We start from the raw sequence: 72089 nt of genomic DNA on the forward strand, positions 1-72089 counted from the left end.
ACGTTTCAGGTTCAAGAGTCTGGGTGTGGTCGGTCAGTACCCGAGGCAGTGTCACAGGAACCGAAAATGCTGCAGGAGAAAGAAGGGCCTATGTCTCAGGACTGAGAGGAGGAGGAACTACAACAATGTCAGCCAGGCAGACCACATAACATATAAGTTCCCTGATTGGGCTTGCTTACCTGGTCCAATCAGGGAGCCCTGTCTGATTGATATAAACAGGAGTGTCAGGGATTCTGTTAACTCTTGGAGCCAGCTCCAGACTAGTTCAGTCAGTGTCATGTACAATGCACGTGCAAATAAAGGGTGACTTGGTAACGGAATGTCAGCCTTCATGGGGTTATTTCACAAAACAATTAAAAATTTCTTCAATACAAATCTCATATTCATGCTTGTCTTACATCCAGTATTTGATGACCAGGTTCAATTAACTTCTGGGGAAATGAAGCTATTTCCTGGAGTCTATGCCACAAACTTCAATACCTAACCATCATCTCTTACCTAACTATTTGCTGAGGTTAAACCAACTGTTCACAACCTTGATATCCTGCTTAACCCCAAGTTTTTGACCCTGTTTCTTCTCCATCAACAAGCCAGGCTATTTCCAACATCTGGATGTTGCTCATCTTCTGACCTCCCTCAATTCATCTGTGGCTGACATCCCCATTCATACTTTAATCATCCTCAGACATTTTCATGTTTTACTGGCTAGCTTCTGTCATTCATTTTCCATAAATTCAGCTCATCCAAATTTTGTCTGTATGATAACTCACACCAATTCCCAATTGCTCATTACTCCCATGTTCACTAACATAGATTGGCTCCTTGGAAACATCTTCCAGTCACAAGTTTGAAATTCCAAAAGTAGGCTGATGATACCTATGCCTGCCTCACCACCAGCTCTCTTGACCTTTCCACAGTCTTCAAATTGACTGGTACTGGATGAGCAGAAAAGACGACTGATTAAACCATTACTATCAAATATTGCGACTTCCACTTCCATAGCATCATCTGAATGCTCTATTCAGCTGGGGTTTTTTCTACTTTGTTCATGGAATGTGAGCACACTGGCTAGGTGAGTGTCTATTGCCCATCCCTAACTGGTAATTCAACGGAGTGGCTTAGCAGGAGCATTTCAGAGGACATTTATGAGGGCACATGATTATGTGCCTGGAGTCACATGGAAGCCAGACCAATTCCACCCATGGTCTCCCTCTACGCTTCTCATTGCCTCAGAAAGGCAGCCAACATCATCAAAGAACCATCCCACCGTGGTTATAATCTCTTCCAACCTCTTCCATCAGGCAGAAGATACAAAAGCTGAAACATGTGTACCAACAGGTTCAAAAACAGCTTCTTTCCCGCTGTTATTAGACATCTAAATGGACCTCTCAAATTTCAAATCTAATGTTGATCTTACTTATTGTGCACCTTCTTTGCAGCCCTAACTGTGTACTCCTATTTCAGTTACCCTATGATCTTTGTATGGTATGACCTATGTGTAAAACAAAACTTTTCACTGTCCCTAGGTACATGTGACAACAATAAATCAAATCAAATAAATGACATTAGTGAATCAGATAGTATTTCACAACAATCAGCAATGGATATATAGCCACCTTTAGACTAGCTTTTAATTCTGGATATTTTTATTCTATTTAAATTTCATCATATCACAAAGCGGGAATCAAACCTTTGTCCCCAGATCATTAGCTTGGGGATATGGATTACTGGTCCAGTGACATTAACACTGCATTAGTACCTCCCCTAATTGCTGCTGGAATCTTTATCCATTCTGTTCTCTCTAGACCTGACTGTTATAATGCATTCTTGGCTGGTGGCCCACATTCAACCCTCCATAGATCATTCAAAACTCCCATTACCTAACAGCTAAAGGAACATTCCAGTAAAACTCCTAGTCAGCAAATCAAGGGGGTTTTTTCCAGTTCATGGCTCCTTCTGTCCCTGCTTCATTTATGCTCAACTTTCACTACAAGACTCACCTATCCTTCCTCTCCCACTAACTCCCAGCCACCCCTGTACAAAGTAAATGAGACACCACAGCCAAGAGCTTAGGGATGATGTCATCATGCATCTTTCTGCCATTTACCTCTTTGATCCTCCTGAAGGACTCTAGGTTATATCATTGTCTTGTTCAAGGAGGTAGAAGAAATATTGGAATACGTTTCCACAAGCATCACTCTTCTGGAAACATGTCAAAGATTTAGATGGAGAGGAATTTGTTAAGTGTGTACAAGAAAATTTTCTGACTCATTATGTGGATGTACCTACTAGGGAAGGTGCAAAACTTGACCTACTGTTGGGAAATAAGGGAGGGCAAATGACTGAAGTGTCAGTGGGGGAGCACATTGGGGCCAGCGACTGATTAGGGATAGTCACCATGGCTTTGTGTATGGGAAATCATGTCTCACAAACTTGATTGAATTTTTTGAAGAAGTAACGAAGAGGACTGATCAGGGCAGAGTGGTGGACGTGATCTATATAGACTTCAATAAGGCGTGCGACAAGGTTCATCATGATAGACTGGTTAGCAAGGTTTGAGCACATGGAATCCAGAAAGAACTAGCCACTTGGACACAGAACTGGTTCGAAGGTAGAAGACAGAGGGTCATGGTGGAGGGTTGCTCTTCAGACTGGAGGCCTGTGACCAGTGGTGTGTCACAAAGATCTGTGCTGGGTCCACTGCTTTTCGTCATTTATATAAATGATTTGGCTGTGGACATAGGGTGTATAGTTAGTAAGTTTGCAGATGTCACCAAAATTGATGGTGCAGTCGTCAGTGAAGAAGGATTCCTCAGAGTATAATAGGATCTTGATCAGATGGGCCAGTGGTCTGAGGAGTGGCAGATGGAATTTAATTTAAATAAATGTGAGGTGCTGCCTTTTGGAAGGGCAAATCAGTGCATGACGTATACACTTAATGGCAATGTCCTGGGAAGTGATGCTGAATGAAGAGACCTTGGAGTGCCAGTTCATAGCTCCTTGAAAGTTGAGTCTCAGGTAGATAGAATAGTGAAGAAGGTGTTTGGTATGCTTTCCTTTATTGGTCAGAGTACTGAGTAAAGGAGCTGGGAGGTCATGTTTTTGCTATACACGACATTGGTTAGGCCACTTTTGGAATACTATGTGGAATTCTGGTCTCCCTCCTATCAGAAGGATGTTGTGAAAAGGTTCAGAAAAGATTTACAAGGATGTTGCCAGGGTTGGAGAGTTTGTGTTATAGGGAGAGGCTGAATAGGCTGGGGTTGTTTTCCCTGGAGTGTCCGAGACTGATAGTTGACTGTATAGAGGTTTACAAAATCATGAGAGGCACGGATAGAGTAAATAGACAAGGCCTTTTCTCTGAGGTTGGGGAGTCCAGAGTTTAGGGTGAGAGGGAAAAGATATAAGAGAGACTTAAGGGGTAACATTTTCATGTAGAGGGTGGTGCACGTATGGAATGAGCTGCCAGAGAAAATGGTGGAGGTTGGTACAATTACAACATTTAAAAGACAACTGGATGTGTATATGAATAGGAAGAGTTTAGGGAGATATGAGCCAAGTGCTGGCAAAAGAGACTAGATTAATGTAGGATATCTGGTTGGCATGGACAAGTTGGACCGATAGGTCTGTTTCCATACTGTATATTTCTATGACTCTATGAGTCTATGTCAAAGAAAGTCAAGAGTGTGCACAGCACCATTAAAAATTCACTAATGGGTAGAAATCATAAATTGGATACTTATAGTTTTCTGTGATGCTTTCTCTGTGCTGCACATGTCCTAACTCGCACAATGTCTCAATCATTCATCACTTTTGTTTTCGATAATGAACATTGACCCCTGATTAAGTAATGCTGGCCTTTTAAGATTCACACCCTTGCTTTACAAATTATTCAATGACCTCAGTCTTCTTTTTATATTTGGAAATGCTATCACAAACGATCCTTTAACTATAAACCACCAGCAGTAAATCATCTATGTAGTCATTGATTCATTGAGATGTACAGCACAGACCCTTTGGTACAATGGTCCGTGCCGACCAGATATCCTAAACTAGTCACATTTGGCCCATATCCCTCTAAACCCTTCTTATACATAGACGCATCAGATGCCTTTTAAATATTACAATTATATCTGCTTCTGCCACCTCCTCTGGAAGCTCGTTTCATACACACACCACCTTCTGCATGAAAATGTTGTTGGTCAGTTCCCGTTTAAATCTTTACAGTCACCTTAAACCCGAATTATAAATTTACACCATTAACGGCAATGTAAACCATCAAAGGCATCATTTATTTTTATTTTTATTTAACCTATTAAGCAATCCTTTCAGAGATACTATCACGTACCTCTGGAGCAGGTAGGACATGAATCTGGGTCTCTTGGTCTATGAGGAGGAACACTAACACTGTGCCACAAAGGGGCCAAAATGCTAGCCTGAGGTTCACAATTACTAGCTGAGGGCCATTATCACCTCCTGCCAGTGTGTCCCTACTGAGAATTTCCAATGGCTGCCCAATTGTCTACAACTTATGCATTCATCTAATTCTGGTCTTTTGAAAAACCCCAATTTTAATTGTGGGGACCCTCAGCTTACTACTGTCCAAGCCCAATAAAATTCCATCCCTAAACCACTCCATTTCCACATTTCCCTCCTCTTTTAAATCATTCCATAAACATGTAATTTTTATCTGAATCGCACCATTCATTCACCAGCTTGCACCATTTGTGACTCCTCAGATACTGAAGCAGTCCATGTTCAAGTGTGACAAGACCTGAGCAATATGCAGGCTTGCGCTGACAAGTGGCAAGTAATATTCACACCACCAAAATGCCATCTACCATAAATGACCATCTCCTACAAGACAGTATTGAACCACTGCATCTTGACATTCAATGGCATTACCATCACTGAATCCCTCACTAGCAATGACCTGGGCAGTTAGCATTGGCCAGAAACTGAACTAAGCTGGCCATATAACTGACCTGTCTTCCACCCACTTCCATCAAGAACAGCTTCTTTCCTGCCATTATCAGACTTTTGAATGGACCTATCAAATGCTAATTCTGATCTCTCTCTCTGCACCTTCTCAGCAGCTTTAATATTGTATTCTGTTCTGCTACCCTTTTGTATGGTACGATCTGCTTGCATAGCACACAAAAAACTTTTCACTTTTTCTCAGTATAAGTGACAATGATCAATCAATATAAATACTATCTCTACAAAAGCAAGTCAGGACTAGGAACACTGTAGTGAGTTAACTCATCTTCTGACTTCCCAAAGCCTATTCACCATCTACAAGACACAAGTCAAGAGTGCGATGAAACACTCCTCACTTGCCCTGATGAATGCACCTCGAACAAGAAGCCTGTTCGAGAAGCTTGACATCATCCAGGACCAAGTATACCATTTGAATGGCAGCACATTTTCAAACATCACCAATGTTCAGTCACAGCATTTTATACCATCTGCAAGATGCACTGCACAAATTCACCAAAGATCCTTAGACAAAATCTTCTAAACACAAAAAAAGACAAGGGTAGCAGATACATGCAAATACCACCTCCTAAAGTTCGCCTCCAAGTCACTAACCATTCTGACTTAGAAATACATCACCATTCCTTCACTGTCACTGGGTCAAATTCCCTCCTAAGGGCAATGTGAGTCTACTTACAGCACATGGACTATAGCAGTTAAAGAAAGCAACTCACCATCACCTTCTCAGACCGAAGGGTCTGTTTCCATGCTGTACATCTCTATTAGGGATGAACATTAAATGCTGGTCTAGCCAGCAATGTCCACAGCTCTTGAATGGATAAAAAACAAATAAAGTCCTCAAAAGTTTAATAAAGTTTCCTATTCATTAATCTATGTTGCTTTATTTTGCATTTTCCCTACTCATGTCCTTAAATTCCTGTTTTACTCCTCCTCCTCCTCCTTTACAAGAAATGGATCACTCTCCAGTCTGCTGGACTCTTCCAGACTGCAGGAAGTTGAAAGTTGATAACCAATGCATCAATGGTTTCCATGGCTGCCACTTTTATTATTCTGGGATGTGGATTAGCCAGCCAAGGGGATTTATCAACTTTCATTCCAATTAATATCTCTAGCATCTTTTTTACGAAAACTAATCTCCCTCAATTCATTCTTCCCAAAACAGCCAACATTTCTGGGAAGTTATTTGTGTCTTTTTTGGTGAAGAAAGAACTAAAGTAATTGTTTAATTGCTCTATTGATTTCTTCTTCCCCATTATCAATTTTCCCATTTCATCCTGTTCTTTTTTTCTATATATCTATTGAAGATCTTAAAGTCCATTTTTATAATCCTTGCAAGTTTACTGTCATACCCTAATTTACCTCTCATAATCAACCTCTTAGTTCTGTTTTGCTAAATTCTGAACTGTTCGTAGCTCCACAAGTTTGTTATGTTTTGAGTACTTTTATCTGACTCCTTGTCGGATCTAATACTATCCTTAAGATTTCTCATTCACCATGGAATTCAAAAGGAATATGAGGAATTGAATATGAAGAACATGAATTGAGCAGGTGTATAAATAGTGAAGGTATTCTTTCAAAAGCAGTAGAAATAATTGCTTGATTTGTCAGATTTTCTTGCTGCTATTCTTACTGTAAATTCTTGTGATAATTTAACCTTATTCTTGATCATTTGAGTGGATTAAGATTCAAAATCCCATTTTCAACCTCTATCAATTCTGTTAATGGTGGGAATAATGCAGTAAATGAACATCATCTTGACACATGATTATATGTTGAGAGAATCAAGCGGGAGAATGAGAGTGAATAGAAGACAGGGCAGAAGCACTTCAGAACGGTAATCAAGGTGGAGTATTAGTAAAATAGAGAGACATGGAAACGTTTTTCTTATAGCAGAGAGATACAGGCAAAATTTTGAGGACAGACTGTTTGCTAATATAAAAGGGAATCCAAAAAAAGACTAAGAAGAAGAGGTGGGTGAATTTGGGATCAAAAACAGAATTTGCAAATGGAGGTAAACAACATGACTGAGATGATAAGTTAATACTTTGCATCATCCTTAACAAAGAAGAATTGTGGGTCACATTTTCTTGCTGAGCTTTTGTTTTTAATGGAGTGTACCTTTCTAAAAATGTTTTGAATTGTTTACTAACTGAATCGCACCATTCATTTACCAGCTTAGCGTTAAGACTATTAATCAAATCAAACTTAGACAGCTATCCCCCCGGTATAGGATTCTTATATGTGATTGGAGTATCTAATTTTCATGAACTATATCATTAACCCTTTGAAGTCAAGTTTATTTAATTCAATACAAAACATATAAATAGGATTACAATTGTTCTACAAGTTTGGGAAACATTAAAAATCATGAAAATATGCATCAGCTTACATCGTTTTTATGTATCATCTGGCATTAGAAAGTAATGAAAAATTCATTTTACAGATAATAAAATGATAGAAAGTATTTCCAAATGTGAGAAGTAATGCCATTTTCAAAGGGATTAAATTGTGTTGGATTAGTAGAATGAGTGGTGAATATACTGATGGTCATTTAAAATAGAAATTCTTTAGAGAATTTTAATCCAGTTGTTTTCAAATCATCAGAGCCTCCTCTTTGGTTTTTTGGTTCATTAACTTTATATTTTGTTCTGCATTGGATGGGCAGCTGGTTCCTGCTTCAGCACGCAATCCAACAATGAACTTGTACAGGAGAACACCAAATATGGCACCAATGATTGGACTGGCAACTGGGATCCAAAACCAATAATTGCCAGCACTGTAAAAAAATAAAGAGACATGGTAACAGGCAATCAAAAATACAAAACGAGGAATCATTAGTAGGAGACTGTAGTATACTTAAAAAAGAATCATTTCAGCCATTATATCCTCCAAACCATTTCTAGTATATCAACAATGTGGCAAAAGAGCAGGCAGAACTCTTTGACAAGTGGCCCATCGGTAGACACCACCATCATTTACAAGGATCAACCTGGGGTAAGATGGTGACCTACCGTCAGTTCTTCATCCTCATGCAACCCCACGTGATAGAAAAATCACACTTTAGAAACAGCGCTTAAAATGTTGCCTTATTGCATTACAACCAACATACATCTTAAAAGTTCACACTGTAGAAACAACATCCCCACATTACACATTACAGTGAATTCGGATTGATTAACACATATTATAACAGAATGACCCTGGTTGTATTATTATTAGACTATCCATCCAGAGAAGTAAGTAATCTTCCAGGGGCTTGGATTCAAATCCCACTGCAGCAGATGTGGAATTTAAATTCATAAAAATCTAGAATTAAATGTCTAGTGACAACTATGAAACCATCTGGTCACTAATTTCCTCTAGGGAAGGAAACTGTCACTCTTACCTGGTCCGGCTGACTTTTGACTCCAGACCCATATGTGTTTGAGTCTCAACTGCCCTCTGGGCATTTACAGATGTGCAACAAAAGCTGACCTAACCAGAGACACCTACAGCCCATGACTTTTAAATGCCATGAATGAAAAAGAATATTTACCTAGATGAGTTCATTCAAATTAAAATTCAAAAAAGCTCAGCATCATTCAAGATAATTATCATTCGATTTGCAACCTTCCACTAGATGTTCGCGTCAGCTCAATGCAGTTTCAGTACAAACTACAAAACACACGGCAACAACTCACCAAGGTAACTTCTCCAGCACCTTCTAACTCTAACTACTAACACTGAGCAAAATCAGTCACTAATGTCTCTGCCATTTAATATGATCATAGCTGATTGAACAATTCAATGTGTTTTATCCAAACTATCCCCATAACACTTTATGGCATTGGAAATCAGAAATGCATCAATCTCTACTTTAAACAAACTGAAAGACTGAGCTTTTATAGCACTGTGGAGTAGAGAATGCCAAAGATTTACAATCCTTGAAGTAACAAAATATTCTCTTCATCCCAGTTTAAATGAGATCTTCCTTACTTTTAAATTGTGCCCCCTCATTCTAGACTCCCTAGTCAGGGAACATCTTATCTTCTTTTACTCTGTCTATCACTTTAAGTGTTTTGCAGGTTTCAATGAGATCGCATCTGATCCTTTGAAACTCAAGATAATTCAGGCCTGATCTGCCCAATCTTCCTTCAGAGGACAATCCCACTATCCTGGGAAAAAAACTGGTGAACTATCATTAAACCCAACCTCCACCCCCGGCACACCCCCCACCAACCCAACCTCCACCCCCGGCACACCCCCCACCAACCCAACCTCCACCCCCGGCACCTTCCCTTGCAACCGCAGGAAATGTAAAACTTGCGCCCACACCTCCACACTCACTTCCCTCCAAGGCCCCAAGGGATCCTTCCATATCCGCCACAAGTTCACCTGTACCTCCACACACATCATCTATTGCATCCGCTGCACCCGATGTGGCCTCCTCTATATTGGTGAAACAGGCCGCTTACTTGCGGAACGCTTCAGAGAACACCTCCGGGCCGCCCGAACCAACCAACCCAATCACCCCGTGGCTCAACACTTTAACTCTCCCTCCCACTCCACCGAGGACATGCAGGTCCTTGGACTCCTCCACCAGCAGAACACAACAACACGACGGCTGGAGGAGGAGCGCCTCATCTTCCGCCTGGGAACCCTCCAACCACAAGGTATGAATTCAGATTTCTCCAGTTTCCTCATTTCCCCTCCCCCCACCTTGTCTCAGTCGGTTCCCTCAACTCAGCACCGCCCTCCTAACCTGCAATCCTCTTCCTGACCTCTCCGCCCCCACCCCACTCCGGCCTATCACCCTCACCTTGACCTCCTTCCACCTATCCCACCTCCATCGCCCCTCCCCCCAGTCCCTCCTCCCTACCCTTTATCTTAGCCTGCTTGGCTCTCTCTCTCTCTAATTCCTGATGAAGGGCTTATGCTCGAAACGTCGAATTCTCTATTCCTGAGATGCTGCCTGGCCTGCTGTGCTTTGACCAGCAACACATTTGCAGCTATCATTATACCCTTCTCTGGCAAAATATCTTTCCTGAGATAAAGACACCTTAGTTCTATAAGGGGGGGTTGGTATAGGACAGAAGTTAGGGGTAGATTCTTTACTCAGCGTGTTGTGAGTTCATGGAATGCCCTGCCAGTATCAGTGGTGGACTCTCCCTCTTTATGGTCATTCAAGCAGGCATTGGATAAGCATATGGAGGCTATTGGGCTAGTGTAGGTTAGGTAGGCTTAGGTCGGCGCAACATCGAGGGCCGAAGGGCCTGTACTGCGCTGTATTTTTCTATGTTCTATGTTCTAAAACTGCACACAGGATGTGAATTAAGGTTGAGCTCCTGGTTTGATTTCAATGGTCGAGTAGGGGGTATGCTGGCCATGAGGTAACAGATTCTGGTTGAATATAATTCTGCTGCTACTGATAGCCTATAGCACTTCATGGATGCACAGTTTTGAGTTGGTAGATCTATTCAAAAACTATCCCAAATATCATGGCAATAATGCCTCACAGCATGATGGAGAGAATCCTTACTTCTGCCTATGATGTCTAAGCATAATTTTTGGTCTTATTGTCTCCCCCAGTACCTACCACAGGCCTAGTGTAACAGCTATGTTCTTTAGAACGTGGCCATATTGGTCAGGAATGTTGCTGCTGAGTCACTGTTGGTGATGGATGTTGAAGCCTCTAATGCAGAATACATTCTGTGTTCTCGCTATCTTCAATGTTTCTTCAGAAGTGGCGTGGAACTTGGAGTATTGATCCATCTGCAAAGAGGGCTGCAGTTGGCAGCAATCAGTAGGAGGTTTCCTGGGCCATTTCCGACTTGATACAAACAGATTTAATTAGTACTTAATCAATGTTGAGGAGTCCCAGGACAACTCCCTCCTGACTGTGTGCCACTGTGCCACCAACACTGGTGGTCCTGTGGTGAAGCTGGGATAGGATAGAACATAGCCAGGGATGACGATGTTGTTGTCGTTATCATGCATGGTACAATTCTGAGTGTACGGTTATTGGATTAGATTAGATTATCTACAGCGTGGAATCAGGTCCTTCGGCCCAACCAGTCCACACTGACCCTCCGGAGAGTAACCCATTTCCCTCTGCCTAATGCACCTAACACTATGTGCAATTTAGCACGGCCAATTCACCTGACCTACTCATCTTTGGACTATGGGAGGAAACCAGAGCACCTGGAGGAAACCCAGTCAGACACAGGGAATGGCAGTCACCCAAGGCTGGAATCGAACCTGGGACCCTGGTGCTGTGAGGCAGCAGTGCTAACCACTGAGCCACCATGCCGCCCACTATGCCAGGTTGTTGTCTGGATTCCTAGACTGATGGTAGAACCCTAAAAGAAGAAAACCTCTGCACTGATTACCAATGTTGACATAAGAGAATTGTTTTATACTGTCAACAGGAAGGAAATCTGTGACTACACAGGGTTGGCAGAAACATTTCTACTGTTTCTACTTCTGTCACTATTGAAGAGAGATCAAATGGCAAAGTCAGCATAGTTCATGAGAAGATGTAAATTATGAGAAAGATAAAGAGCAGCATGACCTTTACAGCCGATCGAGGAATTGTTAACTGAGGCTTTTCTGACACAGCATGGTAAATAAATTATCATGGCACATTCAAACTTGAAGTCAGATGATGGGGCAACATAAGAAGAATATTTCGGTTTGTTCATTTTCAAAAGATGAATTATCAGGGAGGGAGATTGTATTAAGTAAGAAGCAATCCTCAAATAACATGACTGAGCAGATTCAAGACATGGCCAAGAAGAAATTGCCTGGTTCAGAATTCTAGGATATTGTTAAAAAGAAATTTCCTGCCTCAGGATTTCAACAGAACAATTGTCTTCCACAAAGCACATTCATGAAATTAAAGGTCCACCCGATGATATTATGAGAGAACTACCTGTGACAGCAGGAAACAGCTCCTCGGCAAAGGAATTTCAGGAGATTAAGGGTCCTCCAGTTAAGGTTATGGACCAGTTTCTTGGTACAGCAAGAACAACGTACTCAAAAAAGAATATCCAAAAGATATAAAGATGTCCAATGGAGAGAGAGAGAGAGATATCTCGTGGAGTCCCAAACAGATTCAAAGTCAAGAGTCCTCAAGTCAAAGACCTAACAATCTTCCAAGTTCAAAGAGATGCATTCTAGAAGAATAATGAAACTTCTAGACCACCTAAATTGTAAAGTCAGAGATCTAGCATATTACAGGGCAGTGGTAAACATAATTATATACATCAATATATAAATACTAATTCTATGGAAAAAGTCTTGAGGGGAAATGTTATATAAATTTATGATCTGGATTGGTTACTGGTGAAGGCAGCATTCTGTTTCACCCAATGTGTGAAAGGATTTGAGTGGGGAAGGAGACAGACCAATGATCTATGTTTCCTCACAGACTACCAATATCTATCAACCCAATGTAATTTGTACTTTATAGCAATCATGCAATAAGCTACATCCTGCTTAGGATTAAAGCCTTTTATTAGAATATTTAATGGTTTTCTTCTTCCATACTAGAGAAAGCAATTGTTGTAAATTTCAACTTAAAAGGAGGATGGTGATAGAGTCCAGCTAACACATACAGCGTGATACCAGCAGAAGTCATCGAGATGTACATTAGCTACCTTCATTACAATAGTTATAATTCCATTTTCTAAAATAATTCATGTATTGTTTAATAGTTAATATGAATCTAGTTGAAATATAGTCACTCTAATTTAAAAGGAATTAATAAGAAATTACAACAAAACATACGTGAAAGCTTCAGTTCCCCAACCAGCAATTGCAGTAAACAGGCGAGGTCCAATGTCTCTGGCAGGATTTAATGAGTACTGAGAATTGGAACCCATTGACCAGCCAATTAGCAAAACCACAAAGCCAATTGTAAAAGCTTCTAGTCCTGTTGGTATAGCATCGTTCAATGGATCCACAATGATAAGGATACAAAGTATAAGTGCTGCAGTCCCAATTGCCTGTATTTGGAAAAAGAGAAATCAACCAAATTTAAACATCAGAACTTTACTGTAGTTAATTTGCATGTCAAATCTACAGCATATTTCTACTTAAGTTACTACCCTAGAAGATGTCTACATTGTGATTAATTCTGCTGAGTTTCTAAAGCAAATCTGACAAAAACCTGATACCTGCACATTTGTTGTGAGTGATGCATAAATGTGTTCCTCTGAGACAGGCAGGAAGGAGTAAGATAAAGGAACCTCGCATGACGAGAGCAGAGGAGCTTCTCATCAAAAGAAAGAAGGCAGCTTACGTAAGGTGGAGGAAGCAAGGGTCTTGCTCAGCTCTAGAGGATTACAGGCAGGCGAGGGAGGAGCTCAAAAATGGTCTGAGGAGAGCCAGGAGGGGGCACGAAAAGGCTTGGCAGGAAGGATTAGAGAGAATCCAATGGCATTTTACACGTATGTGAGGAATAAGAGAATGATCAAAGAAAGAGTAGGGCCGATCAGGGATAGCATAGGGAACTTGTGTATAGAATCTGAGGAGGTAGGGGAAGCCCTAAATGAGTTTTTTGCTTCTGTCTTTACGAAGAAAAAAGACCTTGCAGTGAATGAAACCATTGAGGAGCAGGTGTGCATGCTGGAATGGATAGAGATTGAGGAAGCTGATATGCTGAAAATTTTGACAAAATTAAGATTGACAAGTCGCTAGGGTCAGATCAGATTTGCCCTTGGCTGCTTTGGGGAGTGAGAAATGTGAATGCTTCTCTGCTTGCGAAGATCTTTGCATCCTCGCTCTCCACTGGCGTCGTACCTGAGGATTGGAGAGAGACAAATGTAATTCCTCTCTTCAAGAAAGGAAATAGCGAAATCCCCAGCAATTACAGACCAGTCAGTCTCACGTCTGTCATCTGCAAGGTGTTAGAAAGGATTCTGAGGGATAGGATTTATGACCATCTGGAAGAGCATGACTTGATTAAATGCAGTCAGCACAGCTTTGTGACGAGCAGGATGTTACTAGACAAGTTGATGAGGGTTGAGCTGTGGATGTGATGTATATGGCCTTCAGCAAGGCATTTGATAAGGTTCCCCATGGTAGGCTCATTCAGAAGGTCAGGAGGAATGGGATACAGGGAAATTTAACTGTCTGGATACAGAATTGGCTGGTTGACAGAAGACAGCGAGTGGTAGTGGAAGGGAAGTATTCTGCCTGGAAATCAGTGGTGAGTGGTGTTCCACAGGGCTCTGTTCTTGGGCCTCTACTCTTTGTAATTTTTATTAATGACTTGAATGAGAAGATTGAATGATGGGTTAGCAAGTTTGCAGACGCCACAAAGGTTGGAGGTGTCGTTGACAGTATAGAGGAATGTTGTAGGCTGCAGCGGGACATTGGCAGGATGCAGAGATGGGCTGAGAGGTGGCAGATGGAGTTCAACCTGGATAAACACGAAGTGATGCATTTTGAAAGGTTGAACTTGAAAGTTGAGTTCAGGATTAAAGATAGGATTCTTGGCAGTGTGGAGGAACAGCGAGATCTTGGTGTGCAGGTACATAGTTCCCTTAAAATTGCCACCCAAGTGGACAGGGTTGTTAAGAAAGTATATGGTGTTTTGGCTTTCATTAACAGGGGGATTGAGTTTAAGAGCCGTGAGATCTTGTTGCAGCTCTATAAAATTTTGGTTAGACCGCACTTGGAATACTGCGTCCAGTTCTGGTCACCCTATTAAGGGAAAGATGTGGATAGTTTGGAGAGGGTTCAGAGGAGGTTTATCAGGATGCTGCCTGGAATGGAGGGCTTATCTTACGAAGAGAGGTTGACTGAGCTCGAACTTTTTCATTGGAAAAAAGAAGGAAGAGAGGGGACCTAATTGACGTGTACAAGATAATGAGAGGCATAGATAGAGTTGATAGTCAGAGACTTTTTCCTAGGGCAAAAATTGTTAACACGAGGAGTCATAATTTTAAACTGTTTGGGGGAAAGTATAGAGGGGATGTCAGAGGCAGGTTCTTTACGCAGAGAGTTGTGATGTTTTGCTCTTAATGACAATAAGCTCCTTGCTGGACATCTCACCTGATTCTCCTGATATTCCTGCCATTGCCCATATTGTTCAAGGGCTGGGAAGATTCTGCCCATTACATTTAATCTCCACATCCACATCATGGATATAAACTTTGAAGAGCCACATGTCCCTGTTTGTGAACATGTAGCTGTGTAGACCAATAATTTGGATTGCAATCTTATGCTAATAGGATATGAACATGAGTCTGAGCTATTTCCAGATCCTGAACCCACTCTGCCAGTCCAGGAACCTGTTTGGGAGATCTCTCTGGCAGCAGCCAATGAAAAGGCTACCTCCATGTCTGGAGTCTGGTTAAAGATGGCGCTGTGTTCCTGAGCAGCAGAAACAATCAGAGGTCAGTAGCCATCGAAGGCCAACAGGCCAACAGAGATGGGCACTGCCACAACAGGATAAGGGCAGCTCTACCATGAAATCTTCTGAAGAGGTGTTTAGATTAGTCCACAGTAATGGATGCTATTAGCTGCTCCAGTCAGAAGCTGAGAGTCAGAGGCCTCATGAACACCTTCAGAGCAGCAGCCAGCAAGAACCCTCCAGGGCAATGTGGCACATCTCTCAATGAGGAATATATCCACCACCCAATGCACACTCAATCAGCCTCCTAATGACACTTCAATCTGCTACTGGACAGGTACCTAACATACGGGAAGATTGCCCACAGGTCAGAGTGCTCGCCACTCGATATGCATATCTCTGACATTCCTCCCAGTGCCACCTGCAAGCCCAGCCCATGGGTTTACTGTCCAGTTAAATCATTTCTGAGGATAGATTCTGCTTCTGGGCCAAAAGATAGTCTGAGCTCCACGCCCTCACAGCTCTGATAGCCACTGACTGAACAATACAGCATTATTTATGGAGTGAAACAGTTCTCTTCCAATCTACAACCAGGGAGACTTGAGTACCAGGACACGAAGAGGCAGGCACAGCATGAAGCATTTTCCACAGAGTCAGGAAATGGGATGCGTAGGAAATCTTGCCTTTTAATTTTACTGATAGCACATGCTGGTGCAATATATCATCACATATTGTAACATTTACTGAAAATGATCATAGAATTATAATGCTGAAAGAAAATCTTGCAGTTTGGATATAATCTTATTTCAGATTAAATCTGATAATTGGAATTTGGCTTCAATTGTTTGATAAAATAATCAAATATAAAGGGCTGGATTTTCAAAGAATTGATCTGATTCTAGCTACGTTTAAAATTGTAGACATGACTGATTGCAATATTTTGTGCAATCGGCAACTTTTCCCAATGATAATGTTATATATAGTGAGCCTATTATCCCAATCAGTCCAAAAATGTGCAGGTTAGGTGAATTGCCCATGCTAAGTTGCCCATAGTGTTAGGTGAAGGGGTAAATGTAGGGGAATGGGCTGCTCTTCAGAGAGTCGGTGTGGACTTATTCGGCCGAAGGGCCTGTTTTCACACTGTAAATAATCTAATTTCCATTGCTGGAGTAAGATCTCAAACCCCTCCTGATCTTTCACAATTTCCATGAACTCAGGTTAGCTTTTCAAGCCCCTCAGAGGAGCAGTGAAACATAGTCTGAATGCAGTAAGCTATTGAAAGATATGTAATGTTTAAAAGGTCTTACCCAGGCAACCTCCATTCTCCCTAAGCCACCTCAATGATCTCTCTCCCAGTATGCTCCACATATAGAGCCAACAGATAAAGAACAGCAATCTCAAGTCGTTAAATGCTCATTAAAAGAATGATTTATTCAGAAATCAACTTTGAACAAAATGCTTTAAAAGTGTCAATCAGATTGAGCCATTTTTCTATCAATAAGAGAAGCTTTACCTTACTGCACACCTCCTCCCTCATCCAAATAAACAAACACAAAGAGAAACTTATAACCTCATAAAGACACTAATCAATTAAAGCAATTATTCCCCTTCCACCTGTCTATGTGATCTAATTGATTAGTGAATCTTAGAACTCAGCCAAACATTCATAATGAGGCTGTCTGGAGAAAGACATGTCTGGCTAGTCTTCTGTTAGTCTCAGGGGAAGGAAAGGCAGGAAGCACATGGAAGAGACATGAAGGTGGTGTGGGGTGTATAGGGGCATATGGATAGTACATGCTGGGGGTGGGGTGGGGGGGCGGTGAGGGGATTAGGAATGTGAGTGGTGAGGGCTAAAGGACTGAATGACCTTCAATAAAACTGGGAGGAAATCCAAGAGAATGGACGCTAGCCTTCTAGCTAGCTTGCATCAAGAATTAATGCTGCTTTAGACCAGCTTCCCGGACCAATGGCTGACTTGATCCTACACCTGTTTCACAGAACTGTGTGTGCGGGGGTGGGGGGGAGTGGGGGAGTGGGAGTGGGGGGTGGGGGATGTCAGGGGATAAATCTGGGGTTTTTTCTAACTCAAACACCCTGCCTTAAGAGCGAAAATCCAGCTTAAGACAAGTTTACAGTCCCTTTTGCATCAAATGTGTGCAATCTATTGACATTCTTCTTACTTACCTGATTAAAAATGCCATTGACTGCGCTCAAATGTTCATGTGGATAAGTTGTAAATATTCCAGCAGTAGAATTTGCTCCAATTACTGTTAGCTGTTTATTGCCATAATGCCACAATGTATCTGCAAATGATATAGTTATGAATATAACTTTAAGATTTATTTTCTTGATTTATAGTCACTTATAGTTTTCTCAAAACAGATATATATTACACTCCTGGGTTGAATTTTACTCATAAACCTGACAAGATAACAAACACTTTACTTTGAAAGTAAATACAGAAAAAGATACCAAAAGTATTGAAGATCCTGAGGGTGAATTTAAATAGATAAAAGATCATTCAGAATAGATTCTTTTGAAGAGGTTGGAAAATTACCCAGGTGTGTCCTGTACACAAAAAGCGGGATAAATCCAACCCAGCCAAATTGGCCCTATCAATCTATTCTTTATTGTCAGTAAAGTGTTGGAAGGTGTCACTAACAGTGCTATTAAGCAGCTGCTGACCAGCAATAACCTGCTCAGTGATGCCCAGTTTGAGTCCCGCCAGAGCCACTCAGCTCCTGATCTCATTACAGCCTTAGTTTAAATATGGACAAAACATGAATTCAAAGAGTTGAGGTGAGAGTTGATGTCAAAGTTGCATTTGACTAAGTGGCATCATCTGAAATGGATAGACCACCTGACATCGACAGAGGTGTCAGAAAAGACAGCAGCAGAAGCAACCCTGTCAATCCTGTAAAATCCTCCCCCACAAATATCTGGGCACTAGTGCAGATACATGGGAGAGCTGAAAATGTGTTGCTGGAAAAGCGCAGCAGGTCAGGCAGCATCCAAGGAACAGGAAATTCGACATTTCAGGCATAAGCCCTTCATCAGGAATCATAAGCCCTTCCTGATGAAGGGCTTATGCCCGAAACGTCGAATTTCCTGTTCCTTGGATGCTGCCTGACCTGCTGCGCTTTTCCAGCAACACATTTTCATCTCTGATCTCCAGCATCTGCAGACCTCACTTTCTCCTCATACTCACAGAGTCATACCTTACAGACAATGTCCAAGACATCAACATCACCATCCCTGGATATGTCCTGTCATTGGCTGGAGAGACACAGCAGCAGTGGCAGCACAGTGGTGTGCATTTGGGACGGAGTTGCTCTAGACTCCAAAAAAATTCTTTTTGTGGAATTCTCTACCACAGAAGGCTGTGGAGGTCAAGTCACTGAATATATCTATATAGATTTCTGGAGGCGAAAGACATCAAGAATATGAGGAGAGCGTCGAAGATAGGTGGTGCCTTGGAGGGTTGACCATTTTGCATTGCAAGTTATGCAAATAAAACAGGTGGTTACAGGCTGGACAAGGGCTCACCCCTTCATATTTGTCTCATCCTTTCTGTCAAGGGTCTTCATAGTTTCCTACAATGGGAGCCAAGCTACATTTCAAAACAATTGGTAAATGTACACAAACATCTTTCCCATTGGGCCAGTTGGGAACAACAGTGCAGTACAACCTTGATCAGCTATTCATATCTGTAATCATTTGTGATATCATATTGTCATGATGACAGATTTGGAAATCACCCATAAAATGATCTAATATACGACAGCTGGAATATTCTAGGATAAGATAGTAGACACAAAAATGTAAGAACACCGTCACAAATATATCACCTCTGCACTACAGAGGCCTCAAATAACTTGCAATAATTTTTGCCGCCATATACCCTCTTGTATATGGCACCCATGTCAATGCTCCAAATGAATACTGAAGGCTGTGGACAACACAACCCATCCAGCCAATGTAATGCCAGGACAGCCCAACTGGACAACAAAAGTCCAAGTAATGAATTTGGACAGGGAGGAGAAAGTGAGGACTGCAGATGCTGGAGATCAGAGTCGAGAGTGTGGTGCTGGAAAAGCACAGCAGGTCAGGCAACATTTGAGGAGCAGGGAAAATTGACAGTTCAAGCATAATCCCTTCATCAGGAATGAATTTGGACATTACTCATTAAATAACAAGTGTTAAATACCATAAAGAACTCAGCCCCTCTTTTTTTTAAAGAGCCTGGCATGTAATTTGCAGAAAATCTAATTTTTAAAAACATTTCTGCCACAAATTGCACATGTGTTATTTTAATTTCATTTTTATGGGATGTGAGTGTTGCTGGCTGGGCCAGCATTTACTGCCCATCCCTAGTTGCCCTTGAGACGGTAGTGAGCCATCTCCTTGAACCATTGCAGTCCACTTGCTGTGGGTTGACCTACAATGCCATTAGAGAGAGAATTTCAGGATTTTAACCCAGTGGCAGTGAAGGAAAGGCAATATATTTCCAAGTGAGGATGGTGAGTGGCTTCGATGAGATATTGAGATATTGAAGGAAAATGGAGCAGAGACTGTAGGGGACGTAACAAAATCTATGAATATCTGCTGCCAAGTTGGAGCTCGACACATTCATGTATCTGCTGCCTTTGTCCTTTGAGGAGTGGTCTTGGGTTTGGAAAGTGCTGAGAATCTTTGGTGAACTTCTGCAGTGCATCTTGTGGATAGTAAACACTGCTGCATCCATGTGAAGGGAGTGGGTGTTTGTGGATGTAGTGCCAATCAAGTGGGCTGCTTGCTCCTGGATAGTGTTAAGCTTCTGGAGTGTTGTTGGGGCTGCAGTCATCCAGGCAAATGGGCAGTATTTCATCACACTCCTGACTTGGTCCTTGTAAATAGTGGACAGGCTTTGGGAAGTCAGGAGGTGAGTTATTTGCTTCTGACCTGCTCTAGGTAGCCACTGTGGTGAATCCAGTTGCGTTTCTGGTCAATGACAATCCCCAGGATGTTGATAATGCAGGATTCAGTGATGGTAACACCATTTAATGTCAACAGGTTAGTGGTTAGATTGTCTTCTATTGGTGATGGTCATAACCTGGCTTTTGTGTGGCACAAATGTACGTGCCATTTGTCAGCCCAAGCTTGGATTAGATTAGATTAGATTACTTACAGTGTGGAAACAGGCCCTTCGGCCCAACAAGTCCACACCGACCCGCCGAAGCGCAACCCACCCAACCCCTACATTTACCCCTTACCTAACACTACGGGCAATTTAGCTTGGCCAATTCACCTGACCCGCACATCTTTGGACTGTGGGAGGAAACCGGAGCACCCGGACGAAACCCACGCAGACACGGGGAGAACGTGCAAACTCCACACAGTCAGTCGCCTGAGTTGGGAATTGAACCCGGGTCTCAGGCGCTGTGAGGCAGCAGTGCTAACCACTGTGCCACCGTGCCGCCCAAGAGATGATTTGTGTTCACGTACATAGATGCCTCAAAGTTGCCACCCAGGTTAATTAGATTATTTATTGTGTAGAAACAGGCCCTTTGGCCCACATGGGCCCATATAGTGTAGAAACAGGCCCTTTGGATATTGTCCAGATTTTTTTGTATTGGAACATGGACTGCTTCAGTATCTGAGGAGTTGGAAATCATCAACGAACATCCGCACTTCTGACCTTATGAAGCAATTGAAGAATCCCACCCTGTGGAACTCCTGCAGAGATGCCCTGGAGCTGAGATATCTGACCTCCAACAACCAGAACAATCTACTTATATGCCAGGTGTGACTCCAACCACCAGAGAGTTTGCCCCTGCTACCCATTGACTCCAGTATTGCTATGGATCCTTGATACCACACTTGATCGAATGTCAAGGGCTGTCCCTCTCACCTCACCTCTGGAATTCAAATGTTTTGTCCATGTTTGAACCAAGGTTGTAATGTGCTCTTGTAAGTGCAACTGTATATATTTAATTTTGGAGCTGTTGTGGTGAGTTTCTGAATTTGCTAGAGTATGTGATTACTGGAAACCACAGGACTACATGACTTGCCCAGAGAAAGCAGTATGACAGGAAAATGGAGTAGAGACTGTAGGGGACGTAACAAAATCTATGAATATCTGCTGCCAAGTTGGAGCTCGACACATTCATGTTGTTTGATAGTGACAAGAAATTGCCTGTCTGGGTGAGAACCCAGCATCTCAGTACGCATATTTATCAACACACTCATTCGTTTAGTCAATTCTCAAAGTTTAAATACATAAATTCAATGTGTGACTCTGTTCATAATTTAGAGATGAATTCCAGAATTAATATTCTCAGATTATAGTAAATGAATGTAAAGGACATCATCAGAGTCAACATTTGTAGCATTCTCTGAGGACATGATAGAAAATTGCTCTGTATCATTACTCACCATAGTACAAACCAAACATTATTCCTGATCCAAGAAAGGCACCTAATGTTTGTGCCAAAAAGAATAAAGGAAATTTTAGCCAAGGTTCACAAGCAAGCAAGCACAAAGCAAAGGTCACTGCAGGATTCAGGTGAGCTCCTGTGCAAAGTATAATACAAACAGTTATAAAGAGTAAATTGCTTATTTTACATACAAATATTTCTTGTTTATTTCTTGATAACTGGAGAAACTGAGTTATAATGATTATGAAAATTTTTGCTTGTTAGATGTGTTGGCACACCTGATTTATCTAATCCATAGCTAAGTGCCAGCTAAAAACTAGTGATAAAACTACCCCAGATGTAACCTGCAAAAGAATTGAATGAAAATAATTTATTTCTCATATGTAGTTTTGGAATGTGTACTAGGAATCAGAAATACAATAAGTGTGAACAACGATATGAAATTTATGTAATTAGTAAATATGACTCTTCTTTACTTGTAAGAAAATAATGCCTTTTGTCTACAGCACTGTGTGGAACACTGTCTCAAGAAGGAATTGTCCCACTTTAAATTTAGGGAACAGTGTCAAGCAAACTTCAACTAACCAACAAATCTGCTGAATATGTTTGGATTTGAACCAAGTACTTTTCACTCAACATTCCATCCTTGGTTACTACATCGGCTTCTAATCCAGTAATACCTCAAACTTCAACACTGATTCCTGTGTCCAGATTCAGCCACGATGTTACACTATTCTGTATCTGTAACCTGTTTCTCTCCAGCCCCTTTCCAAACCTAGTCTCTTTTGCATCTGATTACCTTTGTCCACCACCGACAATCATACACTTTATTGTCAGATCTTAAGCCTTGAAATTCCCTTCCTGAATTTTTCTGCCTCTCTCTACTTTTAGCCTGTTCTTTAAAGACCTACATTTCTGCTCAAACTTTAGCCATTTCTGTAAAATCTCTGTTGAAACCTAGTTAATAAGTAGGAAGAGGGGGAGTGACGACCAGGGGACTGCCGGTAATATATCTGGGCAGTGGCTGAACCCGATACACTACACGTGTTGTGTCTCCCAACCCACCTCCCCTCCTCGAACCAAAAATAGGACTCTGGTTTGTTCAGGTAAGGATTTTCTATTTCTTTATCGGTGAATGGTTAAAAATTTACTTCTCATGGTTTATCTATTAATTGTTTTTTAGAAAAAGACTATAGCAGAGAGGTATCAGAAAGTATTTGAACTCAAACCTATACAAAGAAATAAAGTAACTAACTAAGCAGAGATGGCTGGGCAGGTGATGTGCTGTAGCTGTATGATGTGGGAGCTGGCTGATCCCATTGTGAATGGCAGTGACCACATCTGCAGCAAGTGTTGGTTGCTGGAAGAACTCTGGCTCAGAGTTGATGATCTGGAATCTGAGCTTCAAACACTGCGGCACATCCGGGTGGGGGAGAGTTTCCCGGACGCTTTGTTTCAGGAGGCAGTCACACCTGGGAGGTTAAGTAATTCACATTCAGTTAGTGATCAGGGACATCAGTGAGGCAGGTAGGGGGAACTTGAGTTCAGGAGTGCAGGAGCCTCAGCCCTTGACCTTGTCCAACAGGTATGAGATTCTTGCTCGCTATACAGATGAGGAAAAGGGCTCTGTACAGGATGAGCCAGCTGACCACAGCACCATGGTGCAGAAGGCCATTCAAGAGGGGGGAGCAAAAAGACAAGTAGTTGTTATAGGGGATTCTATAATTAGGGGGACAGATAGTATCCTTTGCAAGCCAGATCGGGAGTCTCGCATGGTGTGTTGCCTGCCCGGTGCCAGGGTGCGGGACATCGCTGACCGGCTTGAAAGGATATTGGAGCGGGAGGGGGAGGATCCAGTTGTTGTGGTCCACATTGGGACTAACAACATAGGCAAAGCTAGGGTGGAGGACCTGGTTGGGGATTATCAAGCACTAGGAAGGAAATTGAAGCACAGGTCCTCAAGGGTCATAATCTCCGGATTACTGCCCGAGCCACGTGCCAATCGGCATAGGGATAAGAAAACTAGGGAAGTAAACACGTGGCTAAGGGATTGGTGTGGGAAAGAGGGATTCCACTTCATGGGGCATTGGCATCAGTTTTGGAACAGGGGGGATCTGTACCGTTGGGAGGGTCTCCACCTGAACCGATCTGGTACCAATGTTCTAGCGAAGAGGATAAATAGGGTGGTCAGTAGGACTTTAGACTTCTGAGTTGGGGGGAAGGGAAAGTGAAAGTGACAGGGAGTATGGAGTTAAATGGAAAGATAAGCAGCAGGATAGCATGTATACAGGTGGATTTAACCTTGAGGCAGATTAGGAATGCAACAAAAAGGAAGGATAACTTAGGACATCTTATGACTTCCAATATCTATAATGATAAGAATGTTAGCATTAAGGCACTTTACCTGAATGCTCGTAGCATTCACAACAAAGTAGATGAACTAATGGAACAGATCATCATGAATGATTACGATTAGATTAGATTACTTACAGTGTGGAAACAGGCCCTTCGGCCCAACAAGCCCACACTGACCCGCCACCCACCCATACCCCTACATTTACCCCTTACCTAACATTACGGGCAATTTAGCATGGCCAATTCACCTGACCCGCACATCTTTGGATTGAGGGAAGAAACTGGAGCACCCGGAGGAAACCCACGCAGACACAGGGAGAACGTGCAAACTCCACACAGTCAATCGCCTGAGGCGGGAATTGAACCCGGGTCTCTGGCGCTGTGAGGCAGCAGTGCTAACCACTGTGCCACTGTGCCACCCACGATGTGGTAGGCATCACAGAGACATGGCTGCAGGGGGTTCAAGACTGGCAGTTAAACATCCAAGAATTTACAACTTATCGAAAAGACAAGGAGGTGGGCAGAGGGGGCGGGGTGGGCTTGTTAGTTAAGAACAAAATTAAATCTATGGCACTGAATGACATAGGATCGGATGATGTGGAGTCTGTGTGGGTGGAATTGAGGAACCACAAAGGCAAAAAAACTATAATGGGAGTTATGTACAGACCTCCTAACAGTGGTCAGGACCAGGGGCGCAACATGTACCGGGAAATAGAGAAGGCATGTCAGAAAGGCAAGGTCACGGTGATCATGGGGGACTTCAATATGCAGGTGGACTGGGTAAATAATGTTGCCAGTGGATCCAAAGAAAGGGAATTCTTGGAACGCTTACAGGATGGCTTTTTGGAACAGCTGGTCATGGAGCCCACAAGGGAGCAGGCTATTTTGGACCTAGTGCTACGTAATGAACCAGACTTTATAAAAGATCTTAAAGTAAGGGAACATTTAGGAAGCAGCAATCATAATATGGTGGAGTTTAGTCTGCAGTTTGAAAGAGAGAAGGCAAAATCAGATGTAATGGTGTTACAGTTAAATAAAGGTAATTACGGGGGCATGAGAGAGGAACTGACGAAAATTCACTGGAAGCAGAGCCTAGCGGGGAAGACAGTAGATCAAAAATGGCAGGAGTTTGTGGGTATAATTGAGGACACTATACAGAGGTTCATCCCCAAGAAAAGAAAGATTATCCGGGGAGGGATTAGACAGCCATGGCTGACAAAAGAAGTCAGGAAATGTATCAAAGAAAAAGAGAGATCCTATAAAGTGGCCAAGAGCACTGGGAAATCAGAAGATTGGGAAGGCTACAAAAACAAACAGAGGATAACAAAGAGAGAAATAAGGAAGGAGAGGATCAAATATGAAGGTAGGCAAGCCAGTAATATTAGAAATGATAGTAAAAGTTTCTTTCAATACATAAGAAACAAACGACAGGCAAAAGTAAACATTGGGCCTCTTCAAACTGATGCTGGAAGGCTAGTGATGGGAGATAAGGAAATAGCTGGAGAACTTAATAAGTACTTTGCATCAGTCTTCACATTGGAAGACATGAGTACTATCCCAACAATTAAAGGGAGTCAGGAAGCTGAGTTGAGTATGGTTGCCATTACAAAAGAGATAGTGCTAGAAAAGCTAAAAGGTCTTAAAATTGACAAATCTCCTGGCCCCGATGGGCTACATCCTAGAGGTCTAAGGGAGGTGGCTGAGGAAATAGCGGAGGCATTGGTTGAAATCTTTCAAAAATCACTGGAGTCAGGGAAAGTCCTGGATGATTGGAAGACCGCTATTGTAACCCCACTGTTCAAGAAAGGATCAAGACAAAAATGGAAAATTCTAGGCCAATTAGCCTAACCTCGATTGTTGGTAAAATTCTAGAATCCATCGATAAGGATGAGGTTTCTAAATTCTTGGAAGAGCAGGGTCGGATTAGAACAAGTCAACATGGATTTAGTAAGGGGAGTCGTGCCTGACAAACCTGTTAGAATTCTTTGAAGAGGTGACAAGTAGGTGCCTCACAGGAGGCTGCTGAGTAAGGTGAGGGCCCATGGTGTTCGAGGTGAGCTACTGGCATTGATTGAGGATTGGCAGTCTGACAGAAGGCAGAAGGTTGGGATAAAAGGTTCTTTTTCGGAATGGCAGCCGGTGACAAGCGGTGTCCCACAGGGTTCAGTGTTGGGGCCGCAGCTGTTCACGTTATATATTAATGATCTGGATGGAGGGACTGGAGGCATTCTAGCGAAGTTTGCCGATGATACGAAGTTAGGTGGACAGGCAGGTAGTACTGAGGAAGTGGGGAGGCTGCAGAAGGATCTAGACAGTTTGGGAGAGTGGTCCAGGAAATGGCTGATGAAGTTCAATGTGAGTAAATGCGAGGTCTTGCACTTTGGAAAAAAGAATACAAGCATGGACTACTTTCTAAATGGTAAGAAAATTCATAAAGCCAAAGTACAAAGGGATCTGGGAGTGCTAGTCGAGGATTCTCCAAAGGTAAACATGCAGGTTGAATCCCTGATTAAGAAAGCGAATGCAATGTTGTCATTTATCTCAAGAGGGTTGGAATATAAAAGCAGTGATATGCTACTGAGACTTTATAAAGCTCTGGTTAGGCCCCATTTGGAGTACTGTGTCCAGATTTGGGCCCCACACCTCAGGAGGGACATACTGGCACTGGAATGTGTCCAGCGGAGATTCACACGGATGATCCCTGGAATGGTAGGTCTAACATACGAGGAACGGCTGAGGATCCTGGGATTGTACTTGTTGGAGTTTAGAAGGTTAAGGGGAGATCTAATAGAAGCTTACAAGATAATACATGGCTTGGAAAGGGTGGACGCTAAGAAATTGTTTCCATTTGATGGGGAGACTAGGACCCATGGGTACAGCTTTAGACTTAGAGAGGGTCAATTCAGAACAGAAATGCGGAGACATTTCTTCAGCCAGAGAGTGGTGGGCCTGTGGAATCCATTGCCGCAGAGTGCAGTGAGGCTGGAACGCTAAATGTCTTCAAGGCAGAGATTGATAAATTCTTGATGTCACAAGTAATTAAGGGCTACGGGGAGAATGCAGGTAAGTGGAATTGAAATGCCCATCAGCCATGATTAAATGGCGGAGTAGACTCGATGGGCCGAATGGCCATATTTCCACTCCTATGTCTTATGGTCTTATAGAAAAATGATAAAACTTGCATTTAGGCAGTGCTGATGTGGCCTAAGGTCTTCTGAAAGGATTTTACATACAGTAAGTACTTTTTGAACTGTAGCCATTATTGCAATGTAATAATGGTTCAGTTTCAAACTTTACCTTAAAATGGCCAACCACTGCTTCTAAATAATGGTTATGAATTCGTAACACAATGCAGTCCTTGCCAATGACACTGACATCACATGAATGAACTAAATAAATTCCCTCAAAGCACTTTTTCAAACATGTTAATGGTACTATATAAATACAAAATGTTGTTGTTACTCAGTTCCTAATTTTTTTTTACCCATTCACGTGATGTGGGCATCACTGGCTGGACTAGCATTTATTGCCCATCCCTAGTTTCCCTTGGGAAAGTGGTGATTTGTCTTCTTGAACTTCTTGTAGTCCATTTGATGTAGGTAGATCCACAATGACACAAGGGAAAAAAATCCAGAATTTTGATATCTTACAATCCACTTCCTTGGATATGGTCTTCTAATTGCTTTCCTTATTTGAAATTATAGTCCAAGTGCACACTCTCATTTCATCTTCTTGTTTTCAATATGAAGTGAAGGATTAATTATGCCTTTATTCTAATAATAGCTACTGAGCATGAGCATCAAGTGCAAATCATAGCACAAGGAACTGAAGTCTAAGTCTGTAGATTTCCCAAAGATGTCTTCTCTTATAATAAAAAACAAAGAACTATGGATGCCAGAAATCTGAAATCTGAATCAGTTCTGAAGAAGGGTCACTGGACCCGAACCATTAACTCTCTTTTCTCTCCACGATGCTGCCAGACCTGCTGTGTTTCTCCACAAATTTCTGTTAATGTAACTCTCTTACCTAAACACCTAAAATCATGGGAAATCATGTCTCACAAACTTGATTGAGTTTTTTGAAGAAGTAACAAAGAAGATTGTTGAGGGCAGAGTAGTAGATGTGATCTATATGGACTTCAGTAAGGCGTTCAACAAGGTTCCCTACGGGAGACTGATTAGCAAGATTAGATCACATGGAATACAGGGAGAACTAGCCATTTGGATACAGAACTGGCTCAAAGGTAGAAGACAGAAGGTGGTGGAGGAGGGCTGTTTTTCAGACTGGAGGCCTGTGACCAGTGGAGTACCACAAGGATTGGTGCTGGGCCTTCTACTTTTGTCATTTATATAAATGATTTGGATGCGAGCACAGGAGGTACAGTTAGGAAGTAAGTTTGCAGATGACTAAAATTGGAGGTGTAGTGGACAGCGAAGAGGGTTACCTCAGATTACAACAGGATCTTGACCAGATGGGCCAATGGGCTGAGAAGTAGCAGATGGAATTTAATTCAGATAAATGCAAGGTGCTGTATTTTGGGAAAGCAAATCTTAGCAGGACTTATACACTTAATGGTAAGGTCCTAGGGAATGTTGCTGAACAAAGAGACCTTGGAGTGTAGGTTCATAGCTTCCTGAAAGTGGAGTCACAGGTAGATAGGATAATGAAGAAGGCATTTGGTATGCTTTCCTTTATTGGTCAGAGTATTGAGAACAGGAGTTGGGAGGTCATGTTGCGGCCATAAAGGACATTGGTTAGGCCACTGTTGGAATATTGCATGCAATTCTGGTCTCCTTCCTATCGGAAAGATGTTGTGAAACTCGTAAGGGTTCAGAAAAGATTTAGAAGGATGTTGCCAGGGTTGGAGGATCTGAGCTACAAACAGAAGCTGAACAGGCTGGGGCTGTTTTCCCTGGAGCATCAGAGGCTGAGGGGTGACCTTATAGAGGTTTACAAAATTATGAGGGGCATGGATAGGATAAATAGACAAAGTCTTTTCCCTGGGGTCAGGGAGTCCAGAACTAGAGGGTTTAGGGTGAGAGGAGAAAGATATAAAAGAGACCTAAGGGGCAACTTTTTCATGCAAAGGGTGGTACGTGTATGGAATGAGCTGCCAGAGGATGTGGTGGAGGCTGGTACAATTGCAACATTTAAGAGGCATTTGGATAGGTATAGGAATAGGAAGGGTTTGGAGGGATATGGGCCGGGCGCTGGCAGGTGGGACTAGATTGGGTTGGGATATCTGGTCGGCATGGACGGGTTGGACCAAAGGGTCTGTTTCCATGCTGTATATCTTTATAACTCTATGTCTCTCTTTTAATCTCTTGCATATAGTTATGGTTAATAAAGCCTATTGACATTCACTCACTTTATCTTATTACTTGGTAGCAGCAGTGACCAGACTCATGGAAGTGACAGGGACCAGCTGAAGAGAAGCCCAGCAACAAGTACAGTGAGATAGGTAAAGGTCAAGACCAGCCCCAGAAATCTGACCCCCAGAGGTGGAGTGAGGCAACTGGAGAAACCCAGCAAAGCAGAGAGTAAAGAACAACCAACGTCAAGGCTCATCCAGGCACCAGACAATAGAAAGGGACAAGTTTGGTAGATTGGCTAAATTGTCCTATAGCATTCAGGGAAGCGTAGGCTAGGTGGAATACCCATGGTAAATACAGGGCTATGGGCTTCTATCTGCACCGTAGGAATTCTATGATCCATGTTTATCCTTTTGGACACCATCACCATTGTTGAGACAAAATATCCTCAGCCTGTCTCCCATTCAACTGTAGGCCTGGGATGTATTAAAATCAGTGTGGGAGGAGAGATAATGCCTTACATTAATACATTGGAGGCAAAATCACAGAAACTTTAAATGACATTTCAAATCATTACCCTTCTTTATTAAGCGGAGCTACTTCTGTCATTTTCAACACTCTTTGGTTATAGGACTCCAAAACCATTGAAGTTGATTTGGTGCACCAGGATTCACTATCATTGCTGATGCTCTAGCTATAGGATTACAAGAAGATCATGTAGACTCTTCATTCTCTCAAAGGAGAAGCTGAAAATGGTGAGGAAGAGGCAACAAAGATGAAAGTGACCAGTCAGAAGAAGGCATTTATAGAACCTAAGGGAGAAAGTGAGGACTGCAGATGCTGGAGATCAGAGCTGAAAATGTGTTGCTGGAAAAGCGCAGCAGGTCAGGCAGCATCCAAGGAATAGGAGATTCGACGTTTCGGGCATAAGCCCTTCTTCAGGAATCCTGATCCTTCAGGACAGGGAGGGAACCCATCTCTTATGTTGTTCATTTAGTGGAGTCAGAGGTCCAAGATCATGCTGAAGATGTTTTGAGGTTATAATGTCCAAACTGTTCATGGAATCTCTGCTATATCTTCAGAGGCGAGATGATCTTTTGTTGAAGAAGGCATCAAGAAGGTAAAGTGGTTTTAAGAACAGTGACAATGTCTGCAGTTAGAAGAAGAAATTCCTTCCTGTGATGAAAGCCGGAGCTCATTGAAAAGCAAAATGAGCCGGGCACGCTGGAGTCTCAGCTTCTGCACACTTTAGACATGAGTGGACTCTTGGACACAGCAGGCAGCTCAGCTGAAGCTAAAGGACCTGCTGAGGTCACAGGATAACACAATAAACTGGTGCAAAATGTAGACACTTTAATTAAAGAGCTAATATCTGAAGTAAACCTTATACAAGTTCAATGATAAATGAATATAGACGACATTTCAAACATTTCTGAAGCCAGTAAGGTGACCACAATATCTGAGCTGTCTCAGATTATGGCATGAGAAATTGACCTTCAATATGGAATGAAAGAGGTCTCCTGGTTCCTACACAACGTCATGGACATTGAAGCTTCAGGCTGCTTGGATGGTACTCCACCTAAGTTAGCGGAACATAGTTTTACAATCATATGTAGGAAACATCAACAAGAACTTTACACATTTAGAGAAAAACTTCAAACCTCAGAAATAGCCCATCATGTGGTAGTCTAACAACTTCAAGCAGCTATTAGAGAAATATTCAAAGAAATGCATATACTTATGACCAAATTGGATTCACCCAATATTCAACAGATACTATTAAATTGCCTAAATGACAGGCCTGGGGTTGGGGAGTCCAGAACTAGAGGTCATAGGTTTAGGGTGAGAGGGAAAGATATAAAAGAGACCTAAGGGGTAACCATTTCACGCAGAGGGTGGTACGTGTATGGAATGAGCTGCCAGAGGATGTGGTGGAGGCTGGTACAATTGCAACACTTAAGAGGCATTTGGATGGGTATATGAATCGGAAGGGTTTGGAGGGATATGGACCAGGTGCTGGCAGGTGGGACTAGATTGGTTTGGGATATCTGGTCGGCATGGAAGGGTTGGACCAAAGGGTCTGTTTCCATGCTGGACATCTCCATGACTCTATGACAGGTGGTGCCTGCAATGGGGTCTCAACAGTGAGCCATGGAAATGAGACTTTTTCAGTCAACAAGTAAACGAAGAACTTAACTATTTAGATGAATAATTCCTTGGAGAAGGTCAAAATCAAACATCAAAAAGAACTCAAACATATCAAGATATTTTAGACATATATTAGGAGCAGGAGGGTAAGTAGGGGAAGGGTGGGTCCACTCAAGGACAAAGGTTAGTAAAATTATAAAGGGATATGTCGATATTCTGGGCATGTCAATATTAAAAAGGATAGGGTTTTGGGTGTCTTGAAAAACATTAAGTTGATCAGCTGCCAAGGCATGATGGGATCTATCCCAGGAAACAGAAGGAGGCATGGAAGGAGATTGCCAGGGCATCTTCTTCAGCCACAGGTAACATCCCAGAAAACTGGAGAATAGCCAATGTTGTTCCTTTAATTAAGGAGGTCAACAGGGATAATCTTGGAAACTATAGGCTGGTGAGCTTTACCTGGTGAGGTAGGGAAATTATTGCAGAAGGTTCTTAAAGATAGGATTTACTCATATTTGGAAAAGAATGGGCTTAGTAAGGATAGTAAGCTTGGCTTTGTGCAGGGGAGGTCTTGTCTCATAAACTTGATTAAATTTTATTGAGGAAGTGATAAAGATGATAGATGAGAGTAGGGTAGTAGATGTTGTTCACATGGACTTTACTAAAACATTTGACAAGGTCCCTCATGGTAGTCTGGTCAAGAAGATTAAGTCACATGGAATCCACGGTGAGAGGACAAATTGGATACAAAATTGGCTTGGTTGTAGAAATCAGAGGTTAGTTGTGGAGGGGTGTTTTTCTGACTGGAGGTCTCTGACCAATGATGCTGTGCAAGGATCAGTGCAGGGAGCCCTGTTGTTTGTAATATGTATAAATGATATGAATGAAAATGAAGGTGGTCTGATTACTAAGTTTGCAGAGTACATAAAAATAGGTGGATTTGTGGATAGTGAGGAAGATTGTCAAAGTGTACAACAGGATATGGATCAGTCCAAAAGTTGGTGGAAAAATGGCAGATGGAGTTTAAACCAGACAAGTGTGAGATGATGCATTTGGGAGGTCAAATTCAAAATGAAAGCATATGGTAAATGGCAGTACCCTTAGGAGCATTTATGTACAGAGAGATCTTGGGATGAAAGTCCATAGCTCCCTTAAAGTGACAACACAAGTGGATAAGGTGGTTAAAAAAAGCATATGTCATGTTTGCCTTCATCAATCGGGCATTGAGTATAACATTTTTCAAGTCATGTTGCAGCTGTATAAAACTTTGGTGAGGCCGCACTTGGATTATTGTGTGCAGTTTTGGAGTAGAGGCTTTGGAAAGGATGCAAAAGAGGTTTACCATGATGTTTCTCAGATTGGATGTATTAGCTATAAGGAGAGGTTAGACAAACCTCTAGGGCGGCACGGTGGCACAGTGGTTAGCAGTGCTGCCTCACAGCACCAGGGACCTGGGTTCAATTCCCACCTCTGGCGACTGTCTGTGTGGAGTTTGCACGTTCTCCCCCTGTCTGCGTGGGTTTCCTCCGGGTGCTCCGGTTTCCTCCCACAGTCCAAAGATGTGCGGGTCAGGTGAATTGGCCAAGCTAAATTGCCAATAGTGTTAGGTAAGGAGTATATGTAGGGGTATGGGTGGGTTGCGCTTCGGCGGGTCGGTGTGGACTTGTTGGGCCGAAGGGCCTGTTTCCACACTGTAAGTAATCTAATCTAATCTAAAAAAAACCTGGATTGTTTTCAAGCACTGGAGGCTGTGGGATAACCTGATAGATTATATGTAAAATTATGAGAGGCATTTATAGGATGGATCATTAGGGTATTTTTCCCAGGATTGGGAAATGTCAAACACTAGAGGTCTTGGCTTTAAGTTGGTAGGAGGAAAGTTTAAAGGAGATGTGTGATGTAAGGCTTTTACACAGAGGATGCTGCAAATGTTGCTGGTCAAAGCACAGCAGGTTAGGCAGCATCTCAGGAATAGAGAATTCGACGTTTCGAGCATAAGCCCTTCATCAGGAATAAGAGAGAGAGAGCCAAGCAGGCTGAGATAAAAGGTAGGGAGGAGGGACTAGGGGGAGGGGCGATGGAGGTGGGATAGGTGGACGGAGGTCAAGGTGAGGGGGATAGGCCGGAGTGGGGTGGGGGCGGAGAGGTCAGGAAGAGGATTGCAGGTTAGGAGGGCGGTGCTGAGTTGAGGGAACCGACTGAGACAAGGTGGGGGGAGGGGAAATGAGGAAGCTGGAGAAATCTGAATTCATACCTTGTGGTTGGAGGGTTCCCAGGCGGAAGATGAGGCGCTCCTCCTCCAGCCGTCGTGTAGTTGTGTTCTGCCGGTGGAGGAGTCCAAGGACCTGCATGTCCTCGGTGGAGTGGGAGGGGGAGTTAAACTTTAACTCCCCCTCCCACTCCACCGAGGACATGCAGGTCCTTGGACTCCTCCACCGGCAGAACACAACTACACGACGGCTGGAGGAGGAGCGCCTCATAACTCCCCCTCCCACTCCACCGAGGACATGCAGGTCCTTGGACTCCTCCACCGGCAGAACACAACTACACGACGGCTGGAGGAGGAGCGCCTCATCTTCCGCCTGGGAACCCTCCAACCACAAGGTATGAATTCAGATTTCTCCAGCTTCCTCATTTCCCCTCCCCCCACCTTGTCTCAGTCGGTTCCCTCAACTCAGCACCGCCCTCCTAACCTGCAATCCTCTTCCTGACCTCTCCGCCCCCACCCCACTCCGGCCTATCACCCTCACCTTGACCTCCTTCCACCTATCCCACCTCCATCGCCCCTCCCCCTAGTCCCTCCTCCCTACCTTTTATCTCAGCCTGCTTGGCTCTCTCTCTCTTATTCCTGATGAAGGGCTTATGCTCGAAACGTCGAATTCTCTATTCCTGAGATGCTGCCTAACCTGCTGTGCTTTGACCAGCAACACATTTGCAGCTGTGATCTCCAGCATCTGCAGACCTCATTTTTTACTTTTACACAGAGGATGGTAAGTACTAGAATAGGCTGCCAAGGGAGGGAATAGATGCAGATATGATAGAAACATTTAATAAGCCTTATATAAACACATTAAACAGGCAGGGAATAAAGGGATACAGACCATGTACAGACGGACAGGATTAGTTTAGTATAGTCAGCGCAGACACAATGGGCCGAAGCATCTGTTCTTGCCCTGTACTGTTCTACATTCTTTATTCTATCAAAGCTACACAAAGGTACATGAGTTTATAGACTTAATGAAAAATTGAACATAGTTTGCAAGAAATTCACATCAGGTGATGGCTCATTCACACCAAAATTCTGCTGGAGGTTCTGCTTTAGCAATCAAAAATTATAAATAAGATCGTCATATCAGAATATCCTACAAGAATTAATGTAAATCCTATAAAAACATAAAGCTTGCCTTAATTGTATTGTTACAAACCAGCCAGAGGTAGACCTGTAAAATTGATTCATAAAGGGCAAAAACACCAACCACATTCATTTTAATGTCAAGCCTACAGACCTTAGGATAACCTCCCTGCAGTTTCACTGTATTCACAACAATGACTCCAGAGATCAGAAAATTTAGTTGCATTGATAGATTGGAGAAGTTAAGGCTGTTTTCTTTAGGGAAGAGAGTGTTAAGAGATGATTTGGTGTAATCATGAAGGATATGTACAGGATAGAGAGGGAACAACCGTGGTGGATCAATCAAGAATGAGAGGGCACAGGTAGGTATAAGGCATTTGGCAAAGGAAGCAATGAAAACATGAGGAGAAACTTTTTCACGCAATGGATGGAGGGGTTATGGTCTGTCTGAGATTGTGGTGGAGCCAGGTTCATCTGTGATTCTGAAAGTGAAGTACCCGATACCAGTCTCGAATAGACCAGTCATGTCTGATCTTTGGAGATAAAGAAAAGACTTTTGCCCATTCATGTGAAGTGGTAGTGCTTAGAAGTGGGAAAATGTTCTAACTTACTACATTGCATTTTGATCATGTTTGAAATATTGTTGCTTAATGCCGCTAACTCTCATAAAAACTCTTTTTATGTTTTAGGATTATTGGCTCAGTAAAGTGATAAGCCTCTGTAGCTTTCACTCAAACTATTCTAAATTTTTCTCCGAGCAATAGTTTCATAGGAGCTGTATTTTTGAGAAGTGTTCCACTCAGAGTTACATGCATATTGTTCGGAGATTCCCTTAATTTTCATGAATATTTATGTACCTGAGACTTTACTAGTTACCAATATACCCAGAGCTACTGCAAATCCACCAGCAATTGTAACAGTCAAGAATTCTTTGTGTGTGCCATAACTGAGAGTAAATTGTGCTACTCCTCCACAGCTAAGCATCTGCAAAGAAAAATAATGATAATTAATCATTTGCCGACTTTTTGGATTGATTTGCATCCCAGATATGCCTGAAGATATACTCAGGTAAGTATTACAGACAGTTGGCATGGGGCAGTGAGGACAGGGGCAGGGGAGTTGTACTACAGTCATTTTCTGCCAGAGTTATGGCATTCCACTCAAATTCTAGTTTTACTTTTTGTACAAAACTTGACAGATTGCATTCCCAACTAATGAGAGTGCTTAAATCCCAGCTTTAGTGGGTACTTGTACTACAATGGCTTTGTCAATTATTCAACACAGCATTGTGCCTGAGCACTATAACTCAGCAAGAGAGAAAGGCAGCTGCTGTCTAGCTCAGCTTGCAAATGGGTATTTCCTATCAATTGGCTTTGGGAGCTGTGCACATTTTTCTGCACTTCGAATGGTAATTTCCACCATTCTCTTAATTCAATGAATAATGCTATTAACAGTGGCACAGTGGTTAGCATTGCTGCCTCACAGCACCAGAGACCCAGGTTCAATTCCTGCCTTCAGCAACTGTCTATGTGGAGTTTGCACATTCTCCCCGTGTCTGTGTGGGTTTCCTCCCACAGTCCAAAAATGTGCAGTTTAGGTGAATTGGCCATGCTAAATTGCCCGTAGTGTTAGGTGAAGGGGTAAATGTAGGGGAATGGGTCTGGGTGAGTCGCTCTTCGGAGGGTCGGTGTGGACTTGTTGGGCTGAAGGGCCTGTTTCCACACTGTAAGTAAGTAATCTAAAATAATCTAATTTAAACTATTCCAAATTGGTTAATGGAAACAGTATTGGCATTGGAATTGAATTGGAAATGAATAAAAAGATTACAAATATTTAAATACAGTAAAAATTTTACTTAACAACATATTTTAGCTTTTGGAGGAATAACCCAGTTGCAAACATAAAATAATCACACATATTGAATGGACATTAATAATATTAGAGCATTGTGAAAGTGAAGAAATAAAACCTACTTAAATTATACATTTCTACATTCATTTGGAAAATTCAAGTGGATTTCATACTTAAGTTTACTACTGCATTTTGCCCTATGTATCAATCTGCTATGGCATTTATTTTATGACTAATAATTGTGGCTACATAATTTTCATGACTGTTGAGAAGATTTCATCAAGTTTTTTAAAAGTACATTTTAGATTAAAATACTTTTAAAATTCGGTGGAAACACTCACCGTGTGAATCAAAGTTCCTAAACATTCAGCAAGGCATTGTTTCAACAGAAGACTTCGGACTTTCAGGATAGTTGTCATATTTCTGATGATTTCTTTTTGTCTTTCCATTTTTAACCAATCTCTGAGAAGTTGTTGTTAATGCAGACCCAGTTATTTGAGCCCTGAATTTTCCTTTAAATATGCTCAGAATGTCACTGAAACAGTCATCAAACATTATTTAAAGTCAAGGGGATGTGGCAAGCATCTGACACAAAATCAGCTATTGGTTTGAAAAGTAAATATCGAATTATGGTAGGCAGTATGTTGTTCAAAACAAACTTGTCCAGTAGTATCTTTTCAAACTCATTAGCTTCCCACCAAACATAACTAAGAATTTGCAGTATGATTTTTTTTTGTTCATACACCATAAATTATGACAGTTGAAACCAAAAGCAGAAGCAGCTATTGACTAAATAATTCATTATTCAATTTCACATCAACATCATGAATTTAAGCATAATCCACCAGAAATATTTATTCTGTAACTGAAATTATTTAGAAGCTTGGCAATAAAAGCATTGATTTATGCCTCCATTGAATTTTTCAATGTCTCAATTTAAAACCATTCAGCAGGCATTTTGGGGCATCAATATAACATTGATCTGACTGTTTTGTGAGTGTAAAATAGGTGTAATAATAACCAATTCACAGGGCAGATACCCAGTTCCAATCTGTGCAGCATTCTGATGATTGCAAAATTGATCATACTTTTACTTGCAGAAGCCACTAACTGGACTAGCCATATAAATACAAGAGCAGGTCAAAGGCTGAGACTTCTGCAGTGAGTAACTCACCTCTTGAATCCCCAAAGTCTAGCCACAGTTTACAAATTACAAGCCCAGAACATCACAGAAGTCAACTTCCCATCCATGCACTCCATTTACACAGCCTGTTGCCATGGAAAGGCTGCCAACATCATCAAAGAGCCATTACATCCTGATAATGATCTCCTACAAGCTCTTCCCAGGCTTGAACTCACACATTAGCAGGAACAGCTTCTTCCCAGTTATTTTTAGACTGATAAATGATTCTCTAACTTCAAATATGTTGATCTTGCTAAAGTTGATCTTACCTAATGCATGCCCTGTGCGATGTAACTTGTATGCCTCTGTCTAGTTTTTTCACCCTATGATCTGTACGTCCTTGCCTGTACTGCTAATAAACAAAGCTTTTCACTGTACTTAGGTACATGTGATAGTGAATCAATCAAATCAAAGGACTCTGATGGAATAATCATCACTTGCTAAAAGAATGTAGCTCAATACCATCCCAGTACCCAATTTAACCATCTTAAACATTCACTCCACTCCTACTAGTGCAGTCTTTATGGTGCACCCAGAATAGCATCGTCTATAAGATGCGCCTCAGGAATTCATCATTGCCCCTTTAAGCAGTACTTCCCAAAACCATGTCCTGCACGCGTTGGAAGAGTAGAGCAGAATGTATGAAATAACCATCACATGCAAGCTCCCTTTCAAGTTTCACACTATTCTGACTTCATTAGTGCTGGATCAAAATCTAGATTTTCCTACGTAGCACCACTTTGGGTATACCATTGCTACATGATCTCGGTGTCAAGAAAGCAACTCACCACCATCTTGACAACAGCAATTGGGTTTGACAAATAAGTGCTGGCCATGCTGCCCCATAAATGAATGAACTGGTTTATTCATTAATGCAAGCTCTGATCAGTATTTGAACCAATTTGCACAAAGGATAATATCTTTCAACATTCAGCAGTTCTTGTCCGAACTGCTTAGCTTTCTTCATTTGATCTTGAAATATGGAAATCACTGGCAAGGCCAACATTTATTGCCCATCCTCAATTTCCATTAAAAATGTGCCTCCTTGATCTATTGCAGTCCACATGGTGAGCAGTTACCAGAACATCCTCTAAACATTTAATTTCAGATTCAGTCAATATTTTAGATCTTGACTTGCCCAATCAATTGATAAAGGAATCATTGCAGAGTGCTCTCAAAATATCAAAAACCTTAATCATTTTGTTTTTTGGATTTGGATAATTAAACGCTTGCTCAAATGTTATTCCTTAGCTTTGAATTAGTGTCTGCATTATTAGGCTGATCTTTATGCAATCTGAGATTCTAACATTAAAGTGACTAAACTGGAAATAGGTGTCTATGGGAACATGATGAAATTCTTTCCTCAAGCAAGGAATTCATACCCTGCATGCCTCTTGATGCAAGTACTTCTTATCTCAGAAGAGTTAAGTAGGAGAAAGTGAGGACTGCAGATGCCAGAGATCAGAGTTGAAAAGTGTGGTGCTGGAAAAACACAGCAGGCCAGGCAGCATCTGAGGAGCAGGAGAATCGACGTTTCGGGCATAAGCCCTTCTTCAGGATTCCTGAAGAAGGGCTTATGCCCGAAATGTCAATTCTCCTCTTCCTCGGATGCTGCCTGGCCTGCTGTGTTTTTCCAGCACCACACTTTTCAACTCAGAAGAGTTAAGGACAACTTCTCTCTCCTCAGTCACACACACCAGCTCTGTCTCGATTTGAGCTAATTTCTGTTTTAATGAGAAGCTGCCAAGATGTTGGTATCCGGAATTACACACTTTAGCTCAACACAGAATCCAAAGGGTTTTTACAAATATATTAAGGACAAAAGGGCAACTAGGGAGAGAATAGAGCCCCTCAAAGATCACATGGCGGCCTTTGTGTGGAGCTGCAGGAGATGGGGGAGATACTGAACGAGTATTTTGCATCAATGTTTACTGTGGAGAAGGACATGGAAGATATAGAATGTGTGGAAATAGATGATGACTTGTTGAATTCCTGGTGAAGGGCTTATGCCCAAAATGTCGATTTTCCTGCTCTTTGGATGCTGCCTGACCTGCTGTGCTTTTCCAGCACCACTTTAATCTGGACTCTTATCTCCAGAATTTGCAGTCCTCACTTTCATCTACATGTGTAGAAAATTGTCCATATTACAAAGGAGGAAATACATAAAGGTGGATAAATCCCCAGGACCTGATCAGGTGCATTCTAGAATTCTGTGGTAAGCTAGGGAAATGATTGCTGGGCCCCTTGCTGAGTTATTTGTGTCATCAATAGCCACAGGTGAGGTGCCGGAAGACTGGAAGTTGGTTAACGTGGTACTATTATCTAAGAAAGATGATAAGAAAAGCCAGCGAACTATAGACCGGTGAGCCTGATGTCGGTGGTGGGCAAGTTGTTGGAGGGAATTCTGAGGGACCGAATTTACATGTATTTGGAACTGATTAGTGATAGTCAACGTGATTTTGTATGTGGGAAATCATGTTTCACAAACTTGATTAAGTTTTTTTGAAGAAATAACAGAGGATTGATGGTGGAAGTGATCTCTATGGACTTCAGTCAGGCGTTCGACAAGGATCCCCATGGGAGACTGGTTAGCAAGGTTAGATCTCATGGAATACAGGGAGAACTAGCCATTTGGATACAGAACTGGCTCAAAGGTAGAAGATGGAGGGTGGTGGTGGAGGGTTGTTTTCCAGACTGGAGGCCTGTGACCAACGGAGTGCCACAAGGATCGGTGCTGGGTCCACTACTTTTCATCATTTATATAAATGATTTGAATGCGAACACAGGAGGTATTGTCAGTAAGTTTGCAGATAACACCAAAATTGGAGATGTGGTGGACAGAGACGAAGGTTACCTTAGATTACAACAGGATCTTGATCAGATGGGCCAATGGGCTGAGGGAGTTTAATTCAGGTAAATATGAGGTGCTGCATTTTGGGAAAGCAAATCTTAGCAGGACTTATACACTTAATGGTAAGGTCCTAGGGAGTGTTGCTGAACAAAGAGACCTTGGAGTGCAGGTTCACAGCTCCTTGAAAGTGGAGTCGCAGGTAGATAGGATAGTGAAGAAGGAGTTTGGTATGTTTTCCTTTATTGGTCAGAGTATTGAGTACAGGAGTTGGGAGGTCATGTTGCAACCGTACAGGACATTGGTTAGGCCACCGTTGGAATATTGCGTGCAATTCTGGTCTCCTTCCTATTGGAAAGATGTTGTGAAACTTGAAAGGGTTCAGAAAAGATTTACAAGGATGTTGCCAGGGTTGGAAGATTTGAGCTATAGGGAGAGACTGAACAGGCTGGGGCTGTTTTCCCTGGAACAGCGAAGGCTGAGGAGTGACCTTATAGAGTTTATAAAATCATGAAGGGCATGAATAGGACAAACAGAGTCTTCTCCCTGGGGTGGAGTAGTCCAGAATTAGAGGGCATAGGTTTAGGGTGATAGGGGAAAGATATAAAAGGGACCTAAGGGGCAACATTTTCACACAAAGGGTGATGTGTATATGGATGCCAATGGAAGTGGTGGAGGCTGGTACATTGCAACATTTAAAAGGCATCTGGATGGGTATATGAATAGGAAGGGTTTAGAGGGATATGGGCCAAGTGCAGGCAAATGAGACTAGATTGGTTTGGGATATCTGGTTGGCATGAACGAGTTGGAGCCAAGGGTTTGTTTCCGTGCTGTACATCTCTCTGACTCTATGACATTCAACTGACCATTTATAACCAAATTTTACATCAGCTTCTCATCCTTCAAGTACAGAAGATTAAGATAATTAAAGGATTTAATACACTAATTAGAAATGAATATGTTTTCTCTGGTGTAGATAATGGACAGGGCATGATCTTAAAATTAGAACTTGCAACTTAAATAAGGGTAATTATATAGGGAGATGCAGAGTTAGGTGGGGTGGACTGAGAAAGATGTTTAGTAGAAAAGATGGTTGAACAACAATGGCAGACATTTAAGAAAATAGTTCATGACTCATTGCAAAGATATATCCCAGTGAGGAAGAAGTATAAGCCAACCATGGCTCATCAAGGAAGCTAATGATTGCATCAGATTGGAAGAAAAAACATACAGTGTGGCAAAGACTGGCAGTAAACCAGAGGGTTAGGAAAATTTTAATAGGCAACAAAAGATGAACGAAAAGTAATTAAGAAGGAAAGGGTAAACTGTAAGGAAAGAAACTCACAAAATTAAACAATATGAGCTTCTTCAAAATGTATAAAAAGGAACAGTGAGGTGAAAGTGGACATCTACCCCATAGAGAATGAAGCCAGAGAAGTAATAATGGGGACCATGGAAATGGCAGAGGCATTGAAGAGATACTTTCAATCTGTCTTCACTGAGGAGGATATTAACATCATTCCAAAAATATTAAATAATCAAGGGTCTTGGGGAAGGGGAGAGGAAATAAATGCAAAAATATCATGACAAAAAATGTATTAGGGAAACTAATGAAGCTAATGGCTAATAGGCTGGATGTGATCGGTTGCATCCTAGGAAACAAAAATAAATAATCTACAGAGACAATGGATACATTGGTAGAAATCTTCCAAGAATCCTTAGATTTAGGAAAAGTCTCATAGGATTGGAAAATTATCAATGATTCAAACGTGAAGAGAGACTAAAATGGGTAACTATAGACCAATTAACTTAACACGTCATTGGAAAAATGGTAGTCTGTTATAAAGGATGTCAAAACATAGAAGTTAGTAATAACTAATTAAACGAAGCAGAGGGGAAGGAGAAGGGGAAGGGGAAGTCACAAGTAACACATTTATTACAGTTCTTTGAGGAGGGAATAAGCAGTATATTTAAAGGGACTCCAGTAGATGTTAAATATTTAGATTTCCAAAAGGCATTTGATAATGTACCAATAAAGTTAAGGCTAATTAACAAGGTAAGAGTCCATGGTGTTTGAGGTAGTATATTAGCATGGAGAGAGAATTGACTAACTAATAGAAGAATGTGCAAGGTTATAGGGGCACTTTCCGAATGGCAACCTGTAACTCGTGGAGTGCTACTGGGATCACAATTATTTGCAATATGCTTTAATGACCTAGATGACAGAAATGAATATACTGTCACCAAGTTTGAGGATGACACAAAAGTAGATGGGAAGCCGAGTGGTGAGGTGACATAATGAGTCTACGGAAGAAAATAGACAGGTTGAGAGAATAAGCAAAAACAAGACAAATGGAATGTAATGTTAGAAAATGTGCAGTTATGAGCTATGACAGGAAGAATAGAAGAGATAAATATTATTTAAATGGTGAAACTCTGCATTAAGCTGCAGCACAGAAGTATTTGTGTGTCTTCATGCAGAAATCACAAGAAGTTAAAATCTAAATTCAGCAGGTAACAGGAAGAGCAAATAGACAATTGGCCTTTATTTCAGCGGGAGTGGAATATTAATATACTTGCGAAAACTAAATAAGGCACTGATCACCACACCTTGAATATTTTAAACAGTCTCATTCCCCTTTTCTAAGGAAAGATGTACTGACTTTGGGAGCAGACCAGAGAAGGTTCACCACATTGACTCTGGGTGTGGTAGGATTTTCTTATAACAAGAGGTTGAATAGGTTGGGTTTCTATATGTGGTAGTTTAGATGAATGACAGGAGATAGAACGTCGTCACCCATTTAAGGCAGAGATGAAGAAGATTTTGTTATTTCAGAACAGCAGTCAATTTGAGAAATTCTTTACTGCAGAGGGCTGTTGAGGCTGGGGCATTAAGCATATTCAAGGTAGAGATGAACAGATGTTTAATCAGTCAGGGTTATGGGAAAGGGCAGGAATGTGGACTTAATGATCTAATTGAATCGTGGAGCAGACCAATGGACTGAATGGCCTATACTTTATGGTCTTGAGCAGTTTAGGGGGATTGTCTAAGAATTGGTCAGAAAATTCTGGAAGTCTCTCGCAAAAGCATTTTTAAGACACTGGGAATTGAAAATTTTAAAATAGAGATTAATAGATTATTGTTACTGGATTTGAGATATGGAGCAGCCATTAACTAATGATCTGGTAGAGAAGGTTCAAGAGACTGAATGGCCTATTCCCACCCCTCATTCAGAGCAGGTTGATTGTAAAAATGTGTGATGTGTGTGCTATTCATGTCATTAGGAGGCAGCAAGAAACTTCAGCAACAAAGCAAAACACCTTTCAGAAGATAGGAAGCAGTAGGACCATGAATGGATTTGAAGCAAGTTTGACAATTTTAAAATGAGGTCTTGTTTAACCTGGAACTAATGTAGCTAGAAGACTCAGGAGCAATGAGTTAAAGGGACATTTGTTGGCAGTTAAGAAATTAACGAAGAAGTGTTAGATGATTCCAACTTTTTTGGAGGTGTAGAATATGGAAAGCCAGGACTGAGTGTTGGGGAACATTCAAATCTAGAAGTACCAAAGGCATGAAGAAGGCCTTCATACAGCAAAGCGGAATCAGGTAATCTGATGGAAGTAATTATATAAATACAGTGGGTAAGTGGCCAGATGCTTATCTTGGTCATAGAGTCATAGAAATGTATAGCATGGAAACAGACCCTTCGATCCAACCCATCCATGCCGACCAGATATCCCAACCCAATCTAGTCCCACCTGCCAGCACCCGGCCCATATCCCTCTAAACCCTTCCTATTAGTAGCCCCTCGACATACGAACGACACGTTCATGAACAAATCGGTTTACAAACAGGATTGTACGTAAACCTTTGCTTCAAAGTACGTACGAAAATACTTTGTCTATTTATCCTATTCATGCCCCTCATGATTTTGTAAACCTCTATAAGGTCACCCCTCAGCCTCCCACACTCCAGGGAAAACAGCCCCAGCCTGTTCGGCCTCTCCCTATAGCTCAAATCCTCCAACCCTGGCAACATCCTTGCAAATCTTTTCTGAACCCTTTCACAGTTCACAACATCTTTCCAATAGGAAGGAGGCCAGAATTGCATGCAATATTCCTACAGTGGCCTAACCAATGTCCTATACAGCCACAACATGACCTCCCAATTCCTGTTCTCAATACTCTGACCAATAAAGGAAAGCATACCAAACGCCTTCTTCATTATCCTATCTACCTGCGACTCCACTTTCAAGGAGCTATGAACCTGCATTCCAAGGTCTCTTTGTTCAGCAACACTCCCTAGGACCTTACCATTAAGTATATAAGTCCTGCTAAGATTTGCTTTCCCAAAATGCAGCACCTCGCATTTATCTGAATTAAACTCCATCTGCCATTTCTCAGCCCATTAACCCATCTGGTCAAGATCCTGTTGTAATCTTCGCTGTCCACTACACCTCCAATTTTAGTGTCATATGCAAACTTACTAACTGTACCTCTTATGCTCACATCCAAATCATTTATGTAATTGACAAAAAGTAGAGGACCCAGCACCAATCCTTGTGGCACTCCACTGGTCATAGGCCTTCAGACTGAAAAACAACCCTCCACCACTACGCTCTGTCTTCTACTTTTGAGCAGTTCCATATCCAAATGGCTTAACCTCCCTGTATTCCACGAGATCTAACCTTGCTAACCAGTCTCCCATGGGAGCCTTGTCGAACGCCTTACTGAAGTCCATATAGATCACATCTACTGCACTGCCCTCATCAATCCTCCTTGTTACTCCTTCAAAGAACTCAATCAAGTTTGTGAGACATGATTTCCCACACACAAAGCCATATTGACTATCCCTGGTCAGTCCTTGCCTTTCCAAATACATGTACATCCTGTCCCTCAGAATTCCCTCCAACAACTTGCCCACCATCGATATCAGGCTCACCAGTCTATAGTTCGCTGGCTTGTCCTTACCACACTTCTTAAACAGTGGCACCACATTAGCCAACCTCCAGTCTTCTGGCACCTCACCTGTGACTATTGATGATAAAAATATTTCAATAAGAGTCCCAGCAATCGCTTCCCACAGAGTTCTCGGGTACACCTGATCAGGTCCTGGGGATTTATCCACCTTTACCCATTTCAAGACATCCAGCACTTCCTCCTCTGTTATATGGACATTTTGCAAGATGTCACCATCTATGTCCCTACATTATATATCTTCCATGTCCTTTTCCACAGTAAATACTGATGCAAAATACTTATTTAGAATCTCCCCCATTTTCTGCAGCTTCACACAAAGGCCACCTTGCTGGTGTTTGAGGGGCCCTATTCTCTCCCTAGTTATTCTTTTGCCCTTAATGCATTTGTAAAAACCCTTTGGATTCTCCTTAACTCCATTTGCCAAAGCGATCTCATGTTCCCTTTTTGCCCTCCTGATTTCCCTCTTAAGTATACTCCTACAGCCTTTATACTCTTCTAAGGATTCACTCAATCTATCCTGTCCATATCTGACAAATGCTTCCTGCCTTTTCTTATACAAACCCTCAATTTCTTTAGTCATCTAGCATTCCCTATACCTACCAGCCTTTCATTTCCCCTAAGAGGAATATACTTTCGCTGGATTCTCATTATCTCATTCCTGAAGGCTTTCCATTTTCCAGCCGTCCCTTTACCTGCCAACATCTGCCCCAATCAGCTTTCGAAAGTTCTTGCCTAATACCATCAAAATTGCCCTTTATCCAATTTAGAACTTCAACTTTTAGATCTGGTCTATCCTTTCCCATCACTATTTTAAAACTAATAGAATTATTGTTGCTGGCCCCAAAGTGTTCCCCCACTGACACCTCAGTCACTTGCCCTGCCTTATTTCCCAAGAGCACCTCAAGTTTTGCACCTTCTCTCGCAGGTACATCCACATACTGAATCAGAAAATTTTCTTGCACACACTTAACAAATTCCTCTCCATCTAAACCCTTAACACTATGGCAGTCCCAGTCTATTTTTGGAAAGTTAAAATCTCCTACCATAATTACCCTATTAGTCTTACAAGTAATTGAGAACTCCTTATAATTTGTTTCTCAATTTCCCTCTGACTTTTAGCGGGACTGTAATACAATCCCAATAAGGTGATCATCGCTTTCTTATTTCTCATTTCCCTGGAAGTACTTCCGGGAATATCCTCCCTCATCACAGCTGTAATGCTATCCATTATCAAAAACGCCACTTCCCCTCCTCTCTTGCCTCCCTTTCTATTCTTCCTGTAGCATTTGTATCCTGGAACATTAAGATGCCAGTCCTGTCCGTAGTGAGCCATGTTTCTGTATTGCTGTGATATCCCAGTCCTATGTTTCTAACTGTGCCCTGAGTTCATTAGCCTTCCTTGTTCGGCTTCTTGCATTGAAATAAATGCACAGGGACAGCACAGTGCCAGGGACCTGGTTCGATTCCTGCCTTGGATGACTGTGTGGAGTTTGCACATTCTCCCCCAGTCTGCGTGGGTTTCCTCTGGATGCTCTGGTTTCCTCCCACAATCCAAAGATGTGCAGGTCAGGTGAATTGGCCATGCTAAATTGCCATGAGCGATAGGTGCATTAGTCAGGGTAAATATAGGCTAGTGGAATGGGTCTGGGTGGGTGTGGACTTGTTGGGCTGAAAGGCCTGTTTCCATACTGTAGAGAATCTAATCTAATCTATCAGTCCTACCTTGTTCTCTGCTTTGTCCCTGCCTGCCCTATTTGACTCGCCTTTGTTCTCAACAGTACCAGTCTCAGATTGATCTGTTTCTTCACTATCTCCCTGGGCCCTTTCCTATAACTGCCATCCATCACATCTCCTTGCTCTTGCAAATTCCTCATTGCTTCTGTCTCTCTAACCTATCCATTTGATCTGATAGGATTCGCAACCAACAACATTTATTGCAGATAAAATCCTCAGTAACCCGTAAACTCTCTCTAAACTTCTACATCCTACACGAAGAGCATATCACTCTACTAAAGGCCATTTTTGCTTTGTTTAATCTACAGATCCAGAAAATAGCACCGTATTATTACTCTACAAAACATTGCTCCATGTTAAATTAATAGTTATGGCTTAAATTTTAAGTTTAATCAAGAGACATATCTCAATAAAACATATAGTCAAGAAAGAACCCACTCTACTCACTACTGCAGACTTACTATATCTGGTTTAGCTTCAAAGAGTAGTGAAGATAAGGAACCAGGTCAGTGACTAAGGGGTGGAGTTTGTGATGGAAGCAAAGGCAATGTCTTCAATTTTCTCAATATTTAGTTTGAATAAATTTGCTATCTAAATCGACTCATCCAAAACTGGGACAAACAATCCAGTAATTCAGCAGTGCTATTTAAAAAGTTTACCAATTGTTGGTTGCTAGTTTGACAAGTTCTTTAACTAGTTGGCATTAGCATGTGGTTGAGAGAGAGGAAATGGCCAGAATTGGTCAGGGGGGAGAAAGGGGGGAAAGAAATTTTTATTGTCGGTAGGAATGCAGCAAAATACCATAACACCATTTGTTTCCTTATCAACTGCCATGATGATGCCTGGTTTCAGACAAGAAAACAAAGGATAATCCAGCTCATAATATTGAAATATGTCCAAATAGTAAAGTCAGAGCAGATCACACTTCCAATTGTACAATAAAGAAGTGAGGTATTTAGAACATGGAGGTGGAGTTAACATTTGGATTTGAATGAGCCGTGATGAAATGAAGTGAATAGTGTGAATTAAAACCACAAAATTTGAAATAAGATGACAAATTGGGGCTGGGAGAGGATGCATTAACAGTAAAATACTAAACAAAAGTGGATCCTGGAGATATTACAAACTAAATGTATCAAGCCCAAAATTTTGATTTGTTCCTGGTACACAAGAAGTATCAAATCTGAATTTGACTGTTTTAATTTGTTAACAGGATGTGGGCATCATTGTCTAGGCCAACACTCATTGCCCGCTAAGTGAGTTGGACATGATGGTGGTGAGCTACCTTCTTGAATTGCAGTCCCTGAAGTGTAGGGCATCCATAAGGCTTTTGGGAAAGGAGTTCCAGGATACTCTCCCAGCGATAGTGAAGGAGCCGTGATCTGTTTCCAAGTCAGGATGGTGTGTGACTTAGAGGACAATTTGTCGGTGATGGTGTTCCCATGCATCTGCTACTCTTGTCCTTCTTTGTGATTGAGACCATGCATTTGGAAGGGGCTGGCAAAGGAGAGAGAGGAGGCGAGTTAGTCACTACAGAAGCCCCTGCCTCTAATCTGTTCATTGGCCATGTTATTTAAACCTTGCTAATCGAAGGCAAAGTATTGAAGAACAAGGAAGGCAAGAAAAGACAAATTTACACAAATGATAATTGATTTATTTTACTATGATTTTGCGATCAGGGTAGCACATCTAAGTTATAGATAAACCATAACTCAAAAAAACACATGATTTGAATATTGATCAGGGGCAATAGATGAAGGGCATCCAAGAATATTTATGTAGATAGAACAAAAAGGGAACAAAAGCTATTTCTTTTTACACAGTTCATTAAATATAAGGGTAATCGAACAATATTTTAATACAAAATCTTGTTTTGATTTTTAAACAAGGTCAGAAGTGTGATCTTGGGAGATATGGGCTATTACCTTAACATTAATAGTAAACAAGCACTGAGGCCTATTATCATGGAAGCACTTTATGTTCATTTAACAAGGGGTAAAGGCAATAACTTTCAGCCAACATAAGCTTTATGAGAGTGAGGATATGCCTCACAAATTTGTTGGAATTCAGTAGGAACTTAACAGAGTGTGTGTGATAGTAACACAAAATGCTACATATATGCTGCCTTTCAAAAAGCTTAATAAGATACTTCATAGAAACTTGTAAACAGAATCAGATAAGAGAATTAATAGTAAAACAGATAATATATTAATTAAGTAATAGGAAGCATGGGATAGTGGCCATTATCAGCTCTATTGTAGTCATGGCCAGCATTGTTGCCTAGAGATCAGTCCTAGGAGGTTTTCTTTACAAAATGTTTTTAAATTATTTGGGTTAAAATGTTAGAAGTGTAACTTCCAATAATGAAACTGTCCATAATACAATTTTAGCTATTGTATAAACAGAGTAAAACAGCAGTGGAACACAAGAACTAACACTGGAAGTGTTAGCCTCTGTGGAAAAGCCATTAACAAAAATGGTGTCAGCTTTTCTTCAAAACAGAATATAAAAGGTTGGCAGACTTATCAATTCTATCAAATAAAATGGTCAGTGGCAAAAACAGACAGCAGAGGCTAACTGCCCTCCTGTATCTATCCAGAATTTTGCTATTATCAACTTCCAACACTAAGGCAGATCTTTGCTTTATACTTAAAATTTTAAGGCCAGCTAACTATCATAGTCAATGATGCAGATATAAGCAGTATTGTAAGTGTGGGAATGCAAAATTGTGTACAAGTCAAATTTAAAGGAATCAAAATACTGAAAAGATAATGTCACAATAGATTTATAATTACATGGTGAGGCAGTAATGCTGTCAGACGTGCTGAGTATTTCCAGCATTTTCTGATGTTATTGCTGGCTCTTGATCAAACTAACGTGCACATTTTTAAGCACTGCTATTGAAAGTATGACATACCTTGAGTGGGAACTACTAAAGAAGCACTGCTTGTTACAGTTAGTCAGGCATTCAGATTTTTGTTACAATTAGTCAGGCATTCAGATTTTTGTGGGTTTAGCAAGGCTCTTGGCACAGTCCCTTGGCAGACTGGTCAGAAAAGTCAAAGCTCGTGGGAATCTGAGGGAACGTGACAGGCTGGATCCCAAATTAGTTCAGTGATAGACAGATAAGGGTCGATGGAGAATCTTGAGACTGCAAGGTAAAATAAGATTGGGGGGGGGCTGACTGAGGTTTACAAAATCATGAAGGGTATAGACAGGGTGGATAGAGACAAGCTTTTTCCCAGGGTGAAGGATTCAATAATGAGAGGTCACAGTTTCAAGGTGAGAAGTGGAAAGTTTAAGGGGGATACACACGGCAGGTACTTCACACAGAGGGTGATGGGTGTCTGGAACACGTTTCCAGCAAAGGTGGTAGAGGCAGGCACAGTGGATTCATTTAAGATGTGTCTGGACAGATGCATGAGTAGGTGGGGAGCAGAGGGATACAGGTGCTTAGGAATTGGGCAACAGGTTTAGACAGTACATTTGGATTGGCTCAGGCTTGAAGGGCTTAAGGGCTTGTTCCTGGACTGTAAATTTTCTTTGTTCTTAATGGGGTACAGGGCTCTTACATTGTTGCATATATTAATGGCTCAAACTTTAATACAGGGGACATGATTCAGGCCTTTGTAAATACACAAAAATTGACAGTGTAGTTAATAGTGCAGGAATATATCAATAGATTGGTGAGGTAGTCAAAGTGACAGTTGGATTTTAATCCTTAGAAGTGAGATTTAATACATTTGGGAAGGGGAAACAAGGTAAAGGAATGTAATATAAATGAAAAGATCCTGGGAATTTGAGGATCAGAAGATTTATGAGAATATGTTTACAGATTCCAGCTGAACGAATAAAGTCATAGAGATGTACAGCACAGAAACAAACCCTTTATTCCAACTTGTCCATGCCGACCACATATCCTAAATAAATCTAGTCCCATTTTCCAGCATTTGGCCCATATCCCTTTAAATTCTTTCTATTCATATACCCATCGAGATGCCTTTTAAATGTTTTAATTGTACCAGCCTCCACCACTTCCTCTGGCAGCTCATTCTGTGCACGCACCACCTCTGCATGAAAAGGTTAGGCGGTACATTGGATGCTTTCCTTTAGCTGAGACATAAAATATAAGAGCAGGAGGTGATGCAAGAACTGTAAAAAAGACTAGTTAGGCCTTAAGTAGATATGTGCATATAACTTTGGTCACTAAATGTTTGTTAGGATATGATCAATGGAGGAATACTAAGATATTTTGGATATTGCCAGGACCAAAATATGTTACACAAAGAAAGATTGTATAGGCTGAGATAATTTTATATGAAATAAATGAGGGTGGTGGCATTTTAATTGAGCAGTATAAAATTATGGGTAGCCTAAATACAATGGAAGGAACTATTTGCCTTAGCAGGGAAGTTAGTAATCAAGGACATCTAGACTTAAAGTTTGTACAGAAAGATGAAAGGAAATGTATTTGTAGAAAGGGAGCTGAAGCTCTGGCACTCTGTCTGAAAGGGTGGTAGAGTCAGAAACCCTTATTAAGTTTTAAGAAGTACCTGGATATATACTTGAAGTGCTACAAGGCTGTGGAACAAGAGCAGTAAATTAGATTGAAAAGTTCTTTTTTTTTGGTGAGAGCACACATTAGTCCAAGTAAACTTCTTCTGTGCAATAAATTTCTAGGATTCTAATTGTGGGGTCCCACTTCCCTTTGTTTAGAAAAGTCCGTAAATGCATGCATGGTCTGTATAAACAAATTATTCCACCTTTGTAGATTAAAAATGTGCAGGGCCCAAGGTTAAACTTAAAGTAGCATTCCTGCAGCTTGTTGCTTTCTGTAACACCTCTTCTTTCAAATTCTTCAGACAGGAAGGATTTTCATTGGGGAGTGCATTTCTGGTAGTGATAACAGTAGGAAACATTTACATGAATTGATTCAAAGCCACCTAATACTGTCAAAAAGAAGTGTAAGCAAAGTTTCAAAAATGGCTAAAATTTGCATTTAATTACTTTGCCTTTAATGTTTTGTCTCATACAGAATATATGTTTACTTACAAATAAGACAAATTCATCCTTAATAGAATTTTGCAATGGATCATCATCCAGGCACTAAACCGTACACATAATTTACAATGATAACTCCTTCACTGAATTTGAAGCCTGTCATCTCATATCTAAAATACTGGCATCTGCATACTTGCATCCAAAGGTAGAAATAATGTGCTTTGGCAGATTAGTTGTCACACACAGACAAATCCCATTATTTAGGCTTCAACAGGAAGCAATATTCTAGAGGAATCACAACAGATGTTCTCTATGACGAACTGGGCAGAGAAGACATTATTAGAGATACTCATGGTTTCTGGACATAAAGCTAATTCTTACTGAACTGATGCATGAGGGCAGCACAGTAGAAATTATACATTTAAAATCTGAAATATCTTTCAGAAACATATTTCAGAATAAAGGTAAAATCACCATATTCTTGTCAGACCGGAAGATTGGTCTCTCATTAAAGAGAAACGACTGCTGGTGGTTTAACCTGAAAATCACCACACCGCAGACAAGCAGAAAGATTGAGAAGGAAAGTCCTTCATAGTAACTTCAGTCAGTGCAGGAATTAAACCCTCACTGTTGGGGTTTCTCTGCATTCATTTGATTTATTTATTGTCACATGTACCTAACTACAGTGAAAAGCTTTGCTTATGAGCAGTACAGGTAGATCATAATAAGCAAGGACAATCAGATCACAGGGTGAAAAAAAAACTTACAAGCATACAAGTTACCTTGCATTGGGCTGCTCTAGACAAGATCAACATTAAATAACATTATTAGCAATTTTTACAGATTTAGAATTTAAGTTTAGTAGGTGTAGAATGGTTATAAGAAAAGTTAGAGTTAGGTCTGCTGCAGGGAGCTCACAAGGACTTGCAGGAATTGGTGCCACAAACCAGTCTTCCAGTCAACTAAGCTAACTAACCCTCTACTACAGAATAGGTTATACTAGGAGATAGAGCCATGTGGAATTTGTTGTAAATTATTGTATTAAATTAATAATTGACTGCATTCCCACGTACAGAATTTGATATCAATAGTTGCAGATCTGGTTGGAGAATCTTTACCAGCAGTACCCACACTGATCAGAGTTAGAGTTATTGATTTTCACTTTCTTAATCAATGAACTGTATGGAGGGATAAGAGAAACAAGTTTATAGATAGTAGAGAGATTCAAATGACTAGCAACTCCAAACACGATTCAGGACTGAACCACTGTTTGGTAAATGATATAAGATAATGGAATCCCTGCAGTGCAGAAAGAGGCCTTTTGGCCCATCAAGTCTGCACCAGTCCTCTGAAGAGCATCCCACCCAGACTCTATCCTGCATTTACCAAGTCTAATCCACCTAGCCTATACGTCCCTTTAAAGTTGATTTGGTTTATTGTAGTCATGTGTACCTACATTCAGTGAAAAATTTTGTTTTGTGAGCAGAACAGGCAGATCATAGCAAACAAGGATATACAGATCATAGGATGCTTAGAGAGAGCAAGACATACAGGTTACACTGCACAGGAGGTGCACAAAGCAAGGCCAACATTATTTGAAGTTAGAAAGTCCATTCATCAGTCTACTAATGGCAGGGAAGAAGCTGTTCTTGAATCCTTTGGTGCTTTTGTATCTCCTGCCTGATGGATGAGGTTATAGAACAGCATTACTGTGGTGCAGTGGGTCTTTGATGATTTAGGCAGCCTTTCTGCAGCAGCGAGCCATGTAAATGGAATTCATGAATGGACTGGGCTGTGCATACCACCTTCTGTAGTTTCTTATGGTCCTGGGCAGAGCAGCTGGCATACCAGGCTGTTATGCACCCAGATAGAATGCTTTCAATGGTGCATCTGTAGAAGTTGGTGAGGGTGCTTATGGACATGTGAAATTTCCTGAGCCACCTGAAGAAGAGACGTTGTTGTGCCTTCTTGACCGTTGCATCTTTGTGGGAATTCCATTAGAGGTTAGCAGTTATCGTTACTTTTAGGACCTGACACTTTCAACCTTCACTCTGTTGTTGTAGTTGGTGCCCGCATCCTCTTCCTTTCTTTCAGAAGTCAATGATCAGTGCTTTTGTTTTGCCAACATTGAGAGATTGTTACCGTTGCACCATGTCATCAAGCCCTCTAACTTCTTTCTGTATTCTGACTCATTGTTGTTTGATATCCATCCTACCACTGTAGTGTCATCAGCAAATTTGCAGATGGAATTCATTTGGAATTTGGCTACACTGTTGTGGGTGTACAGGGAGTGCAGTTGCGGGCTGAGAATGCATCCTTGGGGGGCTCCAATGTTGAGTATTATTGTGGAGGCGGTCTTGTTGTCTATCCTCACTGACTGCAGTTTATGCGTCAGGAAACTGAGGATCCAGCTGCAGAGGGCAGAGCCAAGACCAAGGTCATGGAGTTTTGAGATCACTTCCTGATTATTGAGGTCAGAGCCACTGGACGGTAGTCATTAATGCACATTGAATGTGCTTTCTTAGGTACTAGGCTGATGATGGTCTTCTTGAGACAGGTGGAGACTTTGGCTTGTAGGAGGGAGAAGTTGAAGATATCAGTGAATACCTCCGCCAGTCGATTCACACAGGATGTGATTACTTGGCCGGGGACACCATCCGGGCCCATTACTTTCCTTGTGTTGACTCCCAGGAATGATGTCTGCAGCAATGACTGAGGGAACAGGTGTGTTGGATCAGGTGTACCGTGTGGCAGGCATTCTACTCAAACCAAGCACTGAATGCATCAGAAAAAGTTGGGTCTTTATCCACTATTGTGCTCTGCTTCATTTTGTATCCCATAATGTTGTTGAGGCCTTGCCACAGGCAGCGGGTATCTGTATGGTTGGTTTAGGAATCTAATTTAGTCCAGTACTTTGTTTTAGCATTCCTGATGGCTTTGAGATCATATCTGGATTTTCTGTCTAGATCTGGGTCATACAAGTTGAATGCTGCACAACTGGTCTTCAGTAGACATGGTTTTCCTGGTTCATCCGAGGTTTCCAGTTGGGGAACACCTGGATTGACATCTTTGGCACACAGTCCTCAACACACTTGCTAACGAAGTCTGTGACAGTAGTGGCATCCTTGTCTAGGTTTTCCACTGAGTTCTTAAATATGGTCTGTTACAACACAGGATAAACCCTCCTGCTTAATTTAAACCAGCAACACAGAAAATATTTATCCTATGCAGTAAACTGTGAAAATTCAAGAGGGCAAGAACTATTTAAAGTAAAAATTAACTTTATTTCTTAAAGTATAATGGTGAATAGTTAACTAATAACTACTTACAACTCCTTCCTCTAACCTATCCTTTACTTTCCCTTCTGTAATACTAGTCCGATAAATCCCTCTATTAAGATTTACTGAAAAATTCAAATTTCAAAACCAGGTTGAATCTTTTTATCTTCCTCAGTAGTATTGTCCTCCAGGTTGGTGTTGACGCTTTTCTCTGTGCAAACTCCTTCTCTAGACAGGTACCTCTCAGAGAGCTCTGACTAGCAGCCTACATCTGTTGGTCTTTAGGCAGTTCTCCCCCACTGTTCTATTTTCCCCACCAAAGCATCGGATTGTATCATTGGCTTTTAATATTGTCAATATACCAAATTCAAACTTGATTGGAGTTTGGTTTTTTGGGGGGGTATAATTTAAACTGATTGGCCTAATTCAAATTTGTTTTTGTCTCCAGGCAACTAGCTACCCTAGCTGCTGGAACACATGTTACATTGTATCTTATTCAGAACACTTGGTGCTGTCAGGTAGTTCTGCTAGCTTTTAACTCTCTCAAAAGGTACAGTACACCCACATCTTCATAACAGGTCCAGTCCAGCAATTCCAGCGAAGCTCCTCCACTGCCCCAGACCAGCATTGTACTACTTTCTGTAAAGGATCTTCCCGTTTCAGTTTCTGTTTGTAAGCTGGGAGGAGGAACACAGTATTGTGATCTGATTTTCCGAAGTGTGGACGGGAGAATGGAGCAGTAGGCATATTTGATGGTTGTGTAGCAGTGGTACCGTAGTGGGGCAGGACACATTTTTTGGCAGCACCCTCTTGAGGTTGGCCTGGTTGAAGTCACTGGCTACGATGAATAAGAGTTCAGGGAGGTTTGTCTCCGGAGTATTTGTGATGGTGTAAATTTCATTCAGGTGCTGGAAATGTTCCTCGAATGGTGCCTGACCTGCTGTGCATTTCCAGCAACACTCTAATCTTGACTCTAATCTCCAGCATCTGTAGTCCTCACTTTCACCAAAACGTCATTCAGGGCATTCTTCACATTTGCCTGGGGTTCATATAGACTGCTGTCAGAATGGCAGAGGTGAACTCGTGCAGCAAATAGTAAGGGTGTCATTTTACTGTAAAGTATTCTAGATCTGGGGAGCAATGGCTCACCAGGGTCACCCCCATCTGAGGACCAGGAGGTGTTGATTAGGAAGCATACCCCTCCGCCTCCCGACTTACCCAAGGACGCTGCGTGGTCCATGAGATGTCTGGGGAACCCTTCAGCTTGCAAGGCACAGTCAGGTACAGCAGGAGTGAGCCATGTCTCTGGATCAGAGCACATAGCAGTCTCTCAGTTGCTTCTGGAAGGTAAATCTAAACCAGAGTTCATCCATTTGCTGGGGCACTACAGACAATATAGCATGGACAATTCATCTAATCCACTTATCTTTGGACTGAGAGAAGAAACTAGAATCAAACCTGGCTCCCTGACGCTGTGAGGGAGTGATCTAACCACTGAGTCACCGTGACATCCCTCAGCTTAACTTAAAAGATAGCGCTGTACACAGATAGTATCAGCATAAAAATATATTTACCCCTTCCTAACACACTTTGTGTAATTGTACAAAAGAGACACTAGGAATTGGCAGTATGTTTATGTGACTTACTTTCTTTGCAGCCTATGTAAAGAGACATTAAACTCTTGTTCACTCAGACCTACTCTAAACTGTTGAAAAGGCAAAACCCATTTGTTTAAGTTTGTTGAAAAAGTCAATAATTCCTGATTTTCTTAAGGTACATGTCCAGAACCGTGAAGCAATGGACAGAGTGAAAGAAAGGATGCATTGCCAAAGCTTTCAATATAAAACAAAATCATATTCTAGCAGTTATATCCATTAGCATTCTTCACACAGGGTAAAGGATTTTGAGTAATTTTCCTTGCCAGAGGGCTATTGTCATTATGTGAATAATGCTAAATAAAAACTTAGTGCCACTCCCAAGTAACCATTGAAAAACTAAGCCACAGTAGAAAACATAAGGGAATTCAGTGATTAGCATTTACACCATAGATGTCAGCCTTAAGGTCAGAAACACTGTTCCTTCTGTTGAATGAGCTGGTGAGGTTACTAACATTGAAAAGTTTGAAATGTTCCAAAGTTAGTCAATGGGCTTAGGTTAGTCATTAAATAAATAAAAGGCAAAGGGGAAGTGAATAACAACGAAGGTAATTATTCTATCCAATGCATGGGTTTAGACTTCAACATATTCTCGCCTGCGGCAATAAACTGGCTAGGTTAACTAAATTGACCTCGTAGACATTATAATACAGGACAAGGCTGTAACTACACAAATCCTATTTGCCAACTCTTGTTGCATAGCCTTCAAGGCTAATACATTGATATCATAACAAAAAATTTGATAATATATAATAATACTATGGACTTTATTCCAAAATACATTGATTACATAAAAAGGTGTTTTTAAGAGACTTAAGCTTGCAGATCTTCCACAAATCTATCAAAGAAAGGATGATCGTGCATTTATGGTGCTATTCATATGCTGAAACAATAACTTATGTTTTGAACTATTATTTTGGATTATTATGAAGGCAAATGCAGTTGCCACATCTACATTGAGGTTCCACAAACAGCAAATAGTTTGAGTGACTGATTTCATTGTTCAGATTTTTTAGTTAAGGAAGAAATATGGAGCAAGATGATTCAGTGATCTTGAAATATTGATGAGGCTTTTTGTGTATACATAATCAGGCAAATGGAGCCTTAATTTAAGATAGAGAGGGTACATTTTGACACCCCCACCAACCCAGCTCCACTCCCGTTACCTTCCCCTGCAACCGCAGGAAATGCAAAACTTGCGCCCACACCTCCTCCCTTACCTCTCTCCAAGGCCCCAAGGGATCCTTCCATATCTGCCACAAATTCACCTGCACCTCCACACACATCATCTATTGCATCCGCTGCACCCGATGTGGCCTCCTCTATACTGGGGAGACGGGCCGCCTACTTGCGGAACGCTTCAGAAAACACCTCTGGGACGCCCGACCAACCAACCCAACCACCCCGTGGCTCAACACTTTAACTCTCCCTCCCACTCCACCAAGGACATGCAGGTCCTTGGACTCCTCCATCGCCAGAACATAACAGCACAACGGTTGGAGGAAGAGTGCCTCCAACCACAAGGGATGAACTCAGATTTCTCCAGTTTCCTCATTTCCCCCTCCCCCCACCTTGTCTCAGTCGATTCCCTCGAACTCAGCACCGCCCTCCTAACCTGCAAGTTTCTTCCTGACCTCTCCGCCCCCACCCCACTCCGGTCTATCACCCTTATCTTGACCTCCTTCCACCTATCACATCTCCATCACCCCTCCCCCAAGTCCCTCCTCCCTACCTTTTATCTTAGCCTGCTGGACACACTTTCCTCATTCCTGATGAAGGGCTTTTGCCCGAAACGTCGAATTTCCTGTTCCTTGGATGCTGCCTGACCTGCTGCGCTTTAACCAGCAACACATTTTCAGCAGAGAGAATAGAAAGGCCACTTACTCCTTGGAATGTATGAAGTTACAGCAGGTTTCCTACTTTCTATCCTCCAAAGGCAATCTAAATCTGTAGCCCATGTTCTAATTCACATCATCCCATTCATCCATCATCTGGATCCTCTGTCTCCTACATTGGATCAGCAATCTCTTAATTTTGAAGTTCTCATTCTTCCGAATGTTGTTTGCAAATCCCTCCACTGCCTCACTCGTAATATTCTTCAGTGTTATCTGTGCTGCTCTAATTATAGCTTTTTGAATATTTCTGATTTTCATCACTCCAATATAGTTGAAGGTGTGAAGTTCACCCTTATACATTCTATCTCTCCTTCCACCTTTAAAATGCTGCTTAAAGCATAGGAGTCTGATTGTTTAAGGACAAAAAGCTCAATTTGGTTTCCAATTCTATTTTATTTTATATTATTCCAATAAAGCATCTAGTATTGTTTGACCACATTGAAAGTGATGTTTCAATATAAATTGTTAATGGTGGGTTGTATGGCCTTTTCACATGCTATGTGAGTATACAGATACCACTTCCAAAACTTGTGCACTCGCTTGATGCTGTATTAAAGGGCAAGTCTAGGTTATGTGCTGGATTCAGATTCAGAGTATGTGTATTGACTAAGCCAAGCTGAACATTTTAATATTGAGAACTGAAAGTAAAAGGAGTATTTATATTCGGTTTAAGCCCATTTATTTTTGCAGAGCTCAGCGTCATTTGGTCAAGATTTTTCAATAGCGCTGTCTTCTCAAAATTCAAACATCTCAAGGAATTGTCACCTATAATATATTGGGTAGAAAAATATGTCCAAAGTTCAAATTTATCTATCTTTGCAAATTCTTTTTGACTAAAACTTCATACATTTAATACACTGTATTGTCATTTTAATAGTTTACCATGACATGTACTTATAAAACAAAAGCAAAATACTGCAGATGCTGGATATCTGAAAGTGCTGGAGAAACTCTGTAGGTCTGGCAGCATCTGAGGAAAGAGGTACAGAGTTAATTTTTCAAGTCCAATGTGACTGCTCTTTAAAGCTTCAATTTATTTATAAAAAATCTTTTATATAGTAACATCTCAAGATGCTTTGGAGAAGTGTAAATAAAGAAATGAGCCAAAGAGAGAAGGAACAGGGTACTGGCAGGAAAATTTAATGATGGAAATCAAACCAAGAAAAGCCTGAATAGAAGACACTAGGATCCAAGAGCACAGCCTCAGAGTGAAGGGATGACCCTTTAGAACTGAGGTTAGGAGGAATTTCTTCAGTCAGAGGATGGTGAACCTATGGAACTCATTGCCTCAGAGGGCTGTAGAGGCCAAGTCATTGTGCGCGTTTAAGACTATTATACGTAGATCTTGTTAAGGGTTACCAGAAGGCAGGAAAAGAGGATTGAGAACTATATCAGCTATGATCGATTGGTGGAGCAGACTCAATGGGCTGAATGGCCTAAATCTGCTCCTCGATCTCCTGGTCCTAAAAAGAATGGATAGGCAAGACCTATATAGATAGAGAGGTCAGCAGTCAAAGACTGTAAACTATAGTACTTGGTAGAATGTTTCAAAGAGAATTGAAGAAATATTATTTCAAATTTCAAATGATCACAATATACCACAGGAGAAAAAGGACATGCATGTTGACCTAGATTAGTTGAAATGTTGCCACAGAGAAAGCAAAGAGGAAATATAGGGCTGAACCTTACTACTTTCTCTGGCTAAGTTCAGGTTGAATCTTGTGGAGGCTTATTGCCATGGAGCCAGTAAAGATCTCCCACCCTATCTGACTAAACACACATTAACCATCTATGGCATCTCTCTCATTTGTTTTCCTCCCCAACTCAATGCACACTTGCTACAATAATCCAAATATTGGCTTCCTTTGAGTCCTGCCATCTTTGGAAGACTGCCACGCTCCCAGACACGTGTTGGCAATCTGATGTTACCCATCGTCAGCTATATAATGGCACAGCAACCCCAAAGCCAAAGCCATTCTGTTCACAACACATTACCAACATCATTCACGCAAGGAAATCCATTCTCTCACCTTGGTTGCTGTTTAACCAACCATGCACATGCTTTACCTCTACCTAGCTACATTCTTTCTAAACTCGTTTTGAGCCAACATGGATCGCCTTTAACTAACATCTGACTCTGAAGTATCAACAAATTGAATGCTACAATGATTATAAAACCAGCATAACTGCTCTTTGCAAACAGCAGTTTCACGTTTTGGTTGCTGTGATTTACTGGTGTCCAGCAAATATGGAGGCTGCGCTTTTGACCATCAAACTGACATTTATTCTACTTACCCTGGGTGCAGCTGCAGCCATTCTCTACTTGCCTACATTGTTCAGGTTTTGGGGCTACTTAGCCCTCCAAGGTTTTTGTTTGGGTCTAATTGTGTTTACCTATGGCCTATTTGAACGTTTACACAGTACACAGTGAACATTGATTGATCAAGATAATCAGAATTGCTTCAATGAAATTATAAGTTATATAAATTCCAATGCATCTTTCAACTAGTGAAGATAGACTTATGGTAACCAGCAGTGGAACCGCAGAAGATGGAGGTGGCGTGAAAGGGTGATAAAAGCACCCTTATTTACATTCAATAGTGCACTTGAAGTGCCATAACTTACAAGTCTTCCAATCAAGGTTGGAAAAATAGAGTTAGGTTGGAAAGCCTTTTCTTTCAGCTAGCATGGACATGATGGACCAAGTGTCCATCTCCAATCCTGTTATTTTCAATGATTAATATTATACTAGAAATAATAGCCAAAAGGTTTCTCTGTCAAAAATCAATCTGAAATAGTAGACTGAGAATTGCTAGAGTGTCTAGTATGTTGTATGGTAGTTTGGAGATGGCATGGGCCATGTATTAGCATACAAGAACCATGGTGTGTCGGTCAGGGCGAGAAGACTTTTAAAATTTGGAGTACCAAAATGGGTATCTAACAAATCTGCCATAGAACTCATCAGCTTCCACGGCCAACTCCAATCAACTTCCTCCGAGCAAAAAGTATATTTGACCTTTTACAGAGAGGCAGAGCTAATAAGGCTTTTATGAATGCCCTTATCGAAAAAGGACACTCTTAAATTTCCTCCAATTAAATATCATAAAGACTAAAGCCACAGCCTTCAGTTCCTAACAGAAATTCCACTTCCCAAGTAATTCTCTGGTCACTTTGTGAAACTCAAAAGTATTGTTCACAATCTTGTCATCTTATTCGACCAAGATTGGATTTCAACCATATATCTAAACCATCTATGTCTATCCAACATTTTCTGTGCATTCTTCATACTACTTGGAGACAAGTTGGAATAATTTGCCAAATATTCTGCAGGAAACAAAGGGAGCTTGTCATGGTGTCACTGAAGAACTTACTCCACTTAAGACAACAAAAACTGGTAATAAACCAATAAATGGACATGTGTAAACTTTTATTATTTTCAATAAGGTAAGTTAGAATAATTATTTCATTACATGTTCATTAATTTGAGATTAAAGACCCAAACAAATGTGAATCAATGTATGCCCCTAGATCTTCCATTTCTCTGTCAGTGCTTCGACTGACTTCACCAAACCAGCTCCAAGAATTTCAAAGTCTTCCAATATTGCTTCCACATTAGGGACCAGTTGAAGCTGATTTCCTTTAGTTTCCAACATTTTTGCATTAATGTGGGAAGTCTGGAACAGGAAAAAATACTGTTATAATGAGGTTCCATCATCAAATATTAAAACTTATACAAAAATAGATGGAAAACTGGCTAGTACTCATGAAAGTGGATGCTTCTGAAAGCTATTATGAAAATGTTTGATTTCATTAGTCATATGTTTTAGTAGCATAAAAACAGAAAATAGGAGAAATAGCCCATTAGTCCCAGTGAGCCTGCCCTGCCATTAAATAAGATTATAGCTGATTTTCCAACTCTGCACCCCTTTCCTGCGTTTTCTCCCCATACCCTTGATCTCTTTAGCACTAAGAACTATACACTCCTCAAACACATTCAATGTCGTTTTAACCTCAACTGCTTTCTGTGGCAGATAATTCCACATCACTTTCTAGGTGAAGAATTTTCTCCTCATCTCAGTCCCAAATCACCTACCCTACATCCTTAAACTGTGAACCCTAGTTCTGGACTCCCCAGTCATCAAGGATATTCTTCTTGCATTTACCTGGTCTGGTCTCATTAGAATTTTATAGGTTTCTATGAGGTCTCCACTCATTGCTGAAATATTTTCTTTTATTCCAAGGGGCCATGGCACAGTTCAGTTGGCAATTATTCTTTTTTTCATTACACAATACCTAGTCTAAGATGGCCTGTTCTCTAGTTTGTTCGTCAATATATTGATCCAGAAAACTATCAGCTACACACTCCAGGAAGTGTAGCAGAAATTATGGTTTGGGGAATTAAATTTTTAACATTAAGAATCATGTAAACTCTGGGTAAGAAGCTGGTAGAACAGAGATAATTCAATGTAATTCAAAGGTCTGTTTATTTAACCAAATTGAAAGTGGTGAGCCCTTTCAGTTTCTTGAAGGAGACAACGTATCAACACTTTTCTTCCAAAGGGGTTAAAATTATTCATACAGTTTCTCATAACTCTATCTGGAACATCCCAGCTGTGTCAGAGAGAAAGAGAGACAGAGAATTTGCCAATTGCTGTAGATCAGCAGCAAAGGGCAATCGAGAACCAAAGCTGCTTTCCAATTTTTGGGAGTGAAAATGCAGGGAGGCCCAGACTTGAGTTGCCATACTGCCCTTTGCTGATGTTATCCAGGGGCATAGCAATAGTTTGCACATATAAGTTGACAACACCAAAGCTCTACTGCACCGCCACCCCTACCAAATCCTCCAATGTCACTAAATCATCAGACTATTTATAATACATCCAGTACTAGATGACCGAGATTTCTTCTGATTAAATACTGGGAAGAGTGATGTCATTGTTTTCACTCCCTGCTACAAACTCCACAACCTAGCCACCAACTCTACCCACACTCTGGCAATATTCTGACATTAAGCTAGTCTGTTTACAACCTCACTGATATTCATGCCATCACTAAAGCTACTTTTTAACCACCTATGCATTATCTTCACCCTTTTTCAGTTCATCTACTGCTAAAACCCTCATTCATGCCTTTAGTCCATCTGTACTTGACTATTATTGTCCAGACTGCCAGGTTCAACCTAATAAACTTGACATCAATCAAAGCTCTGTTACCCAATGGCTTAGCTCACAGCTCATCCCATTCTCCAATCAAATCTCTCCTTGTTGACCAGCTTTGGGAGCTGTTTAACTAATGTCTTTATTTTAAATTTCTCATGCTTGTTTCTGAATGCTTCAGAGGCTCCCCTCCCTACCTCTTACCTCCTCCAGTCCTGCAATCAACTCCAGTCCAAAATACTCACTTCTACTTCTAATTTATACGTTTTGCATTTTTAAACTAAAAGGTCAAACATCTATGCTAACAAAAGAAACAGTATTGTAATTAATGGAAATATTGGGCAAAATATTTAAAAGTCATTAGGATACTTCTAATCAGCTTTCACAAAAAAGCTGTGACAAACTGACTTTTGCCTTATCTAGATTTCCATGATGCAGTCTGTAGGAGAGTGAAAACTCAGTCAATATGCTCAAACACCACAATTAACTTCAGTTTAAATAGAATTCCATATAAAAAGGAAGACAGAACAAATCTAAGGAATTAGAGACCAATTAAATTCATGTAAATGATAAGAAACATATCAGAATTCTATTACTTAAAATGTAAAGCATCTTGAAACTGAAAATATAATGAGGAGCCATCAACGCAAATTCCAAAACAGAAGCTTATCTTGTCAACCATAGCGAATTCTTTAAGTAAAATAGAGAGTAGATAAGGGTAAATTGGTAGAAGTAAAAATGTGAATTCAAAATGCTTTCAATAAGGTACAGAATCGTGGATTCGGGAGTAAGTTAAAAAAAATACAATCAGGTGTCAAGCAGAATTGTTGATGAACTTCCTTCAAAAAAAGAGACAAAATAAGTTAAAGACAGTTACTCAGACTAGCAAACGAATAAAAGTGGTGTTCCACAAAAGTCAATGCTGAGACACTGTCATTCACCATGTACAAAAGGATTTCAACTTGGGAATTCAACACGTGATTTCAACATTTATGGATGACAACAAATTGGGAGGAGCAGTTAACAAAGGGAACAAGAATGAACTTGATAAATGAATGCATAAATGGCAATAAACATCAATTCAGGTAGATGCATGGCAGTATATTTTGGTTGTAAAATAAGGTGATCAGCTACTGCTTGGAAAATAACTTTGGAGCTGGGAAAACAAATCAGAGGAATCTGGGTTTACTGATAGTCAAATCAAACCAGAAATGTCAGTCAATAAGGCCATAAAAATACAAAAATTAGACAGCGATTCAATTTTTAGAAGAGAAGAGAACTGAAGAGAAAAGTAATCAAGTTAAACCGATTGTTACAAACTCAACAGAAATTGATAACCAGATATTTGAATCTCTTTTGGAAAGTTAATAGCTGCAAGGATTTGATTACTTTTACTGTAACAAAGGACTAAATTACTGTTGACTAACCATTATCTTTGTGGGCAACTTAACTTTAACCCACAAAACAAAACCTTCCTTTTGAAACAACTGAAACTTCACACTTACATTTTACGTTAAGTAGACATACAATTCTGCAAGAACCAGTTCAAGTTGATTTTTAGCTCAAAAGTTTAGTTTGGTTCTTTTCCCTTCCTCAGCCTAGGAACCTTTACTTCCCTCTTTCATAGCAAGTGTTTATTCCACTCATTCCCCAACTCCCAAAGTTCTTCCCTAGCCCAAGCTAGGCAAACTTTCCAATTTTAATTCCCCGAACAATATTCCCGCGTAGTGACTCGTACCATTTTGCTGCATTAGATGCTCTCCCTCTTCTGGATCCTGGAAGACTAACCTTGTCCGAGATATCTTAGATCTTCCCCTTTCAAAGCCTATCTTTGGGGTGATGTGAAACACATGGTGAAATGCTGATCCTAGATACAATCCTTGAAACCCCATCTCTCTTATCTTAGAACTAATTGCACAGTGTAAAGTACAACTGTGGTATTTCAAAATATATCAAACTCATAGTATATCCACTATTTGCACTACTAACACAACTCGTATTGTCTTCAACTGCAAGATGTTGCAGTTTCTTCCCAGTTAAAGAAGCAGTGCCTCCGTTAATCTCCAACAAACAAGCCACCCAGACTTTCTGCCAAGATGACTTCAAAAACGGGTTATACCCTTTCATTTAACTTTCAATTAAAGGTATCGCCCCAAAATATAATTATCTTTTAAATCTTGGTTAGACGTCATTTAGAATAATTCTGGCCTTCATACTATTAGAAAAGAGAAGGTAGGGAATTAAGGTGGGTGGGTTTGCCATTCAGTGACAGAGGGAGCATATGGTGAATTCTGTTACTCGATGGACCAAATGGCCTTCCTCCTGTGCTGAAACTGCTCTGTTGACTTTGAAAAACACTTTTGTTGTGCAAAAGCCGGTTAACAAAGTCATTGAGATAGGATGCTTTTAATTTAAAATGATCAGTGAGGGTGTAGTTGATAACTTCCATTGTAGGGGGAGATTGAGAATATTGGAAGGTGAAGTTGATTAGTACGCAGGGGTGCCTGACCAGAAAAGATCCAGCAAACCTATTCAGTGCAGACCTGGACAAGAATACTGACAGACATTCAACAGGAATACTGACATTAAGCATGAAATATCACTGGGATTTACTTGATTTCCAGCTACAGATTAACAGGCATCAGCTTTAAAATAGAACTTAATGTAAATGTGCAAAACGTCTGAAAGAACACAACTGATAATGGGGACAGAGATGTTTGGAGAAAGCTAATTTTGCTTCCATTTCTTTAATTATACGTAATAAAGGCCACCAATAATGTTCACACAGTATTAATTAATAAGGCAACTCCAATGATAAGTTCTGTAGCTGGGTCAGAACCTAATTATTAAATATGCACATGTTCTTAAAAGAAAATGACCACAGATACTTAAAAGCTTAGCACCATTATGTTCTGGAATAAACTTTAATAAATGCAGAATCTGAACTGTAGCAAAGGAATTGGTTTAGCTCAAAATAGTTTCAATTACAAAACTGTTTTCCCAGACATACTTTAAAAGGCTGAGGTGTAAATGCCTGAGGTTTCCAAAGCACAGCAATCAAACTTCCACCATAGGTATCGTGAAAAAATAGCGCAAACTCTCCAAAAGCACTCTGTAACAGAAGTAATCATAACAATTAGTCAATAACCGTTTCAAAGAAAATATTCAAGTAATATTTGGCTGGTAGGAACATTAGAACTGAAGCCCAAACCATAAGAGAATTATGCGATAAATACTGTAACTGAGAAGGGCAAATTCATTTGGAAAACTATTAATCTTAAAATGTTTCAAAAGCTAGACACTGTACCTAAATTACCATCAAGTGCTTCCTCTAGGTCTGTTTAATAATTTGGTACAAATATACTGAACGGGTATAGTTCGAGAGAATGCAAGAAAAAACTACACATTCAAATTGATGTGCACTCTCTCAAAATATTATTTCATATTTCTTTATCATTGCCACAGATAAACTTGAAATGATTTTTGCCCATTACGTTACACAACGTGAAATGCTCTTTCCAAGAATAATGGAGGTTTGGACCAATAGTACTTTGTTAATGTAAAAATAGCTAAGATCTACAATCCTATGATCTGATAAACCTCAAATCTTTGAACACAATTCCCAGCCTCAAAAATATTAAATTAACAGCTTTTCTTGCAAGTCTAAACCACAGTTATAATGCTTACTGCATCTCCAAACAGCTTATTTCAAAAACTTTTACCATTTGTGAAGTGAATGCTATTTTATGTGATACCCATTCTGTGCACAAGGTCCTGTAAATTGCTGAAAGGTTGATGTTTTTGGTGTAACTGGTTGACTAAAATAGAATGCAATGATAAGTCTTGATCGATGTTAAGCACTCAAAGAGCCACCTGCCTGTAACATTATAAAAATCAAAGGTAGAGAAAATGTTCTTCGTTTATAAGCCAGGTACTGGTTGCATTGCTGTCAGCAATGATCAAAACTGGCCAGGTAGCCTTTGAGCAATTGATTTACAAGCAGAATTCTGTGGCGCTCTGGAAATTTTTTTTTACAAGAGACAAACAGACAGGTATACAAGCTCTGACAAGTTATGTGTATTTTAAGTTACCACTCCTGTAAAATGTCATAGTGTTCTGATTAGAGTTATCACTAAGGTCCAAGCCTCTCTCAAATTTTGCACAACACTGCCGACCATGCAGCTTTTGAGATTGGAGTATGATGGTTGATACTGCGAATTGCCTGTGTTTATCTGAATGTGCACTAACTTATTTTGGCATTTTTAGTAAAGTCTTAAACTAGGTTCTAATTGCATATTTAATTCTCATTTTTGACAAATGCCACACTGAAGATCTTCAGAGGATGAAATGGGAAACGGTTGACAGGGAAAGTGTGAATGATCAGTAGGGCAGGAAGAATGAAAAGGGAACAGAGGAGTAGGAAAACTCCGTGAGTTGGACAGAACTAGGACAAAAGCAAGGCCACTAATAGCAGACACCAAAGAAATTGATCAGCACTGGTAATGGAAAACCAACAAAATTTTTGCTGTAAACTACACAATTAGCAGCTATTAAAGGTCATCAAAATGAAATGTTAACTGCCTATCATGACTGCACCCGCTCTCCAAATGAACATTATGAATTAGTCTATTCTCTTGCCTTTACCCCATAATTTTGAACATTGTTTGTATTTAAATAATCATCTAATGCTCTCTTGAATTGAACCTACCACCACCACACTTCCAGGCAGTGCATTCCAGGTCCAAACACACAAATGTTTTATCTCACATTATTTTTGCTTCTTTTATAAATTACCTTCGATCTATGCCCTCACATTCTCGGTCCTTCATGACTGGGAACAGTTTCTCCATATCTACGATGACCACCAACTCAGGACTTTGAAAGGTTGAATAAAATCTCTTCTTAGCCTTTCCTCTCCAAAACAAATAGTCTCAACTATTCTAATCAATCTTCATAACTGAAGTTTCTCATCTCTGCAATTATTCTTGTAATCACATCTGCATTCTCTCTAAAGTGTGGTATCTGGTATTGTACACGATAATCCATCTGAAGTCTAACTGGTATCTTATGCAAAAACCAAAAGAGCCCTGGACACTGTAAATCAGAAGAAGGGTCCAAGTTCTGAAGAAAGGTAACTGGATCCGAAACATTAACTCTGCATTCTCTCCATAGATACTGCCAGACCTGCTGAGATTTTCTACCAATTTCTGTTTTAGTATCTTATACAATTTCAGCATAGCTTCCTTGTTTCTGTATTCTTATTACTAAAGCCTAGAAAACTGTATATTTTATTAACTGCTCATTCTGGCTATACTGCCATGTTTGGTGGCTTAAGCACAATGTACCAAAGTCTCTTCTCCTACACACCCTTTAGAGTTGCGCCCTTTATTTTATATCGTTATTCCATATTCTTTCTTCCACAGAGTATCAGCTCACACTTCTCCGCATTGAACTTCATCTGCTGCCTATCTGCTCATTCCTCCAACCTGTCGGTATCCGTTCATTGTTTTACACTGTCCTCTTCACCATTTACAATGCTTCCCAGTTTCATGCCATCTACCTTAACTTGACTCCATAACTGATGTTCTGGTTTTTAGATCACTCTACTAATGGAAAAAGTGCCTAACAACCTTACTTATGACCCTCAATCTTACACACCTCAAGCAGGTTCTCTCTCAATTTGTGCTGCTCAAACATTAAAAAAAACCCCAGCCTATTCAATCTGTCCTCAGAGCTCAGACCCTCCAGCCCAGCAGCATCTTGATAAAGCTCCTCTGTATTCTCTCTAGTGCAATCACATACTTCTTTATAATTCAAAGTTTGTGAGAAGATTTGTAGCTCAGGTGCTCGTTGTGGTTCTGTTCACCATTACAAAGGTGTCATCCACATATCTGGCCCAGAGTTTGGGTTGAATTTGCAGTAAGACTGTTTGTTCTAATCTTTGCATTACCGCTTCTGCTATGAATCCAGAGATGGGTGAGCCCATGGGTGTGCTGTTGATTTGTTCATATATTTGGTTGTTGAATATGAAGTGTGTTGTGAGGCACAGGTCCAGTCGTTTGAGTATGCTGTCTTTGTTGATAGGTTCAACGTCCTGTTGTCTGTTCTGTATGTCCAGCAGGTTGGTTATTGTTTCTCTGGCTAGGGTTTTGTCGACAGACAAAATTCAAACCAAACTCTGGGTCAGATATGTGGATGACACCTTTGTAATCATTAAAAACACAGAAATAGAGAACACACACCGGATCATCAACGTCACACTCACAGGAATCCGATTCACTCGAGAGGAAAAATTGGACAACCAACTCCCATTCCTAGACGCGATGGTACAGAGAACACCTAATGGAGAATTCACCACAAAGGTATACAGGAAAGCCACACACACAGACCAAGTCCTGAACTACGAAAGCAACCACCCCAACACACACAAAAGAAGTTGCATCATGACACTATTCAAAAGGGCCACAACACACTGCAGCACACCAGAACTGCAGAAAGAGGAAGAACACCGATACAATGTATTCGCCAAAAACGTATACCCACACAATTTCATCAACAGCTGCCTAAGGGAAAGACAATAGAACGAGGACATGCCGCAACCCAAAGGACTAGCCACACTACCATACATCAAGAGCATTTCCGAACTGACAGCCAGACTACTGCGACCACTAGGACTCATAACAGCACACAAACCAACAGCCACTCTCAGACAACAACTCACCAGGACGAAGGACCCGGTACCCAACATGAGCAAAACCAATGTAGTGTACAAAATCCCATGCAAGGACTGCACAAAACACTACATAGGACAAAGAGCTAATGATCCGCATCCATGAACACAAACTAGCCACGAAACAACACGACCAGCTATCCTTAGTAGCCACACACTCAGATGACAAGCAACATGAGTTCAACTGGGACAACACTACTATTATAGGACAAGCCAAACTGAGAACAGCCAGGGAATTCCTAGAGGCATGGCATTCATCCACATCGACCTGGACCCAATATACCGGCCACTGCAGCGGACAGCTGGAACTGACAACCGGAAACGGCAGATACAAATCACTATAAATGTAGAAGGAAACATCACAGAAGTGCTTCACAGGAGGCTCCCAAACACTGAGGATGTCACCTAGACAGGGACGAAACATCTGCAACACAAATTCCCAGCTCGGCGAACAGAACCACAACAACTTCTTTATAATGTGGTGACCAGAAGTGCACACAGAATTCCAATTGTGGCTTAACCAGCACTTGGTACAGTTCAAACATAACTTCCTTGTTCTCGTATTCTATGCCTTAAATAATAAAGGTAAGCATCTAATATGCCTTTTTAATCAACTTATCCATCTGTCTTGCTTACTTCAGGGATCTGTGAATATGTACACTAAGATCTTCAGTACTTTCCCGGGTTCTGCCTTTCATAGTGCACTCCATTCCATTGTTAGTCCTCCTTTGTATTATTTCTCACTTTTCTGGATTAAATTCCACTTGCCACTGGTCTGCCCACCTGACCAGTCCATTGACCCTCCTGTAGTTTACAGTTCTCGCCATCACTATTTACCACTCTACCAACTTTCATGTC

The 72089-nt window shown here is 41.0% G+C and overlaps 2 protein-coding genes across 2 annotated transcripts in view; both read right to left on the reverse strand.

Annotated features, from left to right (window-relative positions):
- Positions 1-7590: 7590 nt before the first annotated feature.
- LOC132822474 (aquaporin-3-like) lies at positions 7591-37220 on the reverse strand. Its single transcript, XM_060836157.1, has 6 exons — positions 37113-37220; positions 35778-35904; positions 21752-21889; positions 17522-17640; positions 12766-12983; positions 7591-7774 (listed from the first exon to the last, which is right to left on the reverse strand). The coding sequence occupies exons 1-6, from the start codon at positions 37218-37220 to the stop codon at positions 7591-7593; spliced, it is 894 nt and encodes a 297-aa protein (XP_060692140.1).
- A 25531-nt stretch (positions 37221-62751) lies between these two features.
- nol6 (nucleolar protein 6 (RNA-associated)) overlaps positions 62752-72089 on the reverse strand; it is a 124750-nt gene continuing 115412 nt past the window's right edge. Inside the window, exons 25-26 of the mRNA XM_060855379.1 lie at positions 67512-67613; positions 62752-63019 (exon numbers count right to left, since the gene is read on the reverse strand). Of these exons, the coding sequence (XP_060711362.1) occupies positions 62870-63019; positions 67512-67613 (252 nt within the window). The 3' untranslated portion in view covers positions 62752-62869. The remainder of the gene's footprint in view (positions 63020-67511; positions 67614-72089) is intronic.

The sequence above is a fragment of the Hemiscyllium ocellatum genome, chromosome 1, assembly GCF_020745735.1.
Source record: "Hemiscyllium ocellatum isolate sHemOce1 chromosome 1, sHemOce1.pat.X.cur, whole genome shotgun sequence".
In the NCBI taxonomy this organism is placed as follows: domain Eukaryota; kingdom Metazoa; phylum Chordata; class Chondrichthyes; order Orectolobiformes; family Hemiscylliidae; genus Hemiscyllium; species Hemiscyllium ocellatum.

Bases quoted from the DNA above. Each gene is read 5' to 3' on its own strand.
- LOC132822474 (XM_060836157.1), bottom strand. From the start codon at position 37,220: ATGGAAAGACAAAAAGAAATCATCAGAAATATGACAACTATCCTGAAA. The intron at 35,905-37,112 runs GTGAGTGTTTCC...TTTTCTTTGCAG, and splicing joins TAGGAACTTTGATTCACACG to ATGCTTAGCTGTGGAGGAGT. The intron at 7,775-12,765 runs GTATGTTTTGTT...ATTTTTTTACAG, and splicing joins TGGGGAACTGAAGCTTTCAC to TGCTGGCAATTATTGGTTTT.